The sequence below is a fragment of the Kogia breviceps genome, chromosome 5 (genome assembly GCF_026419965.1).
Source record: "Kogia breviceps isolate mKogBre1 chromosome 5, mKogBre1 haplotype 1, whole genome shotgun sequence".
NCBI lineage: Eukaryota > Metazoa > Chordata > Mammalia > Artiodactyla > Physeteridae > Kogia > Kogia breviceps.
Genome location: NC_081314.1, coordinates 4,670,076 through 4,741,441, shown reverse-complemented (window position 1 = coordinate 4,741,441; position 71,366 = coordinate 4,670,076). Strand labels below are relative to the sequence as shown.

Sequence of the window (71,366 nt, the reverse complement as noted above, 5' to 3'; positions counted from 1 at the left end):
GTGAGTCCCACTCAGTTTTGGAATGTGGTCCTTTAGGTGTCAGAAGCTTTTCCTCTGTGGTGGAGGGCTCCGTCTCTTTCCAGTTGAAGTCTTATTGGGAAGGAGTTTGGGAGGGGACAAGCCTTTGTGTATGAGTTCTCATTACAGAGTCAGATGATTAACATTCCTTTGCTGTTTAGGGGTTTTCCCCTCATTATTCCCTAATCACACCCCTTTGTAACATCATAGGTGTTACACGTACACATACCTGCTAGGAGGCAGTGTGGAGTTAATCCCAGTTCTGTGACTAACAACAGAAAACAGAAAAGAATATTCCTGTTTACCTCACGGGACTGCTGCTAAAAGATCCAGAGAAATATTTTTGAATTTCTCTTAATAACATTAAGAGAAATACCCTGATCAGAAAATATGTGTGAAAACTTTCTAAACTGATAGAGGTTACACAAATGATCCTTTTACTTCTATTATGGAAATCTCCTAAAAAATTACAGTCTTTTATAAAGTAAGTGAAAGCATTGGGACAACTTCTGCCTAAGGGGCCTTTGAAATGAGTCTAACAAATTCCAAAGGCTCCATTCCTAAATCTGAAAATAAACGAAGCCAAAGTCAAGGAGATGGTAATGTTGGTGAAACTGACATCACACCACATTAGATGGGGGGGAGTGGGCATCGAGACACTTGACAGGGCTTCCCTGGTGGCTCAGTAGTTAAGAATCGGAATCCGCCTGCCAATGCAGGGGACACGGGTTGGAGCCCTGGTCCAGAAAGATCCCCCATGCTGGGGAGCAACTAAGCCCGTGCACCACAACTACTGAGCCCGCACACCACAACTACTGAGGCCTGCCCATCTATATAGCCTGTGCTCTACAACAAGAGAAGCCACTGCTATGAGAAGCCCGTGCACTGCAACAAAGAGTAGCCCCCTCTCGCCACAGCTAGAGAAAGCCCGAGTGCAGCAACGAAGACCCAACGCAGCCAAAGATAAAATAAATTTATTTATTTATTTCAAAAAAGACATTTGATAACGAAGTATCTGGAAAACACATTTTACTGCCAATTACCAAAGTGTTGTCTGAGAGCCAGCAGCAGCCTCTCTTGGGAATTTGTTAGAAATGCAAATTCTCAGGCCCCAACCCAGACCTGCTGGAATCAGATCAGAAGCAATGGGATGGGGCCCAGGAAGCCATGTTCAGGGGGGTTTGGATGATTCTGAGGTGCGCTTGGGTTTGAGAGCTGCCGCTGTGCCCAAGTACTTTTTGTAGGCAAGGGCTTTACAGATGATTAACATTTCAAACATCTGGCTTTAGCTCCCAAACACTGGATGTAGACTCCGATTTTAACTCACATTTCTCTTCTTTGCCGGGGTTATTTGCTTAGCAGTATGAATCTCAGGGCACAGACTGGAGCTTATTTTATTTTCTATTACCTTAATTTGAACAGCCCGTCCTAGAGTGGAGGGAGACCCATTTCGGTCTTGACGCGTTCTTTTCCACTCCCAAGCTATGCAGCTCCAGGGAGGCATGCATGGAACAGGAAAACGGGTCTCGCTTCCAGTCCATCAGACCCCGCTGACTCCCTCGGGGTCCTCGCTTGCCGGGAGCCCTCAGCCTCCACACCCTGCAAGGGGTCAGGCAATCTCCTCCACAGGTCCCTTCCAGCACCTACCCAAGTCACTTCCAGCCCCAGGGGACCCGCTGTGCCTCTCTGATCTCTCACACTCCACGACACCGGCTATATCTCTTCTCTGCCTTTTAAGGCCGGCTGGGAGAACATTTGACTTCTGTTTGCTTCTGCGTTTAATCCTGCAAGAATCCCTGAAGCCTCAAAGCCCTAAGGACCTAAAATGCAGGGAGAGCAAACACAAATTTTAAATTCCATAAGTTATCTAGCCATAGGTATTTCCCAATATCCCTTAAGTAATCTGATATGTATTATTTGTTCCACTTCAAGGATATACATAAGGGTAAAATGTGAACGTTTGCTATTGAGTCGTAATAACAATAAGCAATTGCGTTATTTTTTCCTCTTGCTTTCCTTTTCCTTCTTTTTTACCGTGCCCCTGGGCTTGCAGCATCTTAGTTCCCTGACCAGTGACCAAACCCTTGCCTCCTGCAGTGGAAGCAGAGTCCTAATCACTGGACTGCCAGGGAGTTCCCATACTTTTGCTTTTTAAAATTATCCAAGTATTTTGGACACAATGATAAAAATATAAACAATTTAAAAAACACACACATGACCCTACAATGGTTTAAAAAAAAACCCACCAAATTAATATTGCCCATATTCCTTTCCCATTTTTGCCTGCATATATCAGTACACCTATTATTTTATATCCTGCCCTTCTGACTTATTATTAAAGATTCCATGTTACTAGATAAACTTTATTAAATGAATATACAGGAGCTATGTAAAACTGATTAAAATATGCCTAAATCCTTCAACCTAGTAATTTCACTCCTCCGAATCCTACTTAACACAAGTGTTCAGAGCAAACATCAATCTTTTCTTCCTTGTAAATTTCTCATTCCTCCCCACATGGGACAAAATAGAAAGCTTCCACATTTTACTCCATCCCCTTAATCTCTTCTACATGAAACAGCAACTGCCTCAGTCAAGTGCCTCTGTGTAGGACACTGTTGTTGCCTCACAGAGAAAAACATAAAATGAGTGACAAGCAGGGCCAACTGCTTACCCATGGCTGGAGGAAGAGGTCATTTTTCCTACCTTTTATCCCACCCGAGAAAGACTTTTTGTCTGACTCCCTTAGAGTTCCCCGGGCTAGGCATGCAGAGCTATCCCCAAAGTGCTTTCAGACCTATGATAATATATGAACAAAATCTGCTCAGTCTTCCTTCCTAGAAACAAAAGTGATAAGGTGCAACCCTGAAATCTAAAGGAAAATCCTGAATGCAACTTCACCTTTCAAACTCCTGCATTGGTTTTCAAAATATGCTTCACAGGTAATGGTTTGGAGTACTAGGAGGAAGGAGAACGGATTTTCTACCCCTGGAATCTAAAGCATCTATACCCTGTGCATATTCCACAAATCAGCAATGGCCCCTTTCCTCCCATCACCTACTCCTCCACCAGTAAAGAATCTGATTAGACTAAGGTCCCAAGGGGGACTAGGATCAAATGTTCATTTATGGCGCCTTATAGTTTCTCAAAATTTAAGGAGGAAATGGGGGAGACGATACTAAAGTAATTCCTTTTCTTTCTTTATCCCCTACTCACACCCCCAAATTAGGCACTATTTATTTATTTATTTAGGCTGCATTGGGTCCTCATTGCTGCGCGTGGGGCAGGGGCTACTCTTCATTGTGGTTGCAGGCCTCTCACTGCGGTGTCTTCTCTTGTTGCAGAGCCCGGGCTCTAGGCGTGTGGGCCTCAGTAGTTGTGGCATGTGGGCTCAGTAGTTGTGGCTTGCGGGCTCTAGAACGCAGGCTCAGTAGTTGTGGTGCACAGACTTAGTTGCTCTACGGCATGTGGGATCTTCCCAGACCAGGACTCGAACCCGTGTCCCCTGCATTGGCAACTGGACTCCCAACCACTGTGCCACCAGGGAAGCCCAAAACTGGCACTATTTAGAGCCCATCTTTTCAGGTTACCTGACTCTAGCCTTTCATTGCTTTTTAGGTATTTTACAACTCTGTAAATTATGGATAAATGATAGCAATGCAAGGAAAGTCTTGTCTATAAACATGCAAATATACTGTCTGATGGATATTTAATTGACTTTTCTCCTCCCCATGGAAAAGCCAGTTTCCCTATTCATTTGTAAATTCATTTCAACATTCCTTTATTTCATATAAGTTTGTGTTTCTTGACTTCCTGTTTGAACTGGTTAACATCTTACAGGTTCCTTCATTAATAATGAACTAAATAAATATTTAATACATGTTCATATATCTAATTGAGAATTATGATTTTAGCCTTTTTTGAAAATCATCCTTTAACAAGATCAAACCTCCCAATTCCAATAAGAGTACTAGAAAAATCTAGCCTTCCATTCAAAGAATTGCTAAATAAAGTATAACAATTATCTCCTTAAGTGAGTGGCTAAACTCACAGATTATAAAGGAGAATCCCCAAGTGCCAGAGTAAAGAAGGAATGGAAAACCAAGGTGGTAAGTACAAGAGATAATCCTGTGGCTGTCCTAGAAGTGACAAAGGGACTAGAGACAAACCTTGGTTCCACAAGAGTTAGGGGAGGTGGAAGTGAAAAAATTGAGCCCTTTGAAGGTCTGTGACCTCAGTGACAGGGTATATCAGAATGAAATGTGTCCACCAAGTCAGGGAGATGTCAAGGAAGCTTGTCCTATCTCTGTTCTAGACTCTGGTTAAAAACAGGTTTTGTTTTTTGTTTTTGTTTTTGTTTGTTTAGAAGGTTTAAACCCTGGGCCTAATACCTCACTCAGTTTTGGTATAAGAATTTCATGATTCAGGAACTCCATCCCCACCCCCCCCAGCTGATAAATTAATATAAAATACTGTGAGAGTAGTGATATCTTCCAGCTCTGTGAAAAGTCCAGTGCTCTTCTGTGGAAGAATGTTTCCACAACTCAGGCCACTAACGATTTTCACAGAAAACACAACCCCCACTAAAGTGAGTTAACTCTAAAAAATTGTTAAAGCATGAGGAAATATTCCACCATAAGTGATTCAGTGAACACAAGTACCAGAACTTGAGGTAATTAAAAAGATAAACTGGGACTTCCCTGGCAGTCCAGTGGTTAGTACTCCACACTTCCACCACAGAGGGTGTGGGTTCAATCCCTGGTCAGGGAACTAAAGATCCCACATGCTTCATGGCGCAGCTAAAAAAAAAAAAAAAAAAAAAAAGTGGTAAACTGAAGAAATAAAATAATTATTTAAATTATTTAAAATATTTTTTAAATAATCAAAACCAACCAAAGAAAACCACAAGACCCTTTTTTTTTTTTTTTTTTTTGTGGTACACGGGCCTCTCACTGTTGTGGCCTCTCCCATTGCGGAGCACAGACTCCAGAGGCACAGGCTCAGCGGCCATGGCTCATGGGCCTAGCTGCTCCACGGCATGTGGGATCTTCCCAGACTGGGGCACGAACCCGTGTCCCCTGCATTGGCAGGCGGACTCTCAACCACTGCGCCACCAGGGAAGCCCAAGACCCTATTTTTAAAGGCAAATTTGAGGAGAAAATTTGAAAAAGAATTAAATAGAAACTTTAGAAGTAAAAAGGAGTTATTTGAAATTAAAACAAGCACACACACACACAATGGATGAGTCAAAACCCATTAAACAAAACTAAAGATAATTATAAGGCTAGTAGATATGAGAAAATGATCCAAAATACTAAAGAGAGATAAAGAGAAAGGGTTATGGCCAAGAGATTAGGAGACATAGAAGGCAGTATGAGAAGGTTAGCCATACTTAGAATAGGAATTCTGGGAGGAAAGAGTGAAGAGAGAGAAATTTGAAGAGATAACTGGCATAAAAATTTTCAGTCTTGGTGAAAGACATAAATCCCCAGATTCAAGGATCACTATGATCTGGAAATCAGGAAAAGTAAAGATAGACTCACTGTCCTAAACACCTTAGTGAAACCAAGAAACAAAGAGAAAATCTTCTAAGACTTAAGAACCCTGAGAGAAAATACATATAATGCACAAAGGACAGTAAATTGATAGCTGACTTTATAACAGCAATAATAGAGAAACCAGGAGGTAATAGAATAACATCTGATCACTGATGGGAAATAACTGTCAATCTGTAAATCAATATGCAAGCCATTCAAGACAGAAGACAGAATAAAAACCTTTTCATACAAACAAACAAAAAGACTTGAGAGCAATGATCACTCACTGTTAGTTGCTGAAAGAAGTGCTAAGGGATGTACTTCTGGAAGAAGGAAATGGAACCCAGAAGGAATGAGATGCAAGAAGAAATGGTGAGCAAATAAATTGGTAAACATGGAGCAATGTAAAAACAACACAGGCTCATAAAAGACAACCATAATAGCTAATTTAGGCAAAGAAAAGTACTAGATAACAACAATGGAAGAAGAGATGATTGAAATCAAAGCATGTTAAAGTCTTTGTTCAAGAAGGTAGAAATAAACGTTAATTTTAGACTTCATCAAACATACCTAGTTAAGTTTTAAAAGTGTTCATTAAGAGAATAGGTATAGAATGTATAACTATGAAAAAAAGATGGTAGGCGGGGGGTGATAAAGAAGCCTCAATTGGATGCTCTCCCACACATGGCACCCAGTCTCCCAGGACTGCTGTGTCCCAGGCACCAGGGAAGGAGACACAAACCCAGATCCCATGGCAGCCATGCCCAAGAATAAAGGTAAAAATAGGTACAGAGGTAAGAATGAGAATGAATCTGAAACAAAGAACTAGTGTTCAAGAATGGGCCTGTAGCCCAGATAAGTAAATGTTGGGAAATGGACAATTAGAAGTAATGTGAAGAAACTGAGGAAAAAAGTTTCAATAAGAGCTTAAGACACTATATTGTTGGGCTTGCAAGACTACTGGACAGCAAAGCTACATCATTTTTCATTACATTTCATACATAAAGGCATCTGCAGGCATATGTTGAGCTTCCAAGACAAGCTACAGTCAAAGGCAGCTTACATTTGTTCCCAGAGATGATGCCAAAATCCAGTTAAATGTTGGAGATGATGATGAAGACACTGAGGATATCTAAACTGAACTCAGCGTTTAACATCCTGATTTTTCTGAGGATTCTTGCACAATTTGGATCTTAGCCGCAACCCGTGAAGAAGACTAAAACATCATTAGCATGAGTGAAGTGTGTTAAAGCAAATAGATTTTTGTTTTAAAGTATTATATTTCTCTTTTAAAATAATATTTATTTATTTGGCTACACTGGATCTTAGCTGCTGCACGCAGGATCTTCGTTGTGGCATGTGGGTTCTTTAGTTGCGGCTTGCAAGATCTAGTTCCCTGACCAAGACTGAACCCTGGGCCTCCTGCATTGAGAGCATGGAGTCTTAACCACTGGACCACCAGGGAAGTCCCTAAGGTATTATATTTCTTTAAAAATATATGATATTAAGGGACTTCCCTGGTGGCGCAGTGGTTAAGAATCTGCCTGCCGTTGTAGGGGACACGGGTTCGAGCCCTGGTCTGGGAAGATCCCACATGCCACAGAGCAACCAAGCCCATGAGCCACAACTACTGAGCCTGCGTGCCACAACTACAGAAGCCCGTGTGCCTAGAGCCTGGTCTCCGCAACAACAGAAGCCACTGCAATGAGAAGCCCACGCACTGCAACGAAGAGTAGCCCTCGCTCGCTGCAACTAGAGAAAGCCCGTGCGCAGCAACAAAGACCCAATGCAGCCAAAAATAAATAAACTTATAAAATAAATTTTTTTTTTAAAATGTATGATACTGAATTAAGTCAAATGTTAAATCCACTTTGTTCTTTTGTTATAATGGAATTTGCTTTAAAAAAAAAAACTACATCTGTTGTTTAGAGAAAAAGAAAAAAAAGCTACTAGTTTTCTGCTGTGACCAATTCACTCCAGTATATGGATGTTCTGAATAATAAATTTTATGCCCTGTCATTATTATGGATTATGTGTAAATCCCTAGTTTTGACTAGTCTGTGAACTGATCAGAGGCTTCTTGTATGCTCCAGCTACTTTGATGTCCTCTCACAGTTTTGATAAAATTCACAGGAGGCAGGGACTTCCCTGGTGGTCCAGTGTCTAAGATGCCAAGCTCCCGATGCAGGGGGCCCGGGTTCAATCCCTGGTCTGGGAACTAGATCCCACATAACTAAGACCCGGTGCAGCTAATTAAATAAATATATATATTTTTAAAAGTTCAAGGGAGGCAGAAATCTGCATTTGATATCACAATGCATGGCTCTTTTTTTCATATTTAATAGATTTTTTTTTTTACTAATTTTGATCACATACATTATTTTTATAGTCTTATGTTGCCAGCATAAAGAAATCAACAAAAAGTCATTTCCAAATACAGTTGGGTTTAAATTTGTAAGATTAGCAGTTGCAGAAATTGAACACTGGGTGGCACCGAATCATCATCAAAAATATTAATGTATTCACTTTTTTTACTTAATATGAATGGAAATTTTCACACAAAAAAACTTTCTTTTAAATATTTTGCTAAATATAGAGTTTTTAAATTTTTCTTTAGAGTTCTCCAAATGTAGTTTTAAATACGTATTCTTTAAAATAATTTCAAAGTTATGAAATATTGCAAATATAAAAATAGTACCAAAACGGTCATATACCCTTTACCCTGATTTACCAAATATGAACATTTTATATCATTCACTTTTATCATTCTCTCTCTAATAACTCTTCCTATTATAATTATTTTCCTGAACCATTTGCAGAAAAGTTACATACATAAGGAGTCTTCACCCCTAAGTATTTTAGTGTATGTTTCCTGATAATAGGGATATTCAGAAGAGTCTCTCTTTTGATGGTATTTAGAAAATATTTTTACAGTACAAAAGATTAAGATAAAATTTTTTCCAAAAGCTTCATACATTGTAAGCTACAGTTTTGTGTGCTTTACATGTACTTAAATTATGATTTAGAAATAAAAATAGTTTTATACTAACTTCTACAAAATAAGCTCCTCTCAGGTTATCCCTAACCTGGGAGGAAAGGAGAAAACTAAATGAAAGATGGTCTCCAATTTCTGAAGAAAAAAAAGGTAAAAATTATGCTGAAGAAAATATCATGCTGCTGAGATAGATTTTTTCCATAAAAAAGCTCAGAAATTTCATAACCCAACAGTCCAGTAGAAGGCAGGAATAGGTTAAATATAAGCAAAATAAAATAATAAAAAAATGATAAAAGTTAAAATACATGGTAAACAGAAAATGATAAATATGATAGTAGAAATAAATTCCAAAACATCACTAATAATAATACATATAAATGAACTAGACAGTTTTTTAACTACATAAAAACATATTCAAATTTCAAGTATATGGTATTTAAAATAGATACTTGAAACATAATAACATAGAAAGATTGAACATAAAGAGATAGAAAAAGATATCAGGACTTCCCTGGTAGCACAGTGGTTAAGAATCCATCTGCCATTGCAGGGGACACGGGTTCAACCCCTGGTCCAGGAAGATCCCACATGCCTCAGAGCAGCTAAGCCCATGTGCCACAACTACTGAAGCCTGCACGCCTAGAGCCTGTGCTCTGCAACAGGAGAAGCCACCACAATGAGAAGCCAGCATACAGCAATGAAGAGTAGCCCTGCTCACCACAACTAGAGAAAGCCTGTGCACAGCAACAAAGACCCAACGGAGACATAAATAAATAAATAATTTTTTTAAAAAAGACACCACACAAACAGCACCCAAAAGAAAGGTGAATATATATATATATGAATATATATTCCACATGAAATATAATAAAGTCAGAAAGCATTATCAGAGATTAGAATAGATACTACATAGTGGAAAAAAGCTATCAGGATATAATTTGAATATGTATATGTATAACTTATATACTTTGCTGTACAGCAGAAACTAACACAATATTGTAAAGCAACTATACTCCAATAAAAAAAAAAACAGGGCTTCCCTGGTGGCACAGTGGTTGAGAGTCCGCCGGCTGATGCAGGGGACGCGGGTTGGTGCCCCGGTCCGGGAGGATCCCACATGCCGCGGAGTGGCTGGGCCCGTGAGCCATGGCCGCCGAGCCTGCACGTCCAGAGCCTGTGCTCTGCAACGGGAGAGGCCACAACAGTGAGAGGCCCGCGTACCGCCAAAAACAAAACAAAACAAAGTAAAAAATAAATAAAGTTTAAAAAGTAAAAAAAAAAAAAAAAAAAGTATAATTTGAGTACACCTAAACATAGTCTCAAAATATTTAAAGCAGAAACATGGAGAAATATTAGAAGAAACTTACAAATGCATAAACTTCTATCAAGAAGTTTAAAAATTAAAAAGAATCTAGATTTAAACAACATAATTAACAATTTGATCAAGGCAACAAACACAGAACTGGCTCCACAAACTAAAGAATACACATTTTTTTTTAATCATATATAGTACATTATAAAAAGTAACCACATAGGGATACTGGCTAGGAATATAATGTAGAGCAACCTCAGCGGAAAGGAATTTCAGAAGACTGCATTTATCCTTTAACCCCGAAATCTCAGTTCCGGGAATTTATCTCAAAAATACATGTGCAAAAATATGAAACAATAGGGAATTCCCTGGTGGTCCAGTGGTTAGGACTCAGTGCTTTTGCTGCTGGGGCATGGATTTGGTCTCTGGTCAGGGAACTAAGATTCCACAAGCTGCATAGTGTGGCCAAAAAAAAATTTTTTTAAATTAAAGATATATACATAAGGCAGTTTATTCCAGTTCACTTTGAAACATCAAGAGACTGTAAAACAACCCAAACGTCCATGAATAGGTTACTGGTTGAATAATCATGGCACTTCCTGATTATGCAACTGTAAAAAGAAGCAAGGAATATCTGTATACTGAAATGGACTGATGCCTAGCATATGAAATTTTTATTTTGTTTTGCAGGATATATTCTAAGTGAAAAAAGCAAAGAGAAGAAAAAAATATGTGTGCAGTGCTACCATAAGAAAGTGCTTGCCTAAGAAAGTGATGATAACTGTATAATATTTATATCTCTACCTCTATCTGTCTATGGAAAAACAAAACAAAAACTTTTTCAAAAATGTTATCTATAACTGAGCAATTCCACTCCTAGACATATACCCAAAAGAAAACACGTATGTCTGCACAGAAACTTCAACATGAATGTTCTTAGCAGCACTATTCATAATAGCAAAAGATGGAAAAAAACCCATGAACTGATGAATGAGTAAACAAATTGTGTTATATATAAACAATGGAATATTATTTAGTCGTTAAAAAAGAAGACATATTGGGCTTCCCCCGGTGGCGCAGTGGTTGAGAGTCCGCCTGCCGATGCAGGGGACACGGGTTCGTGCCCCAGTCCGGGAGGATCCCACATGCCGCGGAGCGGCTGGGCCCATGAGCCATGGCCACTGAGCCTGCATGTCTGGAGCCTGTGCTCCGCAACGGGGGAGGCCACAGCAGTGAGAGGCCCGGGTACCGCAAAAAAAAAAAAAAAGACATATTGAGTGAACTGATGAGGATGATTATAATTTTTGTGACTTTCTGTTGAATAATAAAGAAAAAGAAGACTTTTTTTTTTCTTTTTTTTTTTGCCGTACGCAAGCCTCTCACTGTTGCGGCCTCTCCCGTCGCGGAGCACAGGCTCCGGACGCGCAGGCTCAGCGGCCACGGCTCACGGGCCCAGCAGCTCCGCGGCACGTGGGATCCTCCCGGACCGGGGCACGAACCCGCGTCCCCTGCGTCGGCAGGCGGACTCTCAACCACTGCGCCACCAGGGAAGCCTCGAGAAGATATATTGATTCATACTACAAAATAAATGAACCTTGAATACATTGTGCAAGTGAAAGTAGTCAGTCACAAAAGGCCATATATTATATTCCATTGACATGAAAAGTCCAGAATAGGCAAATCCAGAGAGAAAGAAAGTAGATTAGTGTTTGCCAGAGTTAGGGGGAAGGGAGAATGGGGAGTGACTGCTAACTGGTGTGGGATTTCTTTTGGGGAAGATAAAATATTCTGAAATTAGATAGTGATGATAGTTGTCAACTTTGTAAATATACTAAACACCGCTGAATTGTACACTTTAAAGGGTGAGGGCTTCCCTGGTGGCACAGTGGTTGAGAGTCCGCCTGCCGATGCAGGAGACACGGGTTCGTGCCCCGGTCCGGGAGGATCCCACGTGCCGCGGAGCGGCTGGGCCCGTGAGCCATGGCCGCTGAGCCTGCGCGTCCGGAGCCTGTGCTCCGCGACGGGAGAGGCCACAATAGTGAGAGGCCCGCATACCGCAAAAAAAATAAATAAATAAAGGGTGAATGTTATCGTGTATTAATTATATCTAATATTTTTAAATGTTTTAACCTTATCAGTAGGAAGAGGCAACAGAGTAGAAAGGATAGGAGTAGACACTGGATTTCTCTGAATATGCATTGTTTAATAGATTTGACTTTAGAATCATGTAAATGTGCCACATACAAACTAAAAAATTAGAAAGCAACCGCCAGGGGTCTATTTCTGGCATGGTAATGTGAGGATCTTCATGGTCCACTCCACAGTAAAACTGGTGAAAATCACTTTAAAATATTCAGTTCTCTAGAGATGGTCTTTAGGCCATGTAGCAAATGCAAAAACATTTATTCAGGAAAACTTACTAAAATTTGGTAAGAGCAATGAGAATCTGTGGCCTCTGAACCCACTCCCTCCCTTGTCCCAACTCAGGGTGATGGGACCTTCACTCCAGATGGATGCTGCCAAGACATAAGGCTCCCATCTTCCACCCACCTCCCACTCATGGGATAGAGGCTCTACCGTGGGTCTGGCACATTGAGAATACTAAGGTCTGATTCTCCTCGCTCCAGCTCATTCATAAAGCAAAGGTTCCATGCTCAGACAAGCAAGCCAAGAATACCAGTGGCTATACAGCAGAAAATAAAGGAGTAGAAAATAGAAAAACAATAGCAAAAATAAATAAACTTGAAAGTTGGGGACTTCCCTGAAGGCGAAGTGTTAAGAATCCGCCTGCCAATACAGGGGACATGGGTTTGATCCCTGGTCCAGGAAGATCCCACATGCCGCAGAGCAAATAAGCCTGTGCACCACAATTACTGAGCCTGCACTCTAGAGTCTGCAAGCCACAACTACTGAGTCTGCGTGCCACAACTACTGAAGCCCACGCACCTAGAGCCCATGCTCCGCAGCAAGAGAAGCAATGAAGACCCAACACAGCCAAAAATAAACAAATAAATAAATTTATTTTTTTTAAAAAGTTGCTTCTTTGAAAAGAACAATAAAGTTGATCAACCTTTAGCTAGATTGATCAAGAAAAAGAGAGAAGGCTCAAATGTAAGAGGGACATTACTACGCATCTTACAGAAATAAAAAGGGTTGCAAAAGAATATTATGAACAATTGTATGCCAATAACTTAGGTAACTTAGATAAAATGGACAAATTTCTTTCTTTTTTAAAAAAATTAATTTATTTATTTATTGGCTGTGTTGGGTCTTCGTTGCTGCGCGCAGGCTTTCTCTAGTTGCGGCGAGTGGGGGTTACTCTTTGTTGTGGTGTGCGGTCTTCTCATTGTGGTGGCTTCTCTTGTTGCGGAGCACAGGCTCTAGGTGCATGGGCTTCAGTAGTTGGGGCTCTCAGGGTCTAGAGCGAAGGCTCAGTAGTTGTGACGCATGAGCTTAGTTGCTCCACAGCATGTGGGATCTTCCTGGACCAGGGCTCGAACCCATGTCCTGTGCATTGGCAGGTGGATTCTTAAACACTGGGCCACCAGGGAAGTCCCTGGACAAATTTCTTAAAAGACCTAAACTGAGTCAAGAAGACAGAAAAAGTAACAAGTAAATAAATAGAATTTGCAATTTAAAAAAACTATCAATAAAGAAAAATCCAGACCCAGGTGGCCTCACTGGTGAATTCTTTTTTCCCTGCAGCTTTTTAAAAAAATTTATTTATTTATTTATTTATTTATGGCTGTGTTGGGTCCTTGCGCATGGGCTTTCTGTCACTGCGGCGAGCAGGGGCTACTCTTTGTTGTGGTGCACAGGCTTCTTATAGCGGTGGCTTCTCTTGTCGTGGAGCACAGGCTCTAGGCACTCGGGCTTCAGTAGTTGTGGCATGCTGGCTCAGTAGTTGTGGCGCACAGGCTTAGTTGCTCCATGGCATGTCGGATCTTCCCAGACCAGGGCTCGAACCCATGTCCCCTGCATTGGCAGGCGGATTCTTAACCACTGCACCACCAGGGATGTCCCTTCCCTTTAGCTTTATTGAGATGTAATTGACATATAACATTGTGTAAGTTTAAGGTGTACAGTGTAATGATTTCATATATGTATAAATTGCAAAAGGATTACCATTCACTGGTGAATTCTACCAAACATTTAAAGAATTAACACCAGTTCTTCATAAACTCTTCTAGGAAATAGAAGAGGAAGGAACTCTTCCCATTTCATTCTATGAAGCTAGTATTATCCTATCCTGGTTATACCAAAACCAAACAAATACATCTCAAGAAATGAAAACTCCACCCAGATCTCTTATGAATTTAGATGCAGAAATCCTCAACAAATGCATTACAAAAACCCACAGCTAATATCATACTTAATGGTAGAAGGCTGAATGCCTTTCTCCTAAGATCAGGAACAAGATAATGATGTTCACTGTTGCCACTTCTAGTCAATACTGTACTGGAGGTTCTAACCAGAGTAATTAGACAAGAAAAAGAAAAGATATTCAGATTGGAAAGGAAAGAACTAAGATTATTTTTATTTGCAGGAAACAATCTTGTACGTGAAGAATCCTAAGGAACCCCCCCCCCAAAAAAAAACTGTTAGAACTAATAAATGAGCTTAGTAAGTTTGCAGGACACAAGGCAATATACAGAAACAAATCATTTTTCTATATAGTAGCACTGAGCAAACAAAAAATGAAATTAAGAAAACAATTTCGGGAATTCCCTGGCAGTCCAGTGATTAGGACTCTGCACTTTCACTGCCAAGGGTGCAGGTTCAATCCCTGGTCAGGGAACTAAGATCCCACAAGCCCTGGGGTGCAGCCAAAAAAAAAAAAAAAAAAGACAAAAGAAAACAATTTCATTTATAATGTTATAGTGGAATGAAAAAGAATAAAGTGCTTAGGAATAAATTTAACGTAAGTGCGAAACATATACTTTGAAAACTACAAAACATTGAAAGAAATGAAAGAAAACCTAATAAATGAAAAGATTTCTCATGTTCATGGAATGGAAGACTTAATATTGTTAAAATGGCAATGCTTCTGAAGCTATAGATTATCCCTACTAGAATGCCAGCTGACTTCTTTGTAGAAATTAACAACCAGATTCTAAAATTCATATAAAAACTCAAGGAACACAGAATAGCCAAAATAATCTTGAAAAAGAACAAGGTTAAATGACTCACACCTCCTGATTTCAAAACTTACTACATAAAAAGAGTAATCAAGACATTCTGGGACTGGTGTAAAGCTAGTCGTATAGATCAATGAAATAGAACTGAAAGTTCAGAAATAAACATATATATATGAACCACCTGAGGGACTTCCCTGGCAGTCCAGTGGTTAACCCTAATCCTAACCCAATGCAGGGGACACGGGTTCGATCCCTGGTCGGGAACCAAGATCCCTCATGCCCACTGTGTGGCCAAAAAAATAATCAATCAATCAATCAATCAGTTAATCACCTGAAATTCCTCTCTGTGATTATGCCACTAATTTGTTACACAGTTAGGTTCATTTGTTCCATTTGATTTTGATTTTCAGGCCTTTCTTTCTTTTTTTTTTCTAACAGCTTTATTGAGATATAATTCACATACCATACAATTCACCCATTTTATTAAAGTGAAAAATTAAGCAGTTTTAGGATATTCAGAGCTGTACAACCATCACCACAATCACAACATTTTTATCACCTCAAAAAGAAATCTAGTATCCTTTGGCAGTTACCATTCAATTATCCCCCCTCACTTTATAGCCTAAAGCAATCACTAATATACTCTGTTTCTATATATTTGCCTATTGTGGACATTGCATATAAATGGAATCATTTGATATGTGATATTTTGTGACTGGTTTCATCCATGTTGTGGCATTTATAAACACTTCATTCCTTCTTACAGTTGAACAATGTTCCATTATATGGATATACCATATTTTGTGAATCCACTCATGAACTGCTGGAGATTTGGGTTGTTTCTACCTTTGACTATTGTGGATAATGCTGCTATAAACATTTGTGTACAAGTTTTTGAGTGGACATACGTTTCCATTTCTCTTGGATATATACATACGAGAAGAATTGCTTGGTCAAATTGTTAAGTCTTTGTTTAACTTTTCTGAGGACTGCCAGATTGTTTTCCAAAGCAGTTTTACATCCCCACCAGTATATGAGGGTTCCAATTTCTCTAAATCCTTGTCAACATTTGTTATTATTGTCTTTTTGATTCCAGCCATCCTAGTGGGTGTGAAGCGGTATCTCACTGTGGTTTAAGTTTGAATTTCCCTGATAGTGAATGATTTTCATGTGCTTATTGGCTGAGTGTGTATCTGCTTTGGTGAAATATCTATGCAGATCCTGTGCTTATTTTTATTTTATTTTATTTTAGTAAGAACATTTTAAAAATTGAGGTATAATTGACATACAATGTTATATTAGTTCAGGTGAGCAACATAATTATTCAATATTTGTATATATGCTGCAAAATGATCACCACAATAATTCTAGTTAACATCCAACCCCATACATAGTTACAGATTTTTTTTTCTTTGCAATGGGAACTTTTAAGATTTACTTTCTGAGCAACTTTCAAATATGTAATACAGTATTATTATAGTGGCCATGCTCTGCATTACATCCCCATGACTAATTTATTTTATAACTGGAAATTTGTACCTTTTGACTCTGTTCACCCATTTCACGCACCCCACCCACCACCCCCTGCCTCTGGTAAACATCAGTCAAAGAACATTTTTTTTAAAATTTATTTTATTTATTTATTTTTGGCTGCGTTGGGTCTTTATTGCTGAGAGCAGGTTTTTCTCTAGTTGTGGCGAGCGGGGGCTACTCTTCGTCACGCACGGGCTTCTCATTGCGGTGGCTTCTCTTGTTGCGGAGCACGGGCTATAGGCGCGCAGGCTTCAGTAGTTGTGGCTCGCGGGCTCTAGAGTGCAGGCTCAGTAGTTGTGGCGCATGGGCTTAGTTGCTCCACGGCATGTGGGATCTTCCCAGACCAGGGCTTGAACCCGTGTTCCCTGCATTGGCAGGTGGATTCTCAACCACTGCGCCACCAGGGAAGTCCCAAAGAACATTTAATATGAGATCTCTTTTTGCCCATTTAAAAACAATATTTATTTCTTATTATTGATTTGTAGGAGATCTTGATATAATTCTAGATACAAGTCCTTTATCAGATATATGATTTGCAAATATTTTCTCCCAGTCTATGAATTGTGTTTTTAACTTTCTTGATAGTGCCTTTTGAAGCACAAAAGTTTTAAATTTAGATGAAGTACAATTAATCTACTTCTTTTGTTGCTTGTGCTTTTGGTGTCAGATCTAAGAATTCATTGCCAAATCTAAGGTCATGAAGATTTATGCCCATGTTTTCTTCTAAGGCTTTTATAGTTTTGGCTCTTGCATTTAGGTCTGTATCAATTTTGAGTTTATTTTTATATATGATATAAGGCAAGGGTCCAATTTTATCCCTTTGTTTGTGGCTATTGTTGTCCCAGCACCATTTGTTGAAAAGACTACTGTTTTCCTATTGAATTGCCTTGGTGTCCTTGTTGGAAACCCAGTTGACTCTATCTCCCTCATGAAATATTGTCGAAGGACAAAAAGAACTGCAAAGAAATTTTTTATTCTTTTTGTTTGTTTGTTTTGTTTTTTCTTTTTAAAATTTTTTTTGCAAAGAAAAATTTTAAAACACTGTTTTCAGTAATCATAGGGTTAATAAAATTATTACTGTATTTTGAAGTTAGTGTAGAGTTAGTAGGATAAAGTAACTAAATAATTACATTAATATTCTCAGGAGCCAAGTTTTTCAACTTAAGAAAAAAAAGCATACAAATATAAAATTTAAGAAATATGTGAAAGCCTGTAATCTTAAATTTTAGTTGGAATTATCTGTATAAATTCATGTTGTATTCTCTCTTTTGTTTTCTATCTTTTGTTATCTTTGTTTTATCATATATCCTATTTTTTTCCACTAAAAGTCTTAGAAGCAATGAAAACACAGGGGCAGTGAGCATCCATAGCCTTTAGGTTGTGATCTCTAAATACCGTATCCTGGTACAAAGAACTCTTTGAGAAAATGGCCAGTTCCATATCTAGGGCAGGAAATACCTCAGGTGAATCTTGGGCATCTTGTTATGCCAGTCTCTTTTCTATGTGCTTTACATGTGTTGGGCTGTACCCCTCAGGCCTAGAGACTGGAGTCAGCAACAGAGACGTCAGTGGTTTAATGGATAAGGGGAGCTTACACATCTGAAGCAAGGTCCCGGAGCGACATCCCACCATGTGTGGCAGACGGAGAGCAGGAGATGGTGGCAGTCTTCGCTGGGTTGGGGGTGGGGGCAAAATTACCAGTTGTGGGGGAATCGACGTCAGATAGGCTCATTAGTTACCAGGGCAATGAGCAGAGGAGCACGCCCTGCATCACACCTTTGATCAGCTATCACTGGGAATTCCCTGGAGGTCCAGTGGTTAGGACTCTGATAAGCTATATCACTAGCTGGGGCCAGGGGCAAGTACTGGGAAGGTCAGTCATATTGGTAGGGCAGAGGTGAAGCAGGCCCTGGTTGGGCAGTGTATGTACAGAGAGCAAGAGAACAGCCGTCTTGAGTGGCCTGATCATGCAACATGCCTTAGCTCATTTAATTTCATTTTACAGTTGCGAAACTGAGACTTCAAAATAGACTGCCCAAGGTTACACAGGTACAAAGTGATAAGACATAGATACAAACCCAGGCTTCAGAGCCAGCATTTGAAAAGTTGCTCAACCTTGCTAGGAATCAGAGAAATGCATATTACAACAGCGCTGAGACTATTTTCTCATTAGAAGGGCAAAAGTTAATGTCAGAGAAAATGACATTTTAGGGAGCACTTGAGGATATAGGAACTCTTACACATTGCTGGTGTAAATTTAATTTTTTTTTTTTTTTTTTTTTTTCGGTATGCGGGCCTCTCACTGTTGTGGCCTCTCCCGTTGCGGAGCACAGGCTCCGGACGCGCAGGCCTAGCGGCCATGGCTCACGGGCTTAGTTGCTCCGCGGCACGTGGGATCTTCCCGGAACAGGGCACGAACCCGTGTCTCCTGCATCGGCAGGCGGATTCTCAACCACTGCGCCACCAGGGAAGCCCTAAATTTAATTTTTTAGAACCCGTTTTGGATAATGATTTCACCACACTTAATACATTTGAAGATGTACATACCTCATACCCGGAAGTTCCACTGCCAGACTAGAGCAATTCTATATATACATCTGTACAAGGAAACAATGTATAAACATCCACATTCTTTACAGCCCTACAAATTTTGAGAAAAAGAAAGCTGGTGACTTCCTGCCACGTTAAATATGGAGGCTGCCTTCTTTTTGTTTTCCATGAGGAAGTCCCCTTACCCTATCAGAGATCTCTTTGTTTTTGCGGTTCACAAAGTAGGGGAATGTTATTTGCATGGAGTATTTTTAACTTTTCAAAGTGCTTTTACCATCATTAGGTTTCATAACAGTTGTGTGTGACAAGAGGGTATTTCCTTTTCCTGAGGCCACGAAACTTAGGGGATTTAAGGCCATAGACCTCTTGAAAACGTCTCAAAGTTTAATTTTCATACAAATCAGCTGGTGGTCCTGTGAAAATGCACATTATCTTTCAGTGGGCCTTGGGTGAGGCCCAAGAGTCTGCATTCCTTACAGGTAGGTCTCCAGGTTACTGTGGGTCCCCTGGCCACACTCTTGAGGAGTGGGAGATCAGACCATTGACACAGGCTGGATATTAAACTCCACCGGTCCACTTCCCCTGCCTGTCCTTCGCAGTGCAGATGGACTCAAACGTAATGTTTAGCAAAAGAAAGGGATCTCACCTTGAAAAAATCCTGATGCTGTTCTCAAGCAAGCAGAAATGACTTTAAGATTTCATGTTTTCATTCTCTCTGGCACCTTCCTTCTTTGTGTAATCCATTTGTAATTAACAGGTGGGCCACGCACGGGTAACCAAGACCGGAGCTAGGCAGAAACATGCTTGGGTACTTCCAGCGTTTATTTATCTTTATGATTCAGGCTTTGTCAGAAACTATAGTGTGTCTCAGTCCTGGATGCCTTTCCACCGTAGAATCTACAATTGTTTATTAACTGATGCTCAGTGTGTCAAACAGAAAACAAACTTGCAGCACCTTCGTGGTTCACCCTGGTTCCCCAGCACTCCTGGGTGACAGGAACTAAGTGCTCTTCAGGAGCCTTGAGTGCAAGCACGACTGGCATTCACCCAGAGGGGCCCTGTGAGTCTCCTCTGCCCAGAGCACAGGATCCGATGTGGTAACCACACCACACCCTAAATGCTTAACAATGTGGTACGGCCTTGCTGTAGGGAATTCCTCTGTGAAGAGAAGCAGCTGTTCTCCCAGGGACTGGATCTGGTTTGCGGGATACAGAGCCATTCTGGGTTCCCAGTCTGGTGTGGAGAAGGGCATCCCAGTGTGGCATCCTTGCCCCTTCCTGTGCCCTAGAGTGGGGCTGGGGAGAGAGGGCAGCTGACAGCCCATAGGCACCTGTCCTAAACAGCAAGTGTGGTGGTTTGACTCTTTCCTTATAACTGGACAGACTGGTATAGTGAGGTATCAGCTTTCTTTGTGAAGCATTTTTTGGTTTTCTCAATTGCAGTTATTATGAACGGTTCTCAAATGTGACTAAAGGACAAATACGGCTATTGATATATTTCCAAATATCAAGCTTCTCTTGGGAGAGTTTGTTTCTAAGGTAGTCTGAATTCCAATGCTGAGCCCAGCCATTAAGCAGAGGTTGCCAGGATTGGAAGTATCTGGGATGCATGTTATTCTGGGGTTAGATGATCTTACTACAAGACACGTTCTTACTTTAAAGATGATTCTGATATAATAGCGTTCTCATTATCACTCAACTAAAATGTTGGGCTCAGGACTTCCCTGGTGGTCCAGAGGTTAAGGATCCACCTTCCAATGCAGGGGAAGCGGGTTCGATCCCTGGTCTGGGAACTAAGATCCCACATGCTGCCGGGCAACTAAGCCCGAGTGACACAACTACTGAGCCCGCCTGCTCTGAAGCTCATGTGCCACAGCTGGAGAGAAACTCCTGCGCCGCATCAAAAATCCCTCGTGCCGCAACTAAGAATCAACGCAGCCAAAGATAAATAAATATTTAAAAATACATAAATAAATAAAATGTTGAGCTCCCCCTACGTATGTAAAGTTTCACACTAGCCTTTGTGGTGCTGAGAGTAAGTGAAAAAGAATGAAAAAGAAAGATATGGCATTTGTTTTTTTTTAAAATACATTTTAAAATTTATTTTTGGCTGCATTGGGTCTTCGTTGCCGTGCACGGGCTCACGGGCTCTAGAGCACAGGCTCAGTAGTTGTGGAGCATGGGCTTGGTTGCTCCACAGCATGTGAGATCTTCCCAGGCCAGGGCTCGAATCCGTGTCCCCTGCATTGGCAGGCGGATTCTTAACCACTGCGCCACCAGGGAAGCCCCTGGCATTTGTTCTTAAGGACTGCATACACTAGCTGAGAAACTAAGAAACAAAACTAAGAATTTATTTATTTATTTTTGGCTGCGTTGGGTCTTCGTTGCTGCTCGTGGGCTTTCTCTAGTTGAAGCGAGTGGGGGCTACTCTTCGTTGCGGTGCACGGGCTTCTCATTGTGGTGGCTTCTCTTGTTGCGGAGCACAGGCTCTAGGCATGTGGGCTTCAGTAGTGGAACACGGGCTCAGTAGTTGTGGCTCGCGGGCTCTAGAGCACAGGCTCAGTAGCTGTGGTGCGCCGGCTCAGTAGTTGTGGCTTGTGGGCTCTAGAGTACAGGTTCAGTAGTTGTGGCGCACGGGCTTAGTTGCTCCGCGGCATGTGGGATCTTCCCAGACCAGGGCTCAAACTCGTGTCCCCTGCATTGGCGGGCAGATTCGTAACCACTGCACCACTAGGGAAGTCCGCTTTTTTTTTTTTTTTAGACAGATTGAGTTTTTGTGGCAACCCTGCATTGTTAGATGATTGTTATCATTTTTAAAAATATTTATTTATTTTGCTGCACCAGGTGTTAGTTGCGGTACATGGGATCTTTAGTTGTGGCACGCGAACTCTTAGTTGAGGCATATGGGATCTAGTTCCCTGACCAGGGATTGAACCCAGGCCACCTGCATTGGGAGCTCAGAGTCTTAGCCATTGGACCACCAGGGAAGTCCCAATAAAGTATTTTTTAATTAAGGTATATTCATTTTTTAAAGACCTAATGCCATTGCACACTTAATAGACTACAGTGTAGTGTAAACATAACTTTTTTTTTTTTTTTTTTGTTGGTACGCGCGCCTCTCACTGCTGTGGTCTCTCCCGTTGTGGAGCACAGGCTCTGGACGCGCAGGCGCAGCGGCCACGGCTCACGGGCCCAGCCGCTCCGCGGCACGTGGGATCTTCCCGGACCCGGGCACGAACCCGCGTCCCCTGCATCGGCAGGCGGACTCTCAACCACTGCGCCACCAGGGAAGCCCCCTAAACATAACTTTTATATGCACTGGGAAATCGGACAATTCCTGTGACTCGCTTTATTGTGATATTCACTTTATTGTGGTGGTTTGGAACTGAATCTGCATTATCTCTGAGGTTTGCCTTATATGGGGATCAGTTTTCTCTTGAAGTTCATTCTTCTAGAGGAAAAAAAAATGATTTTAATGCTAACCAATTCCACTAGTCAAAATAAAAGTAATGCAATAGAGCTCATGTACATTGAACCTGGATAATATGAGCCTTTCATGTATTTGTGATTTTAACAGAACCCCAGGGAGAAGACAATACTCAAAATGGTAAAATTTTGAGCCAAAAACCAAGAGTTAAAGAATACTTTTTAGTTGTTTTCGCTTTTATAACCTCCCTCGTCAGAATGTGTAGGCAAATCGCCATTTTATATCTCTGTTTAAGGTCAATTCTGTGTTTGTTCTTTTTCCACATAAATGAAAAGAATTAGTTACCATGTCTGGAATGCTGAATCTGAAAAAATTGAGGTACAAGAATCTTATTGTGAATTATACAAATAAAGGAAGTAAGCATTAAAAAAAAAAAGCACAAGGCATCTGAAAAATGAAAGTAGGGTCTTTGGGCTAGAGCGAGTTTATGACAGGAAGATGTTGGACAAGGCTAGGCCATGTTGTGAAGTGTCCTAAAAATCAAAGCTAAAGAGTTAATGCATCCCAATGGCAGTAGGAAGCCATTGAAGTTTAGTTCATCCTCAGATTTTACCTTTATCAAACACTCTAGGGGGTTCATGAGATTAATATATAATCTTCTAAGGTAAGAGGAAACATTCCTAAAGAATTATAATTCCTTGGCACTCAACATACTAAAGAGCCAATTTGGTCATCCCAAATCCAGTTTTCTAATTAATCTTTGCTCTGCTACTGGCTCACTGATGATGGGAAAGATAACTTCTCTACACCATAATTTCCTCAAGTGAAAATCAAGATCATTTGAAAAGTTCCTTTTAGCTCCAAACTCAATTATTCTCATTCTCCTGTTTGACTTTCTCCTTAAGAGTGAGAAAAGGAGAAAAACCTGTTACTAACCCATTTAATGATACTGAAATCATGGTTTTAATTTTGTACACTGGAAAAGAAGTCACACATGCATTATTCACTGAAACTTGTATCTGTGGAGAGCACACATGTGTATTTTTTTGACTACTGGGCTATCAAAAATTATTTTTTCAATATCACAGATAAAAAAGAAATTAAACAAAAAAAACTTTAGCAAAACTACTTTTAAAAATGTACTCTGGAATATGTGAAAGTGAATAACATTACTGACTTGATCTTTGTTAATTTTCTGCTGTACAGGAAACACCAATAGTAAATTTGTCACAAATTCATTTTCAAAAAAAAGTTGCATCCATAAAAGGACAAACTTTTTTTTTCTTTCTTCTTTAAATTGGCAACATGAAAAAAAATTTTAGCTTTCTAAAAGCAGAAGCAAAGAGCTCATGAAAACAGAAGTGTCCTCTGTGGGTATTTTGCAGTCACTCTTATGGTTTCTAGATGGTTGAGTGAGTCAAGAAATCTTGACTCTAGTTTCTACTTTACCTCAACTAGTTCTGTGAGGGCAAATCCACCATCTTATCAGGTTTTACTTTTCCTTTGAAAGACTTATCACAATTATGGTCGCTTTCATTGTATTGTCTTTTTCCTCACTCCTGGACTGAAAGATAGGTACCTGAGTGCTGAGATTCTGTATTCACATATCTATTTCCAGATCTGGCATATAAGTTACTCAATATTCATTGAATAAGTGAATTTTTTACTTATCTGTAAATGGAGGCAGTTGTACTAAATTTCCCATCATTTTTTAAAAAATAAATTTATTTTTGGCTGCTTTTGGTTCTTCATTGCTGTGCGTGGCTTTCTCTAGTTGCAGTGAGTGGGGGCCACTCTTCGGTGCAGTGCGTGGGCTTCTCATTGCAGTGGCTTCTATAGTTGCGGAGCACGGGCTCTAGGCATGTGGGCTTCAGTAGTTGTGGCTCACAGGCTCAGTAGTTGTGGCACATGGGCTTAGCTGCTCCATGGCATGTGGGATCTTCCCCAGCCAGGGCTCAAACCCGTGTCCCTTGCATTAGCAGGCGTATTCTTAACCACTGCGCCACCAGGGAAGCCCTCTATGTCATTTCTATCTTTGATTCTTTGATATGAATTTACTTTGAATTATTTAAGTCCAGACAGTTGAATTTTTCCCTTCAGCTTGATTTCTAGCATTTTATTGCTCATTAGCGCTCTTTCCAGATTTGGACATTTTTGTTCTAACTTGAAGATAAAGTGGCACAAGCAGCTAGAGTGGGACTGTGTTTAGACAGGAAAGGATTCTCTGAGGGAGTGTCATAGAATGTGCTATTGAACCCAACTCCTACCTCTTAAAAGTTGTGGTTTGCATCTAAAATGACAAGTTAAAGAAACTAATACGTAGGTGAATGTAAATCAAACTTCAGAACAATTTCTAAGTGGAAAATCTGATAATGTGCGAAATTTTACAGATGCTAAAAGCATAATAAAATTTTGTTGCTGAACCTCGCAAGAATATAATCCAGCACTACATGGTAGTCCTTTGTGCCAACAAAACTCCAGGAACCTCAGTGACAATAGCCATGGCCTTGCAGTTGAGTATATACATTTCTTTAATGTAAATCAAAGCCTATTACAATGAATTCTGTTACAATGAAAATCTTCACTTATTTTGGAAGCCCACTCAATCATTTTGAGCAGCATTATATACAACAGATACAATGAAATCATTGACAACTCCTTGAAATGTTATAGCTAAATTATGAAGAGTAATTGGATAATGTAGACAAGCCCGATAAAGTATTTATTCTCACATTGTGCTCAACATTAGATAACATAGAAAATTCAACTAGGAAAGGGAAATCAAAAAAAGAAAAAAATTGTGCTTTTTCCTTGAACCAGACTCAAATAATGAGATGAGGGTAAACCCCAGTTGGGAAAGTATTTAATTCATTGTGCTTTTATATATTTTTCTTGCTACCTATTCCCAGTTAAAACCTTAAATTTGTGCCTCTGGGTACTATTTCTTTTAACTCAAGTACAACATACCAGGCGTTCCTTAAAATCATTTTCTATTAAGTATAAAAAGTATACTCAGATAAGAACTCTATAAAATCATTTCCTTTTAGAAGTCATCAAATATTCAGGGATCTTTATTTTTAAAGGGTAAATGAAATGACATAGCTTTCATTGACCCAAACATGCATAATCCATCCTTAAAAAATGCACCCAATTGGTAATGACACGATATACAAAGGGAATGCAACTTTACATATGTAAAATGATTGCTCACTATGGCAATTTAACAGTCAAATTAACAGACATTGTACATTAAAAAAAACCAAAAAACCCTCAATGTCTTAAAAGCGAGTTATCTATAGGAAACCAAGGGAAATTCTGATATGGAATAGTTTGACTCAAAGCAAAGAATAAGGCACCTGCTATGAATTTAGAACAATAACTTTCATTTTTTAAGTTACAACAAAATAGAATTAGTAAACTAAGACACTTGTTTCCAAGAGGGAAACAAGTACAGGGGTTGATTTCCTGGGTGAGAAAGGCAGGTAACAATGCAGGTAAAAACCTGCTGGCCCAAGGTCAGCGGATTCCTCTCCTATTCTAGTCAAGTTCCTAAACGTCCTTAACCACTCCTCTCCTTCATTCTCCTCAAACTTAGGGGTATCAGAAGCTCTGAGGTTCACACTGTATATAGACTAGGTAGATATCCCTTCTGTTCCTCTTAAAACAGCTTATTTTCAAGAGGTATCCTGAGGCAATTAACACAGCAAACATGCAGCTTTCCAATTCATTAACACATAGACACCTCTCAGGCATTTTTCATCATTTTGGCTAAGAATTTAAAAAGCCAATACTTGAAATCTTTTCAACAGTACCAGAAAACTCAAAACCTGCCTTATCACTCACCCTTACCATTAGTAAAAAGAAAGTTTGATCAATCATAACCTATAAAATCATACAACAAAGGGAAGACTAAAGACTGATCCTTATCAGTAAATCCATTTAATTTCACATGACACTTTAGTTTGATGTATCTAGTACCCTAACAGAATTTTAATCATAAATCAAGAAAAAGCATTTCCAAATTAATTTGCAGTTGATGTGCCTTTTTGGTATTAAAAGTGCTATTAACATGCTGTCTTACGGCACACTGGACTCAACAGTATGTCCTGATGAGGCATCCATTTTTAGTACTATTTTTCCCTACAATGTTGTGAGCATAATAGACCCCTTTTGATATATTAAAGTAATTCTGGTGAAATCAATGGTGATATAAGAAACCGTCCCTGACTTTACTCCACCATGGCTGCTTTTAGTGAAACTGAAGTGACTCAGTTATAAAATGCTCAACCGCATTGTTTTCTTATGGCCTCTTACGTGAGTGTATTCACTCATGCAAAATCCAAGGTAGTGTAATAGAAATAATATTGTTAAAATAGAGGTTGTGGCTATAAGCATCTCCCTTTATATTAGGCATTTAGAAGCTTTTTAAAATTTTTAGGTGCTAAAGATTTCGGGAAAACTAGGCTGTGTAATTGTCCCATTTATAAGCACCTTATTACAGGACGGTTACATGACCCTCTATGGGAGTGTGCTTTCAATTCAAGAAATAGTAATAAAGTGCCTAGCTATATAAAAACCGTAGGATTCCAAATTTTAAATTAAGCTAATTGCATTTACACATTAGGGCTAACAAAATCTAGACCCTGTCTACACAGATTCAATCTAATTACCTATATTGTATACTGTTCTAATAGCCACATTAAAAAAAAAACAAAACCTTACTCTTTACTGACTAAATAAGTAGGGTCCACTACTGTAACTTAACAAATTTTATTGCTTTATTCATGTGGTGCTTTTGCAAGGCACTGTGGTATGGACTAGAAAACTTGGAATGACTTGTGAAGAAACCTTGGAATGACACATGAAGGATGATATGAAAAGTCATTCTGAGGCAGGATGCTTTACTGAATTGTTTTTAACCAGGGTATCAAACATCAGGAAGGAGTTCAAGTTAAAATTCACAGGAGAATGGAAACATCTTAAGGTCAGTCACTTCACATGCCCATCCTGATACTTTGAATAATCTGGAAAATTGCTGTAAAGAGAAAGAGCAAGTATTAAAACATGCTTGGAATAAAACAGGCCTGGCAACTGACAGACATTAAGGTACTTCAAGAATTCCCTTACAATTACTTGCAAATACTATGTAACTTCATAGTAATATGAACACATACCTACCTTAATAATACAATTTTTTTTATGCCTCAGCTTCCTTGAATTTTACGCCAAAATGTCTAGAGAGTTACCAAATAAGCAGTGATTTTTAGAAAGAAATTAAAGCACCAAAGCAAAAAGGTTTTTCTAGCATACAATTATTTTGGTTTAACCCTAAACATTAGGTGTACTTGGCCTGTAACATATGCACATTTCCTCATTCTCACAAGGCTGAAATTCAATAATCTTTAGGTTACATAAATTGCTTGGCTCTTGCCCATTTATCAGGAAAGCTTCCAATTGGTATGTTTAGGAGACAAGCAAAGTGAAATGTTTAAGAGAAACCTCAGTAACTTTAAAATATAAGAACGTGTAAAACAAAAACAAGTATTTCCATATTAACAGCCTGCATATTAAGATGAAGAGAAAAAAGACATTCTGTAATCCATCTCCATGGGCAAGAGTCTACTACTCTAACAGTGGTCTGCCCTGATAACTATTTTTTCCTACCATATGTCAAACATTTCTTCTATTAAACTAAAAACATTTGTCTAGCACGTTAAATTGCCAATCAGGTACAAGTTCCTCTGCAATGAGTCAGTTCTTTGCACTAGCTTTACTTTATAAAATATATCCAATTTTGACATAAAGACATTAGATTTTGGAACATGTTAAATTAAGTTCGAACATCCGCATGTACATGATGTTCATAAGCTTCTCTTTAGCAAAGGTTGCAAAATATTCTAAATTCTCATTCTGGGAGATGTTTTTGTTTTTTGTTTTGGTCTAATATTTGTCAACTCGATCATTACTAAGGATCCGACCTCCTTTTCTGCTCTCCTGTGAGCTCAAATCAAGCGGGGAGAAGTTTCTAGAGCACCACCCTCTGTGCATATGTGGGACAAGTAATTGGGTTCAGATAAAACAGAATTATGCGGAGCTCCCGGCAGGTGGATTGAGAACTATGCGGGCAGGATTCACCACTGACGGATCACCACGTCACCCCCAACCCGTCATCCAACACCCTACCCGATGTTCGCCCCCCAAACACTTACCAGAACCACAAACAACAAAAATGAAGAGAGCCAATAACCAGGGTCCTACAGACGCCTTCTCTTCGGGAGCATTTCTCTGCAAAAAGGAAAATCCACGGTCTCCAATGCAAAAAAACCACTCTGACCCCGAGCTCTCACCCTGCACCCCGGGCCAGGTCGCCGGGTCCCTGCACCTCACTGGTCTCCCCTGCGTTCCCGAGCCGCCCGGCTCCGGCACCCACCTCCCTGAGCTCCCAACTTAGCGTCCGGCCCGCGCGGCCTCGGGCCCTTGAGTCGCCCGGGTCTGGGGAAGAGAGCTCGGCGCAGCCCCGGGGCTCGGGCCTCATACCCGGCTGCGGAACCGAGAGTGGCGGCCGCGCTTCCCTTACCGAGGTCTTGGCGACGTTGCCGCGCTGGGTGATGTTCTTGCTGTGCTTCTCGTTGGCCATACGGATCCGCTGCTTGGCGACCATCTTCGCGGCGCAACCACCTGCCCCGGCCACCCCTGGGCCTCGCTCGCTCGCTTCTCCTCGGGCCGCTGCAACCGACGCTCCGCTCCCGGTGCCCGCGCCGCTGGAGCGAGGAGGCTTTCAGGTGGGGCGCTAGCTCCGGCCACTGGGCCTGGGCGCGGCGGGCGCGGGGGCTGAGCCCTTAGCTGGGCGCGGGCCGCCGGCTGACTGACGACGCCGGACCGTCCGGCCGAGAGAGACGGGCGCGCGGGAGAAGGAGAGCAGGCCGCCGGGATATTCTCGCGTCGCCGCTGTGGCCTCCGCCGGGAGCGTGCAGTGAGAGAGAAAGGGAACGCAACCCTACACGACGCAACAACGGGACGATGCAACCCGTCGCCTCGAACTACTTCGGGTACGGCTGCCAACGTCAGCATTGGGCCGGCTCCGCCCCGCGGAAGTGCACGCTCCGCCTGCTGAGGAAGAGGGGGAGGGAGGGCGAAGGCCGGCACTCCAGCCTTAGCCCCGCCCCTCCACGCTCCGTAAAGTGTTGCCCCAGAGCTGCGCGTGCGCGTTCGGGCTCCTTTTTCACGTCTCTCTCCGACCGGAAGTGAACTGGCCCCGAGGCTGGCGGCCCCGGAAACACCAGTTTGCCGTCTCACGCCGGAGGAGACGTGTTGGGGCCGGGTTCGGCTCTCGTGAACTCTGACCCAAGCATATGAGTTTCTTTTTCCGGGACAAGATGGCGCCGTCCACGCCGCTCCTTACAGGTGAGCTCTGAACGAGCAAGGGATTATTTCTTTAGAGCAATAATTTCTGTGTCTCTAATCTTGGGTACCACCCGAGAAGCCTTGGAGTCTGATCCGCCTTTTCTTGTGGATTGCAGGAGAGCCGGAGGGCCTTTTGGATTTCTTGGTGTAGCGTGGCAGTCGGAAGTTAGGCTCTAGCCTCGGGGCTCCAGCATTCCCCCTCCCTTTTGCTCGTCCATCATTCTTTCCTGACACTTCAAGTTCTGTAGGAATAGAGGAAGGGGCATAAAAACGAAGAGCGCTAGGGGGATTTGTTACTCTGGGTCTGCAATACTGGTGTTACACTAACGCTTACTTGGTGACAGGCCCTGTTGACAGGGTGAAGTCATTTAGCTCTGTAATAAGAAAAAAACGTAAACGTATGACTCGGTCTACTAGAATAACCACGCACATTAAATACACCTGGATTTAAGTGATACCAAATTCCTGCACTCCTTGCTTTAATGAAATTTGTAGGACTGAGTAGGGCGAGTGGAGCTGCGGTAGTGTAGGTTTTAAGGGGATGAGAGTGTGGTCTGGGGTGGTAGCATATAATGAACATTATAAAGATAAAGTAGCAACGTTAGAACATTACAGGATTCCGGAGGTTTCGAAGCTGAGGCAGAGTTTATAATGTTGGAGAAGATAATAAACTTAGTCTTAGACAATGTCGGCGATGACTCTGGATTAGAGTAATGGCTGGAGTCTCATATATGAGCATCAAGCAAGGAGAGGGGAGTTGGGAGGGAAGAGAAGGCCGTAAGTTACCAATAACTTAATAACATATTAAGGAAAAAGTAGCCATTGAGAGAAAGGTTGTCTACTTTTGAGGAAAGGGCTTATTTCCCCCTGAGACTTGGAAGGAACCTTAAAAAGGTTTTGCACTTTTCACCATTCTACATTTTGAGATCTTTGTTATTAAGCACCCTGCCCATTCATATTCAATCTGGCTCCCACAGTTCATTCACCACATATTTATCAAAAACTGACTAATTTGTTAGATAACATGCCTGGCAGATACTGCTTAAAAAGTAACTAAATGAATGTATTTCTGTAGCTTCATAAAGGTAGCTTGTATGTTACTTATAATTTTGGAATACTAAATGCTTTTTTTGAACTTTAATTTAAAAACTGACATTTTAAAATCTGATCATTTTTTTTTCCCTTTTAAAATCCTTACAGTGACTGCTTACAGGGTAAATTCCATCCTGTTTAGCATAGCATATGGACCCCTTTATAATCCTTGAATAGCTCTTGTCATGCATTTTACTCCTTGCCATGCTATCCTATTCTGTTCTCCATCAATACTGAACTGCTCATAAAACCCTTGAACAACCTATTTCCTCAGTCTCACACTACCCTCTTCCTCTTGATTTGGCTGATGTCTTTTTATCTTTTAAATTTCATTTTTAGACATCATTACTTTGTGAAGTCTTTCCTTACTCTTCCCAGATAGTCTTTCCCCAGCCTATTTTGGTACCTCATATATACTTGAGGTTTTTATTTTTATTTTTCCCACTTATCACATAGGATAATTATCTAGTTGTTTAGATGCTTTTCTCCACTGCTAGACTGTGAATTCCTTAATGGCAGGGGCAGAGCCTTACTCATCCCTGTCTTCTCAGTACCAAGTACAATGCCTGGTAAACGATAGACACTAAGTGTTTAATGGAAGAATAAATTCATCAACAGTAACCACTTTATTTGCAGTCAGATTAACCAAGAGTGACAGTTTTCTTACAGTGCTTAAGATCAAGGACTTCGTAAGAGTTATCTAGTCCATGTACTCCAAATATTCTCTTATTTATAGCAGCTCAGAGAAATTCACGTTGCAAATTGGCAGAGTCAGGATTATATTCAATCATTCAACTCGGCCCATTTTTCTTTCAGTAGAACACACTGATTAATCTTTTAAACATTCTTAGTATAAGGTATTTCAGTCAATAATAGATGCTTTTACTTCCAAAACCTTTTTTAAAATATAGACTTATGGGACTTTGGAGTTGTGAATAATTTGAAGATTATCCAGTAAATTTTATTAGTTATGACTTTTAATTGGAAATGACAAAAAGCTAAAGCGGGTAAAATGGGGATTTTTTAAAAAATTAGCTTATTTATTTTGGGCTGCGTTGGGTCTTTGTTGCTGCGCGTGGGCTTTCTCTAGTTGTGTGAGCGGGGCTTACTTCGTTGCGGTGCGCGGACTTCTCATTGCAGTGGCTTCTGTTGTTGCGGATCCCGGTCTCTAGGCGCGTGGGCTTCAGTAGTTGTTGCGTGCAGGCTCAGTAGTTGTGGTTTGTAGGCTCTAGAGTGCAGGCTCAGAAGTTGTGGCTCACGGGCTTAGTTGCTCCGTGGCATGTGGGATCTTCCCGGACCAGGGCTTTGAATCCGTGTCCCCTGCATTGGCAAGTGGATTCTTAACCACCGCACCACCAGAGAAGCCCCCCAAAGGGGATTTTTTTTTTAAAAAAAGGCTCATGTAACCTTAAACCTTCTACTGTTACATCCAGGTATTCACATGACTCCAAAAATCTGTTTTTCTTCCTCCGTCAGCTCTTGCTTTCTTTCCGATTAAACTTATTGTCAGGCTGATGTTCCAATCGGGAGCTCCAGGTTTACAGTCAACCAGCTCAACAGCCCCAGAGGCAAGTGCACATCTGTGCCAGTCTCAAGGCTGGCTGTCTTTGGCTGGGCTCCTGCTCATCTTTGAATCAGTCAGCTTTTAATCACATCACCAGGACCAAATTATATTCTCACCCCTGGATATTTCCCAAAGGAAAATTAAAGTCTCCTAAAAGGGGGACCTGGAGGCTAGGCATATAAAACAACAGTAGCCCTTACATGAAGCCCATATTGTCCAGTCAGCTTGCCTAGTTGAAGCCATTGAGATAATCAAGACTGAGTCATTTTTCTTAAATTGATATATACTTCAGTGGATGTAAGCATTGGAAAAAGTATCATGCTATAATGATCACCATATCCCTGGCATAGGACCCTTGTTTGTTGAAGTCCAGTAGTTTTCTCATGTTAACTCAGGCCTAGAGCAATAAAGGGTATGTGAGTGCCTAGAAAGGCTAGTAAGTTTTAAAAAGATACTATGTAAGTACAGTATTTAATGTAATTGTTGTTTTTAAACAGTTATTCTGTGTGAAACTCTGGCATTTATTTGTTGCTTTAATGAAAAGAACTGTTAGCATTCCAGATTTTTCTTTCCAATAGAACATATTGCTGATCCTTTTTGATTAAAGGGGAAAATCACTAAAAATAAGGAATCATATCGTGTCAGTACACTATGTTAAGCTATCCCCACATTTTACTCACCGTTTTACATTTAGTTGCTTCTAATTAAAATGATTTCCTCATTAGAAATTCATATGTAGAAAAAAATTGTTTCCGTTATTGAAAAGAGTTTGAGTCCATATTTATTTTTGCTTTTATTAACTTATAATGCAGTTTATGTTCTGTTATGAACCTGATTTTGTGTTTCTTCTTTTTTTTTTTTTTTTTTTTTTTGCGGTACGCGGGCCTCTCACCGCTGCGGCCCCTCCCGCTGCGGAGCACAGGCCCCGGACGCACAGGCCCAGCGGCCATGGCCCACGGGCCCAGCCGCTCCGCGGCATGTGGGATCCCCCCGGACCAGGGCACGAACCCGTGCCCCCCGCATCGGCAGGCGGACTCTCAACCACTGCGCCACCAGGGAAGCCCTGTGTTTCTTCTTTTAAACTTTGTATATCCATGTATTCAAGTTTGTATAAGAAGTTGCTCAAACTAATAAATCCAGTATAGTATCTTAGTGGTTCCAAAATGTCTTTCTCATAGTTATGCTTCTATGTAGGGAAGTGTGAAAGAAAATATTTGTTTTAAATAGTGGTTTACATGTATGAACAAAACTATAATGACTCACTATGACTTTTATGATGAATTTAATTGATAATTAGTTCACATATAACAGACATATCTATTGTAAAGCATCATGTACAAAGGTTGTCTAATTTAATGGGAACCAACAGTATCATCAGTGTATGAAGTAGCTTTGATATTTACTTTTGACTTGCAGAATATGTTTTTATCTTAGTACAAAAATCTTGGTCTATTCGATTTTTAATTTTAATTTAACACCTCTGTCCTGTATTCCCAGGCAAATCAGTTCTTGAGAAATGTTGACAGACTTTTGATTGGTTTTATTTCTTGCCGTATTGTGAACAGAGTATTACCAGAAAGGGATGGGCTTTTAAAAAGCCTTTTTATTTTGATATAAATTAAGACTTGAAAGAAGTTGCAGAGAGAGTAAAGAAAGTTCCTGCATATCCTTCACCTAGCTTTCCCCAATGATAATATAGAATATTAGTCAAACCAGGAAATTGACACTGGTACAGTCGTATTTACTAAACTGCTCTCCTTATTTGGATTTTACTAGTTTGTGCATATCTATATTTTATCACGGGTAGATTCACGTAGCCACCACTATCAGAATATAGAACCGCTCTATCACCACAAAGATGTTACCCGTTTATCATTGGACCTTCCTTCCAGCTCTAACTGTTGGCAACCATTGATTTGTTCTGTATCATGATAATTTTGTCATTTCATGAGTGTTATATATCCTGGTGAAAAGCCAACCATTTTTTTTTAGTAAGTTTTTATAGCATGGCCGAACATAATCATTTGTGATAAATATTGAATAGCCACCTTAATACAATACAAAATTATTGAGACCACCTAGTGAAATTCTCTTGATTATTATTGAAGGAACAATTGAAATGTACTTCTAAATTTCAAACAACAACAGTTTGCCTTTTTTTCTCCATCTCTATGCAAAATACAAATGTATTTTCCTTAAAAAACAAGAGTGTTATATAAATGGACTCATAGACTATGTATGGGACCTTTTAATTTTTGTTTTCCAGGTGTTCTTTATTTAGAATATGAACATATGCATGTTGAAAAGCAGTTGATTAATTTGACTGAAGGTTTTGCTTCTCCAGAAACATACTAAAACCAGTAATTGAAACCACATGAGACTGAATGCTACTTGAGCAAGAAAGACATGGCACTTTTCACACTGACTTTTCTGTCGGTGTTGCCTTCTGAGATTTTGGGTTAATAATCTGCGTTATTAAGTTAAGTGGGAGTTTTGCTGCCCCACTCCTGTCTTAGTCCATTCTGGCTCCTGTAACAAAAATATCATAGACTGGGTGGTAAATAACAGAAATTTATTTCTTACAGTTCCGGAGGCTGGCAAATGCAAGATCAGGGCACTGGCAGGTTCAGTGTCTGGTGATCACCTGCTTCCTGGCTCCTAGACAGCCATTCTGCACTGTGTCCCCACATGGTGGAAGAGACAAGGGACCTCTTTGGGGCCTCTTTCATGAGGGCACTAATCCCATTCATAAGGGTTCTTCCTTCATGATCTAATTACCTCCCCAAAGCCATTCCAAATACCATTAGGGATTAAGTTTCAACCTATGAATTTGGGGTAGGGGTACGTAAACATTCAGTCTTAGCAACTCTTTTGGGATCTTCTACATGTCTTAGTTTGGGATGTAAGTATGAAATAGAAATTTTGGAAAAGGAAAACCTTGTACCCGTACTGGTTGCCCTGAATATCCTGAAAGCTCCCACTGCTGTGGCCAGGCTACCTTCATAGGTTCTGAGGTACAGCTGCCACTTTAATATAACGTACAAAAACTTTGAATTTCCACCAAGTAAACATTGTGGTCGGTAATAACAGCAAAGTCAACAAATACAGAGGACCAAGGTCACTAGGTACAAGTGTCATGAGAACACAAGCTGAGATGAGCTAGGGAAAGCTTTTCTTCTTTTTTGCCAGTCACTTCAGGCATGTGTTAAGGCAATAGAGCATGGTTTGATTACATATGGCACATTTTAAAAGTATTGCGGCTTCATTGGGTATACACTGATAATGTAGCGTTTTGTTTTCCTAGGTAAGTATGAGAATTTTGAAAGAGGGATTAATGAGTTAAATTGTCACCGCAGCTTGTGGGAGGGACCTCGTTAGGCTGACAGAATTTTATGCAACCTAGCGATAACGTGTAATCTGACAACTACAAACCCCCTAGTTTGGGAAATTCATTTTTTTATTAATCCCTCAAATAAATGTTTATTAAAACCTTAACTGTCATATTAAGAAAAGAATGGCTTATTGTTTTCTAAATCATAATGTATCATACATTATATTGCAGCAGACGATTGATTTGGTGACAAGAAACAGCACAGCTTTGCCTGCGTAGTAAGAGAATTTTGATGCAATACTTGATTTTAGCCAGAGCGCCAAGAAGCAGTTGAGAATTTCTGATGCTAAAGAATTAAACTTCATAGTTTTCAAGTCTTCTAGGAAAACATTTCCTGGCACAAAATGTTTACTAAATGTATTAGAGATTTTTAAAATAGATATCATCAGTGTTTCATTCAAGGTGTAGCAGTAGACTGAGCTCCTTTTGAAATCATCATTTTGCGTGTAGTGATGGACTCATTTTTTAAGATCCCTAATGCCTAGCACATGGAGCTGTGCAGGGGCCAGGCATAGAGCCTTGTAGGCAGTAGTGAGAGGAGTTTAGATTTTGATGTATGTAGAGCACTTTGCTAGACTCCATTCTGTTCAAGGGCAAACTACCCACAGCAGTTTGGTGACTCAGTTTAGTATATGAGGAAACATGGTATCCAGTTGTATACTTGTGGATATATCTGACCAGAAACTCATTATTCAATTACGTGTTTGCTCCCTTATTTTTCATCATTTCCGCTAGAATGGAAGCTCCATGAGTACATAGATTTTTATCTTGTTTGTCAGTGGTTTTTTTTTTTTTTTTGTGGTACACGGGCCTCTCACTGTTGTGGCCTCTCCCGTTGCGGAGCACAGGCTCCGGACGCGCAGGCCCAGCGGCCATGGCTCACGGGCCCAGCCGCTCCGCGGCACGTGGGATCTTCCCGGACCAGGGCACGAACCCGTGTCCTCTGCATGGCAGGCTGACTCTCAAACACTGTGCCACCAGGGAAGCCCTGTCAGTGGTTCTTTTACTTTCATTCTAACTTAAAAACAAAAAAAAATATTTATTTATTTATTCATTCATTCATTTTGGCTGCGCCAGGTCTTAGTTGCGTCACGCGGGATCTTTGTTGTGGCCTGCGAACTCAGATGCGGCACGCATGCAGGATCTAGTTCCCTGACCAGGGATTGAACCCGGGCCCCTTGCATTGGGAGTGTGGAGTCTTACCCACTGGACCACCAGGGAATTCCCTCAGTCTAACTTTAAATTATTTACTTTGGGAAGGTAGATTATATTACTTTCAATATCTGAAGGTTGAGCTAGTTAATTTACAGGTAGAAAATTGATGTTATGAGAACTGTCCCTTGAGAAGGGAAAGGAAATAGGGATCAGAGTTGGAGCCAAGAGTGGCTCCTAGCTACAAACTTTGCTGCTGAAGAGTGGGAGATTCGTGAATAGCTGACAGAAAAAGAGGCAAGTGAAATTGTAGCCATGGACTTCAGTAAAACGTTTTCCTTTCTTCAGTTCTCATACTGTTGCTGCTAGCAGGAGTTCTAGCTGATAAAATAGTTACTCATCACCAAGTCCTGTCAGTTTTCTCTCCTGAATACTGAACACTTATTCTCCACTTTCCATTTCCACTGCCCTACCCTAGTCCAAGTTTTGTATTGTTTTGGTTTTTTTGTGGCTGTGCTGCTCGGCTTGCAGGATCTTAGTTCCCTCCACCAGGGATGGATCCCGGGCCCCTGGCAGTGGAAGCTTGGAGTCCTAACCACTGGACCACCAGGGAATTCCCAAAGTTTCTATTATCTCTCCTGTGGGACTACTGCAGACCATCTTGAGTAGTTTCTTCACATCTTACTGCCTTCTGGTTCACTGTCTACACTTACCAAGTTGAGCTTCTCAAATTGCAAGTCTGGTTTTAAAAATCTGCCTAAAACTTTTTTGAAGTTTCCCAACATTCTTAGGCTGCAGTCCAACGTTGCCTAACTTAAGCCACAGGATCCTGCTTGGTCTGAGCCCTGTTTTCTTCTCCAGATCCACCTCCTTCCAGCCACGCAGGCTTCCTTTCCATTCCTGTGACACTGTCATCTCTCTTGTCACGGAGTTTCTGCAACTGTTACTGTTCTCCTTGCTTGTTAACTGCTATTCATCTTTCAGATCTGAGCACACAAATCACTTACTCAAGGATGCTTTCCCTAACCTTCCATTTTCAGATTAGAACTCCATATTATTCACTCTAGTAGCCTCTTGTATCTTTCCTTTGTAGCACTCAATGCAGTTACAGATTTCCGTATATTTGACTCATTATCTGATTAGTGAGGTCAGGGACAAGGCTGATTGCCCTCCCTGTTGTATCTGCGGTACTCAACATAAGGCTTTGGCGGTAGTTTCTTTTTTCTCCAGTAAGCATTTGCTGAATGAATGAATCATTTTATTTGGTTCAGCTTTAGAAACTTCTAATTCAGCCATTTTTAAAAAGTATAATTTAGTTCTGTAGATGTTTCTGCTTATTTAATCTTGAACTTTGTTCCCACTTAATTTTTTTAGACTATTACTATCGTTGGGAGCTTAGTAAATGAATGTATCTCATCCTGCTTGTTCTCTTAGCTTGAGAATTTGTTAATATATTAATAATGTCATATTTTTTAAGAACTTTGGATGAATTTATACTATACTTTTATGTTATTATCTTACATAAAGCCCACAGTATTTTAAAGTTTATATTTTGCTGATTGGGGCACAGATTCAGAGGTGGGGATGTATCTAAGGTTCCACAGTCAGATAGGAACTGAGGCCTACCTTTGAGTTCATGTCCTTTCTACTATAGTACAACTGCCTTTCACTGGTGACAGTTACAATTTTGAGTTTTTAATTATTAAAGTTACTTGAGAGAGTAAGCTGATACAAAGAAGATTTAACTTAGACTCAGCTTCTAATTCTGTTTCCAACATCCATACATTTTGAACATGAGATTAGAAAATAATGTGAAAACATAATGCTAAGATCACTTTTTTCCATTTGAATGAAGGAATATAAGTATGAATGCTGTATCTCAATGCAAATGCATAGATTTCTTGTAAGATAGATAAAAGTGGATTTATTGAAATAGTCTCCTTAGAGACTAAATGAATATGCTCTATAGGAAAAGAAGTAAGAGGGATATTACCTGTCTTAGTCAGTTCGGGCTGCTATAACAAAGTACCACATACTGGGTAGCTTATAAACAACAGAAATTTATTTCTTACAGTTCTAGAGGCTGGAAGTCTGAGACCAGGGTGCCAGCATGGTCAGGGTCTGGTGAGGACCCTCTTGTTCATTGACTGCCAACTTATTGTATCCTCTGTGTTTTTCTTGTAAAGGTACTAATCCCATTCATGAGGACCCCACCTTTGTGATCTAATAACCCCCCAAAAGGTTCCACCTTCCAATCCCATCACATTGGAATTAGGGTTTCAACGTGAGGATTTTTGTGGAGACACATTCAGTCCATTGCATTACCTGTTTATTTCTCAGAGGTTATATGATTTTATGCAAAAGAGGAAGAAAATGTGCCCTTTTAATGCTGATGTTTGATAGTTCTATGAAATGTTTAATGATTTCATGAGTATTTTGACTGAAAGCTTTTTTTAAAAAACATTTGTGATAATTGAGTATTTATTAGCAAAGTAATGGTGGTTCTTTCCCTGTTTATTCCTCAGTCCGAGGCTCAGAAGGACTATACATGGTGAACGGGCCGCCGCATTTTACAGACAGCACCGTGCTTCCAAGGTATGGTTCATTCTGTAGAGTAATGGTATAGAGAACTATACAACGCATTCTAAAGTATTTTTGTTGTTATATTCTGAACAGAAAAGAAAAAGAACAGATAAGCTAGTTTCTTGGGACATATTATATAATATTAACAAAAGATGGAAAGAATGAAAGAATGCATATTCTCTATCAAGAAAAATGATCTTTAGATTTGAAAATAATAGCTTAAGCATGTTTAAAAGAAAAGGTGTAGACAATAGTGTAATTCAGTTCATGCCTGTAGCTTAGAAGAATGTGATAGCCAAATGTGATAGCCAAACCACTGCCTATAATCTTCGATAAATTATAGAATGAGAAAGGTATAAGAAATGAAAAAATATACAAAAAATATATACATATAAACATATAGCTAGATAAATAGAGAGATATTTTTCCCAAAAAGAAATAATGGAAAGGTAAACCAAAAACTAACAAAAGTGATTATCTATAGGAGGAGAGAGAATTGCAAGATCCAGGGGACATGTCTGTAAATGAACTTTGGTATATATAGTTTTGACTTTGGACCAAGTAATTGTTTTAAATTTTTAAAAAAATTGAAATGGAAAACGGAAACAAGTGAACCTAGCTTTGTATTAAGTTGATGACATAAACCATATAGTGATGTGCAATATTCTTAAATGCATTCAATAGTTTTGTTATTCATAGAAAATTGATGTTGTCCTTTTAAATCTATTGTAGGGTAAGACAAATAAATAATTATGTTAATGTCATTAGGAACCAGAGTTTCAGCATAGGAGTGAAGTGGGGAGATAGACTTGCATGTATCAATATGAATCCATGATTTCTTTTCATAAAAACATTTGTATTTCCCAGTTCTGTCCACTCTAAAGGTCTAGAGCCAGTGATAACCTGGTAGCAGTAAGTACCTCACAGATTATGATCTCTAAATGCCATTCTTCACTAAAAGGAACCAGTTCCTTGGAGGAGTGGTCAACTTCAGGTATAGGACAAAAAGTGGTATGAGTCGAGCCATACATATCCTGGGCTGGAAAGCGAGGAAGTTTAAAAGGCTAATGGGGTTTTGCTAAACTGTCACAGGAGTCAACCTGAAGGGGTTTATACCAACCTCAGATGGGACAATTTGAGCATTAAGAAGAATAATGACTCTAAGAATTAAGACATGTTAAGTATATAAGTAGTCTCTAAAAAATTCCTCCTCCCTCCAGATCTTACTGGTCAGCATTAGAAATTGATGGGATCCTTGTTCATTACTTTGAAAATTGATAAAGAAAAAATTAAGCATTTATGTTGCCTTTCCTGTACAAACTATTTTTCAGTAACCAAATTGTTGATGAGGAAGACTTCTTTAAAGAACAGTAATAAATCTAAAAAGAATGATGGGATTAGATAATCACATTTCGTTATCCTAAAGAAGTCATGCATCAGTGGTCCTCAAACTTTTGCATGCATCACAATCATCTGAAGAGCTTGTTAAAACGCAGGATACTGTTCCCTCTTCAGATTTTCTTATTCATTAGGTCTGGGGCAGGGGCCCAAGAATTAGAATTTTTAACAAGTTCCTAGGTAATGCTGACACTGCAAGTCTAGGGACCACACTTCGAGAACGAGTGATCTAAGCAAATGATCATTAAAAGATGCTGTTAGGTGAACTGTTGATAGGGAACTTTATAATCAGGCTGGCATCATCTGACTCTATTGACCATTTTTTTAATTAGACTCACTTCTCTAGAACCATGTTACAGGAAATATGGGCCCAAGGTCAGCCACACTGGCATCACCTTGAGCCAGTGCAAAAATCAAACATCTGAACATCTCAGGCCCTACTCAGCTTACTGAGTCAAAATCTGTATTTTAACCAGCTCCTCAGTGATTTGTATGCACATTAATATTTGAAAAGCACCACTTTAGAAAATAAGAGTCTGTGTTAAAGCTTTTGTTCTGCACTTCATTGGGGTGTACCATTCCAAGGCAGCAGGATTGAGGGGGAAAGGGAAATGAGACAAGGAAGAAGTGAAAGCAAATATAGAGTGAGGTGCACTGAGCTGACCACAGATTCACAAAATCCATCCAAGTTGCTTGGTCATGCAGAATTTCTCCAGAGAGGTTGCATAGAACCACTGTGCCTTAGAACAATCTATTTTAAAGAGGATGCCTGCAGAATTGGTCTGCGGCCAGAATCTTCTTTTGGTCTGTTCGGGTTGAATCTGAGTGCCAGTGCTTCTCTTCCTGCTACTGCAGGAGGCATAATGGAGGCCGTGCTGAAATGTGGCCTTCATTCTTGGGGAGTCTGAGACAACCAGTGGTGTTAGGAGATGAGGTGGCCAGGGCTCTTCGTTGAATAGCTGGTGCCTGGGAGCAGGAAGGATTAGGTGAGTCTGAGGAGGCGCATAATGAGTCCAGTACAATCTCAGCATCACCGAGAGCAGAACAAGGAGACATTATGTGGCTCCTGGTAAGTTGCAGTAGGAACTATGCGGTACTTACCTTCTATGAAGATTTTTAAAAACCTGCTTCTAATCAAGCTTTTAGATGAATGGTCCTTAAATTTGGCTGCACATTAGAATGACTTGGGGAGCTTTTAAAAAACCGGATGTCCAAATACTGGGTATTAAATGAGAGTAAGGAATTATTGTTAAATTCATGAGTTGAAGTGGCATGGTGGTGGTTCTCTTTTTTGTGTGTGTGTGTGCTAGGCGGGCCTCTGACTGCTGTGGCCTCTCCTGTTGCGGAGCACAGGCTCCGGACGCGCAGGCGCAGCGGCCACGGCTCACGGGCCCAGCCGCTCCGCGGCATGTGGGATCCTCCCGGACCGGGGCACGAACCCGTATCCCCTGCGTCGGCAGGCGGACTCTCAACCACTGCGCCACCAGGGAAGCCCATGTGGTTCTGTTTTTTAAAAATGCCCTCATCAGTTAGAGATGCATACTGAAGTATAGAGTAAAACGATATGACATCTGGTTTTGCTTTAAAATATTCTGGCATTAAATATGAAAGTAGGGAGTAGATTAAAGAAAATTGACCATGAGTTAATAATTATTTAAGCTTGGTGATAAGTGTGTAGGGGGGTTATCATACTTTTTCTCTATTTTTGTGTATATTTGAAATTTTTCATTTAAAAGATTGTTCCAGAAGGAAATAGACAACATTTTCCAATTGCCAAAATTAAGAAAAGAATTGAAGTCTGGGGGCTTCCCTGGTGGCGTAGTGGTTGAGAGTCCGCCTGCCGATGCAGGGGACACGGGTTCGTGGCCCGGTCCGGGAGGATCCCACGTGCCGCGGAGCGGCTGGGCCTGCGCATACGGAGCCTGTGCTCCGCAGTGGGAGAAGGAAAAAAAAAGAAAAGAGCTTGCTAAGAATAAATTGTTTCAAGTTTATCTCATTTCCTTTCTGAGTAGAATTTCCAGACACATCAGAATAGAAATGTAAACATGATTTTAGCAAAGTATCTGAGAAATGAGAAAGTCTTTTGGTTGAATGATGTTAGTGACAGAGTTGTCATTGGTTAAGAGCTGTGAAGTCAGCTGACTGACTAATGAGTTGATTTAGTTTGAGGGAAGGACTACTTGTGAGCCACAGGAGCTTGTTCAAAGGTCATCCAGTATTCTCATAATTAATTTAGATGATAGCTTAGAATGATGTTTTATAATTTATATTTTACTTAAATCTGTGAGGAATGACTAATGCTTTTAAAAGGGAAAATGAAGATATAAGTAGATATCAGTAGACTGGAATAATAGACCAAAAGTTGGATAGGATTTAAAAAGAATAATTGTAAAGTTCTGCCTTAAGGTTCAGAAATGAGTTGCACAATATAGAATGGAGGACATCTTGGTCATAGCTATTTATGTAAGGGAGTGAGAAAAAAAATGTTTTAGTAACTACACACTGAGGATAAGCTACCATTATTGTATGATTGCAGAAACACAAATGTCATCTTCAGATGAATTAATGCAACGATAGTGTCCAGGGCTTCCCTGGTGGCGCAGTGGTTAAGAATCCACCTGCCAGTGCAGGGGACACGGGTTCGAGCCCTGGTCCAGGAAGATCCCACGTGCCGTGGAGCAACTAAGCCCGTGCACCACAACTACTGAGGCTGCGCTCTAGAGCCCACGAGCCGCAACTACTGAAACCTGTGTGCCTAGAGCCCGTGCTCCGCAGTAAGAGAAGCCACCGCCATGAGAAGCCCGCGCACCACAACCGAGAATAGCCCCTACTCGCGGCAACTAGAGAAAGCCTGCACACATCAACGAAGACCCAACACAGCCAAAATTAAAAAATAAATAAAATAAGTAAATTTATTTAAAACAACAACAGAAACAAAGACATTGTCCAGTTTAGAAGGGGTGTACTGGTCAGTTCTCTGTGTGTCATTACTTGACAATTCAAATATTTGTTAGCCACAAAGTTCTCATCTAATGTTGTGACTACACATATGGACATCTACTGTACACACACGCACACGTCTCTGTTTGGGTCTTTTTTTTTTTTTTTTTTTGGTGGTATGCGGGCCTCTCACTGCGGTGGCCTCTCCCTTTGCAGAGCACAGGCTCCGGACGCGCAGGCTCAGCGGCCATGGCTCACGGGCCCAGCCGCTCCAACGGCATGTGGGATCCTCCCAGACCCGGGCACGAACCCGTGTCCCCTGCATCCGCAGGCGGACTCCCAACCACTGCGCCACCAGGGAAGCCCTGTTTGGGTCTTCATTATCACTGGGAGGTGTACTCAGAGTAGCCATCTCCAGTTGAGAGATACAGTATTTAAAGTTTCGATCGTTTGATAGAAGGTTGCCAAGAAGTTCAAGTTCCACAGGTTAGTTTTTGTACAGAATCCTGCATCCATATTTTTTTAAGGTGAAGATCCTCTTATCGTTGTTATACTTTCTGTCTCTGCACATGAGAAATTGATGGAAGGTCTTTGTCCTTGAAATCCAGGGTCACTTCTTGTCCACTTGAGGATATTTTATCCACCATTGTTTTGTTATGCAGGTAGTTTGGGAAATTCTTCACAAAACCTCCGTGTAGGGCTTCCCTGGTGGCGCAGTGGTTGAGAATCCGCCTGCCGATGCAGGGGTCACGGGTTCGTGCCCTGGTCCGGGAAGATCCCACATGCCGCGGAGCAACTAAGCCCGTGAGCCATGGCCGCTGGGCCTGCGCGTCCGGAGCCTGTGCTCCGCAACGGGAGAGGCCACAGCAGTGAAAGGCCCGCATACCACAAAAAAAAAAAAAAAAAAAAAAAAAAAAAAAAAAAAAAAAAAAAAAAAAAAAACCTCCGTGTTGAAATCCTTCAGCTCTCTCAAGATAAGGGCTGACAGCTGGTAGCTTCCACATACACCTACATTTTTGGGTTTTCGCACCAACTAGTTATTTACCCAAAAGGGCTCTATTTCTTGCTTAACATTGGTTTGTTGGTATAAAATCAATTTCCAGCTTTACATTGGTAGTTGGCACTGCATTTTAAGCGAGAAAGTATTTTTGGTAGACTGAAGCATTTTGGAATTATTTTCTAAAATTTATGTAAGTTCTTAGTCATTAAATTTGTGGTAAGATTGTGGATTTTTAATCAGATTTTTTAAAAAGTATTAATGCTTATTAATTTAAGCTTTTTTTCTTGTTATTTTCAGAGAATCTGGGAAAAATTGCAAAACCTGTACCTTTAGTAAGGATGGGACCTTGTTTGCCTGGGGCAACGGAGAAAAGTTAGTGTTCGTTTATATAACATTTTATGTGTGTGTTGTGAATATAAAATATAATTGTTTTATGTGAATAACATGTATTTGGATGTCATTTATAAAGTCCATCTTTTAATCTGTTGGTGCTGTTAGGTATTATCTCCAATATAACATCCATAGAATATCTCCAAAGTTGTTAGTTTCTATTTATGTGTGAGGACTTCTTTGAGTTCTCTAGTTACTTAAAATTAAAAAGTAACATATGAAAAAGGGCAATTAATTTAATGCAGAAGAAGCTGAGAGGTTGTTTTAAATAGTGCTCTAAGTGATTGGTTAGGGTTTCTTAAGTTCTGCACTAACATTTAGAGAATAACTCTCTTTGCTTGTTTATGGTAGATACCTTATATCTTTGCTGTTAACTTATTAACAACTGTCTATTACTGTTAGTTTTATTGTGTATAACAGCATGTCATCTAAGTATAAGTTATTCAAAAGTATGTTTGGTATAGTCTGTATTACATAAAATAATCAGATTACAAAATTGGTCTGGCAAAAAAAAAAGTATTTTGGTTCAGTGTTCGTAATTTCACTTAGAAAACCAATTCTTTTCAATTTTTCATAGTCACTGTATTTCAGTTCACAGCAGGAAAATGCCTGAATATTTGTTGCTTGGTTTAAAGTTATTTTTGTTGTTTTCAGCCAGATATAATATCTTAGGGTTTTTTTTAAGGGGGAAAAACGATTACATCCTTTTGAAAAGTATATTTTAAATGTTTCTTACACAGTGGAACTATATTCTGAGGTCTTTCAGCTATCACGTCAGATTGGATTAACACATGATTTTTTAAAATGCTAAAATGATTGCGTTGAGTTAGTTGATTCACTTCTATGACTATAAGTAGCTGGCAGAATTAGCTTTTATAATTAAAAATGTTCATCAATTTTTTTTAAGTTATTGAATCCAACCAACAAACTACTACTCTCAGATTAAGAATATAATTACATTGGGTCTTATTCACAATGTTAACAGAGTCTTACTCTCAAAGACAGGACGTACTCTCAGCTTTTCTTATTTCTTTAGGTGTAACCTATTGTGGGTATTTGGGGTTGTTTTTTTCAATCCATATTTTATTATTTTTCTAATATTTATCTATCTATCTATTTATTTATTTTTATTTGGTTGCGCCGAGTCTTAGTTGCAGCATGCGTGTGGGATCTAGTTCCCCGACCAGGGATCGAACACCGGCCCCCTGCATTGGGAGTGCAGTCTTAACCACTGCGCCAGGGAAGTCCCTAAATCCATATTTTAGTTTACACTATTTGAGTAATGAGTTGATAGAAATTTACTATCTGATGAGACATACCATACATCTTTTCATTGCCTATTATCTTTTTGAGGTATCCCTTATTCTACTAGCGTACAGTTTATTGAGTAAGTCTATTTTCACTTTGGCAATTATTATTAATTATTTTACATGTCGTATCTCCACTTTGTTTTCTGTTGGATTCAACTCAATCCTCTTAATATGTCCCCACATGTTCTGTCCATCTTTTTAACAGATTTTTTTATACCTGGTTCTAGCATTTATTTCCTTAAGTTGCTGCAGCCACAACAATACATATTGTTCCTGGGGCAAGAGAAACAGATACAGTGTATTGATTGTGGTCTTTGCTGGGTTCACAGTTAGCTAAGTCAGAAGCTATAACTGATTTTTCCTTAAATGTGTGCTTATTTAAATTAAACACCCTTCATTAAGCTAAGAATAACTTTAAAGTTTATTAACAACAACAAGAAAGAAAGCTTCATGTAATTCTAAAATATGTAATTTACAGTAAGTTGTAACGGATCTACAGTCGTAAGTGTGTGTGTTTGTGTGTATGTTTCTGTGTGTTTAAACAATATACGGTAATTCTTTATTCTTACCAGTTGCCGCTTACCCTAACCCAGTGTCCTCAAACTTGAGTTGAACAAAATAACTTTAAGGAATTTCTGCAGTGAGATGGAGAATCTTTTTTATTTTCTTTCTTTCTTTCTTTCACCACAAGGACTACGTAAGAGCAAGTCAGACCAAACAGGTTTCAAAGCATTACTCTGGCATTTATTAGTTGTATGCTCTTGGGCAAATCATCAAATCATTTCATTTTTCTAACCTTCAGTTTTACCATTTGTAAAATGGAGATGATAATACCTGTTTTATGAGATTGTTGTGAGGATTAAATGAGAATATGTACATAAAGTGGTTAAACCAGAAGATGGTTTATAGAAAGTGTCCCCAAAAGTGGAAACTGCTTTTTTTTTTTTTTTTTTTTTTTTTTTTACAATTATTGTCATTTTTGTCATTGTACCATGATAATTCTTACAGTAATATCTTTTGGAGACTGCTTCTGAGATTTTTATAGACATCAAAAGTATCCTTGCTGATTTCCCTAGCTGCTTACTCAAATTAAAACAAATTTAATTTGAGTAAATTTCCATTTACTCAAATTAAAAAATATATACTTTTCATTTTCTCTTGGATTTGAAATTCCTCAGCTTGTCTGTAGATTTGCTATGTGTTCACTTAAAGGCCTGTTTTTTCCTTTTTGGTTGAAGGTGGTATCTATTGTATCTTCCTGCAAATTCTGTATTATTTCCCAACACCAGCCTTAAATAGGGACCTTTTGGTAAAATGTACACTTTTTTACATTAAAGTGTTTATTGGATATTTTCTAGAACTGACTGAAAATTGATTTTTATGAGGAGTGAACATTTTACAGTGATCTGTATTTAAAAAGAAGTATGAATGTTTTGGATAGTGCTGGCTATTGTGAAACAGTATTTCATTGCTGAAGTAACTTCTTTTGAAACCAGAATAAATGTTATCAATGTCACTAACAAGGGACGACTGCACTCCTTCGACCTTCCAAAGGCAGTTTGCCTTGAGTTCTCGCCAAAAAACACTGTCCTGGCAACATGGCAGCCTTACACTAGTAAGTATTTTCCAATTGTAAAGATATTCTGACAGGACCAACTCAACTCAGTGGGGAAAAAAAGGAGGTTTATAACCTTATAGGAAAGTAATTAATATTTATGATAGTAAATAGTGTTTGAGAATATTCTTAATTGACAATGAATCTTGTATTCCCCAAATAGAATGTACTTTAAGTAATTTCAAGGTATAGTAAGTTAGTGAGACGATCCGTCATGAGATAGAGGAAAAGAAAATAGCTCAAGGGAAAATTTATAAAGTAAATAACCAATGGATAGAGAAGATCGCAAAAATTAAGAAGAATAATGACCTTTAAAATAAAAAACGTTTTATATAATTATAAATGAAAGAGGAAGTACAGTAGACACAACATCTAAGAAATGTGTATGGTATGACAAAGAGTAGGAAATAGTGTATCATTTTCTAATGCATTTAAAGATCTAATATACGTTATATGAACATTTTATTGGCTTGGCCAACAAGTTAGTTTGGGTTTTTCCATAATATCTTACAGAAAAATCCAAACGAACTTTTTAGCCAACCCAATATATAGCTGTGCTTCATAGATCAGTGATAAAATATTGGGTCCCGATATAGGGCTTATTTTAAGAAGCATTTTGTAATAATGTGGATATTGTTGAATAAATATATGATAGTAGTTCATTGTTGGGTTATAAACTTCCTGAGTTCGTTCTTTCAAGAGGCATGGACTCTAATGAATATCATTTTTCCAAGTAAGTAAAAGGGAAATTGAGAATCAGGTGAAGACTGTGAGTGGTTTTACATAACTTTTTTTCATGTGTGTGACTTATAGACACAGCTTTCATGATAAGACAGTTTAATCTGTTTAACAGCAAACTATGTCACACTTAATAAACAAGAAATCTCTTAAATATTCTTAAAAACTGTAGTAATTAACTCATTTCAGAAATACAAAATTCTGCTCAAACAGCCGTCATATTGTCATGGCTTTAGGAATGAATGATTAAATCTATAATTAAAGCTAGAGGGAAAATTGATTTAAAGCAACCCTTACCCAATCTTTATAATCTTGTTCAAATTTTTTCTAAGAATGAAGTCTTTTTACTAGTGTTAGGAGACAATTACTGCAAAAAATTTTGTTCTTATGGCAGCTTCTAAAGATGATACAGCTGGGATACCTAACCTACAACTTTATGATGTGAAAACTGGGACGTGTTTGAAGTCTTTCATCCAGAAAAAAATGCAAAATTGGTAAATAAATGCTTTAAAATACTAATTATTTTTAAATATTTTAAATATCTTTGTTGTATATTATTTGTTTCTCTGGTATTGATTTAGAAAATAACTTGTCAGATCAAAATCTAGATCTTTAAGGATTTTGTATGTGAGAATGTAATAGAGTAAAAACTTGATCTTTTATTAAGCATTTGAATCAAAAGGAATAATATGTTTCTATTATGTACGCTGACTAAAACTATTAATAACTGACTTGACATCATACTTATAAGTATTTTTCCTTAAATAGTAAACAATATCGTAAACTTTAACATGTTAACATATGATGTTACATTCTATTTAAATTTTTTTAATATTCTTTCTTTTCAATGTAGGTGTCCATCCTGGTCAGAAGATGAAACTCTTTGTGCCCGAAATGTTAACAATGAAGTTCACTTCTTTGAAAACAACGATTTTAGTATGGAAAGATTTATGAAATAATTTTATTATTTGCTGTAAATATGTACAGTTTTTATTGCCTTATATGGTATCATAGGGTTCTCCTAAATACTGTTAATATATTAACAATTGCTGTTATAGTAATTCATTTGAGTAACTCCAAGTATAATTGCTAGTAAGATTTTATAACACAAACATATTCTTTTATAATAAACTTTTACTATCTAATAATTACTATTAAGACATTTGAGTACCTCTTTCTGAGTTTAGTTGCTATTGAAATTCTGTGATACAAATTTTTAAAATATTTTGTTGTGTAGAATTTCAGATACAAAAGTAGACACTTAGTCCCATAGCCATCAGCCCATTGCCAAACCTTCTTCATCCATGCATCTGTCCACCTACCATCTCTTCTACTCTGCTAAAGCAAATTGTAGACACCATTTGCTTATAATTTTACCTATAACTATTTCAATATGTATCTCTGAAGATTAGTGCTCTTAATTTTTTTGTGTGTGTGTGGTACGAGGGCCTCTCACTGTTGTGGCCTCTCCCGTTGTGGAGCACAGGCAGACGTGCAGGCTCAGCGGCCACGGCTCACGGGCCCAGCCGCTCCGCGGCACATGGGATCCTCCCGGACGGGGGCACGAACCCGCGTCCCCTGCATCGGCAGGCGGACTCAACCACTGCCACCAGGGAAGCCCTTACTATTTTTTTAAAACTTAGTCATAATACCATTATCACAGATTATAGAATATCTGGTCAGTGTTCAAATTTCTAATCATTGAAAATGTGATAATTTTTTAAAAACTCAGGATCCAAATAAGGTCCTTCACATTGCAATTGATTTATATATCTTTTAAGTTTCTTTAAGCTATAAGTTCCCTCTCCATTCTTTTTTCCCCCTTGCAATTTATTATTTAAGAAACAAAGTTACTTGTCTTATATAGACTCCCATATTTGAGTTTTGCTCTTGTATCCCATTCTGTAATTTAACATGTTCATCTGTCTCCTGTAAATAACTATTTGGATCTAGAATTGGTCAGCTTCAAGTTCTTTTTTGGGGAGCTGAGGGCGAGACTACATCATAAGGCAGTGTTCAGTTCTTTTATCAAGAAGCACATAATGTCTCTTTGTCTTTAATTTTGTGTGGTTAATTGCCTCAATCCATTATTTCATGCATGGTTAAAAATTGGTGATACTATAGTTTCCCTCTTTCCCCTATCATTTATTAGCTGTACTGCCTCTATAAGGAGAAATTCCCCTTTCTACGATTTGGTTTTCTAGTGGACCATTTATATGGGAAAGGCAAAATAAATATTCTTCTCCTTTATCACTTTTAATAAAATGAGTTATTTCTTTAGCAATCTCCATTGCAACCAGGTAGTCCCCACCCCCAACCTAATGAACTGTGGGTTTAAACATGATGTGTTTCAATCCATTTTAATTACTATTCTTATTGATTCTCAGATTGTCCCATCATTGGTCAATTAGTCTTTAATGACTTTTTTGCTATATGGTAGGACAAATCACTCTAGGATTATCTTGTATATTTCTTGCAGTAAACCTACAATCAGCCAATTCTCCAATATACTCTGCTCCCTTTTAGTGGAAGATGGTATTTAGAGACCACAGTCTGGGTGTAGAGGATTCTCATTGCTACTGTGTTGATTGATCATTGTTTCTAGGCCTTTTTCTTTTTTTTCTTTTTTATCTTATATCTGTATTGCCTTTTGCCAACACGAAGAATGTGGTTCTCTGGAATAACAAGGGTGATAGTTTGAGAATATCACATCCACATAATTATTCATTTGCTTTATTCTTCATTGACCACCTAGCATTCTTAGAATAGCAATACCAACAGTAACACCTCTGACATGATTACTGAAAAATAATTTAAAGAAGAAAGTTTTGCAGTTCCTTTTGTCCTTAGAATATTCCATTGGCGACTGAACACTTTTTAGTACAGTCACTGACTTACAATAGTTTGAGTTAAGATTTTTCAACTTCATGATGGTGTGAAAGTGGTATGTATTCAGTAGAAATTGTACTTTGAATTTCAGTCTCTTCCTGGGCTAGCGCCGTGTGGAATGGTACCCTCTCGTGATGCTGGGCAGCAGCAGTGAGCCACAGCTCCCAGTCAGCCACAAGGTCACAAGGGTCAACAACTGATACACTTATAACTCTTTTGGACCTGTACAACCATTATGTTTTTCACTTTCAGTTGAGTATTCAATAGATGACATGAGATACTCAACACTTTATTATAAAATAGGCTTTGTGTTTCATGATTTTGCTCAACTGTAGACTAATATTAAGTGTTCTGAGCACTTAATATTTAAGGTAGTCTAAGTTAAGCTGTGATGTTCAGTACATAAGGTTATTAAATGCATTTTCAACTTATATTTTCAACTTACCATGGGTTTATCAGGACATGACCCCATCATAAGTCAGAGAAAGTAGAATGGGAATTGGTAAGTGTAATCCCATTACTCGCCCGAGGTCACACAGTGGTGACTGAGTAGGAATTCAAGCACAGGTCTGTCTCACTCACCCATGCTTTTTCCACTATGTTACTCTGCCTCACCGACATGAGACTACAGTGAGCCGTTACGTGTATAGTTACGTTAACCTTTTATAATGCATTCAGAATTTGAGATATTTCTGTTAGCTTCTCTCACTAATCTAATACCATTTACTTTTTTTTTAGATACATTTGCAAATAAATTGCATTTGAAAAAAATTAATGATTTTGTGTTATCACCTGGACCCCAGCCGTACAAGGTAACTGCTGATGTTTTTGTTTGTTCATGTGGAATATTATGAGATTAAACCATTTCCTGGTTTTTAGTGACTTTAAAAACATGTCCATCTTAGTTTATATGCTTCAAAAAATTTAAGTCATTATTTATGTCTGTGTGTCTTAGGTGGCTGTCTATGTTCCAGGAAGTAAGGGTGCACCTTCATTTGTTAGATTATATCAGTACCCCAACTTTGATGGACCTCATGCAGCTTTAGCCAATAAAAGTTTCTTTAAGGCTGATAAGGTTACAATGCTATGGAATAAAAAAGGTATGATAAATATATTTCATCTCCCATTTTGTTTATCAAGCATTAATTTAGACTTATATTCCTATGTATATAGAAAAAGAAAAGAGTATCAGTGCTTATTCAGTGAAAATTTACATGTGCTTTGTTACACTTTTTAATATTTTTCTAATCACCATTAGTTTAATTTGTGTTTTAAATCTAATTAAAGTTTTTGCCCTTACAGCTACTGCTGTGTTGGTAATAGCTAGTACTGATGTTGACAAGACAGGAGCTTCCTACTATGGGGAACAGACGCTGCATTACATTGCCACAAATGGAGAAAGTGCTGTGGTGCAATTACGTGAGTGTTCCAGCAGTCTTCCTTTAGTAGAATCAATGATAGTAAAAAAAATACAGTGCCATAAAGATGATATCATCTAAGTTTTTGATCAAGTGATAGAACTCACATATTTTATTTTATTTTATTTATTTTTTATTTTTTTAATTTTTTTAATTTTTATTTTTTTTGCGGTACGCGGGCCTCTCACTGCTGTGGCCTCTCCCGCTGCGGAACACAGGCTCCGGACGCGCAGGCTCAGCGGCCTTGGCTCACGGGACCAGCCGCTCCGCGGCACGTGGGATCCTCCCGGACCGGGGCACGAACCCGTGTCTCCTGCATTGGCAGGCGGACTCTCAACCACTGCGCCACCAGGGAAGCCCCGAACTCACATATTTTAATAACCTTTAAGATAAAATTCCTCTTATCATCGCCAAACATACCTTATTTTGACAGAATCCAACTAGTTAATTTTGTTATGCCAGCAGTTTAGTAGGGGACTTGCTGAGTGAGATAATTCCATTGTAATAGCTCTTTGGGGACTTGTTTAATTAATTATGACAGCACGTTGGTGTAGTGTGTTTAGCACCACCTTCAGAACTGAAGAGTTTTAACCACTTCATATTTTGTTTTGATGCGTTAACTGTGAAAAAATAGTTTTAAAATTCTGACAGCTCCCTCATCTTTTTTACTTTGAATTGAACATGTAAGGGTGAGGTAACCTTTCTTTTAAAGACTGTGTATTCCCATTCAAATCGGGCAAAACAAGGGTGACCCGCCCCCCTTCCATTTATTATTTAACATATTCTGAAAGACCTAGTCAGTGTACCTGATCGAAAGAACAAGTATACGGTTTTGGAAGGTGAAAATCACATCATCTCTGCTCATCAGAGGAAGTCACAGCATAAACAACAGCCTCTTAAAAAGCATAATGGAAAGAAAGATTCCATATGCAGCAACAAAAAATATATATAGGGCTGATGGGAAGAAAACTTTAAAACTTCTGAGGGGCAAACTATAACCTTTAATAACTTTACAAAGATGTCATTTCTCTCCAAATTGATCTAAAAATTAAACTAAAAAGCCAGTAGATTTTCTTTTTTACAACTAGATAAGCTGGTTCTAAAGTTGATATTGAAAAATAAACATGCAAGAATGTTTTGAAAACTTAGCAAAAAAAAAGAGTAGTGAAGGAGGGATTCTGATACTATTAGATATTAAAATGTAAAGCAATTGTAATTAAGACAATTTGGTTCTGGCTTATGGATAAGCAGATAAATCAGTGGAACACAATAGGATCCACAAATAGATCCATACTTCCAAATCCATTGACATATAATAAAGTCAGCATTTGAATCAATGCAGGAAAATATTGATCATTTAATATATGGTTTGGGGACAGTTGGCTAGCTATTTGGAGCAAAAAGCTACTATTGCTAATTCTTTGCTAAAATTAGTTCCAATTGGGCCAAAAAATTGTATCTGAAACTACAGAACTAGAAGAAAATGTGGGAGAATATTTTTCTAATTTTTTAAAAAATTTTTATTGGAGTATAGTTGCTTTGCAATGTTGTTAGTTTCTGCTGTACATCTACAGCAAAGTGAATCAGCTATACATATATTCTTCTAATCTCAAAGTAGAAAAAGACTTTATTTTTTTTTTTTTTGTGGTACGCGGGCCTCTCACTGCTGTGGCCTCTCCCATTGCGGAGCGCAGGCTCCGGACGCGCAGGCTCAGCGGCCATGGCTCACGGGCCCAGCCGCTCCGCGGCATGTGGGATCCTCCCGGACCGGGGCACGAACCCGCGTCCCCTGCATCGGCAGGCGGACTCTCAACCACTGCGCCACCAGGGAAGCCCAGAAAAAGACTTTAAACAAGGTAGAAGTCATATGGGGAAAGTGATAAATTTGAGAATATGAAATTACAGATTTCTACACTGGGGGAAGAAAAGAGTCCATAAATTATGTAAAACAAACAAAAAATTAGGGAAAATAATTTTAAGACAAGGGATAAATATGAGAAAAGCTGAATTTTGTTAATATCTCAAGTGTAACAATAAAAGACCAATAGCAGGAGAGAAGAATAGGTATAGGACAGTAAAAAATAGTCCACAAAAAAAAATAAAATAATGTATAAGTATACTAAAAGGTGCTTCATTTATAATAAAGGAAAACAAGATACAATTTTTCACTTAGTAGGTTGGCAAAGATAAAAATATGAAACAGTATGAGTGAGAGTGAGGGGAAAATCTTTGCTATCAAAAACTACTGGTAGGGCTTCCCTGGTGGCGCAGTGGTTGGGAATCCGCCTGTCAATGCAGGGGACACAGGTTCGAGCCCTGGTCCGGGAAGATCCCACATGCCGCAGAGCAGCTAAGCCCGTGCGTCACAACTACTGAGCCTGTGCTCTACAGCCCATGCTCCGCAACAAGAAAAGCCATCGCAACGAAGAGCGGCCCCCGCTCGCCGCAACTAGAGAAAGCCCGTGCACAGCAACAAAGATCCAACGCAGCCAAAAATAAATAAATTTAATGAATTTTTTTAAAAACCCAAAAAACTACTGGTAGTATAAATCGGTACGTTCTTTGAAGGGCATTTCGGTGGTACATTATGAAGTAAATGTATGTGCCCTTTGACCAGGCAGTTTCTCTCCTACAGATGTATTTGTGTACATTGATAGTGGAGTATAAACAGCAAGATTTGTAGTGGAAAACAGTGCAACTGAAAGAGGCAGAGCTCAGTGTGCTTACATGGAAAAATTTCCAAGAGTATTAAATGAAACAACAAAGGTTTAGAACTTTGTGTGTTTGTGTAAGTGCTTAAGAGAGAGATGCTTAATTTCAACAAAACTATTCTGAAAGGATATGCAAGAAGTATAACAGAGGGCTGCCTTTGCGTAAAGGGACTTATTTTTGTGGCATGTCTTTTTATATAGTTTGTATCTTTATTACAGTATGTATATATTACCTCTTCCAAGAAAAACTAGTTTATTAATAGTAATAATAACCTATGCTTCTGTGAGCCCACATTGCCAGAATGTTTACAAGAAATTAAGGGACTTCCCTGGTGGTCCAGTGGTTAAGACTCTGTGCTTCCACTGCAGGGGAGCATGGGTTTGATCCCTGGTCAGGGAACTAAGATCCCATATGCTACGCGGCATGGCCAAAAAAAAAAAAAAAATTTAAGTAAAAGTACTAAAGACAAATAGTAATTTACAAAATTGCAAAACAATTATAAATAAAAGAAATTAAGATTCATTAGGGGTTCTTAAATAAATTGATAATCATACATTAATCCCCATAGTATGTCATGTAAAAATATTTTAACTTTAACAAACCATGAAATTTTTAGATTTTTTTTTTTTAGTGTTTGATGTGTTTATGAGTGTTATATGATTATAATTTGTGCTATTAAATATTATAATCCTATACGTATTTCTTTATCACTAACTTGGATTTTATATTCTTTTTCTAGCAAAAAATGGCCCCATTTATGATGTAGTTTGGAATTCTAGTTCTACTGAGTTTTGTGCTGTTTATGGTTTCATGCCTGCCAAAGCAACAATTTTCAACTTGAAGTGTGATCCTGTGTTTGACTTTGGAACTGGCCCTCGTAATGCAGCCTACTACAGCCCTCATGGACATATATTAGTACTAGCTGGATTTGGAAATCTGAGGGGGCAAATGGAAGTGTGGGATGTTAAAAACTACAAACTTATTTCTAAACCGGTGGCCTCTGATTCTACATATTTTGCTTGGTGTCCAGATGGTGAGCATATTTTAACAGCCACGTGTGCTCCCAGGTTACGTGTTAATAATGGGTACAAGATTTGGCATTATACCGGCTCTGTCTTACACAAGTATGATGTACCATCAAATGCAGAATTATGGCAGGTTTCTTGGCAGCCATTCTTAGATGGCATATTTCCAGAAAAAGTGATAACCTACCAAGCAGTTCCAAGTGATGTACCTAGTGAAGAACCTAAAGGTGCAACAGCTTATAGACCCCCAGCTTTAAGAAATAAACCAGTCACCAATTCCAAACTGGTAAGTAAAGTTTTACTACTTTGTTAGGAAAAGGTTTTTCAGTGTGTAGAGTTCCCTACATCCTTTTCTTATGCATGTTCTTGTGTTACTTAGCATCTGATTAGAAGATATAAACTCTAGGGTAGAAATTGTGGAGGACCTGCTGCTGAAGATGGTGAATGGTTGTTTTGGGTTTTTTTTTGTGTGTTCTTTTGTTTGTTTGTTTGTTTGGCTGTGCCATGCGGCTTACGGGATTAGTTCCCTGACCAGGGATTGAACCTGGGCCCCCTGTAGTGGAAGCGAGGAGTCCTAACCACTGGACTGACACGGAAGTCCCAGTGAATTTATTGTCAAGTTGACAAAGTAATTAATGTACAATCTCTGGGAAAGATAACTGGGTGTGACTTATTGGGTGTAGATTGTGGGCTCAAATTCAAATGCCTGTCAGGCTAGGCTGGTAGTGTAAGGCAATGGTGAGTGGGAGAGAATGGTGAAAGGGAGAGAGCATGCCCTCTTTCAAGGCCATAGCAACTACACAGCAGTAGCCCATGGTTTCCACAGGAGATTTTAGGCCCAGTTTGCCAAAAGTTTGATTTTTCAAGACAAGTCTGGATGCTTGTATGAAATTTCTCAATTTTTAAAACACTGCTGTTCAGACAAAACACACTTGTTGTCCTTAGGCCATCAGTTCCTGACCTCTGTTGTAAAGTTATGACTGGAGTATTGGTCAGATTCTGATTTGCTTTAAAATGTTAGCATTTCAGAGCTCAGGGGAAAGCATTTATTATTATCCTGAGTTTCTGTGATGACGTTAAGGAATAAATTTGCTCTATAAGAATGAACAATATTATTCATATTAATAGAATCATGACCATACAATAGGTGTAAACTGGGACTGTTCCAAGTAAATGGGAATATATAGTCACTTAATTATTAAGGCACTCAGGGAAGTAGATACTTTTTCAAAGGATAAATATTTCTGTGCCTCCATTGTGCTCCTAACCCTCTGAAAAGCAAAAACAAAAGAACAAGCCTTCTTCCTCCACAAAATGTAGCATTTTGAGTTCAATGAAATGTTGTTGAAACATTTTTGTTGCATTAAATTATTTAGTAAAAATATATAAAAACATATAACAAATTAAGCCCTGTTTATTATTTTTGTATTTAGTTTTTTTAAAAAAGGATGTAATAGTCTTAGGATTTGTTCTGTCTCTTTATTGAAATTTTTCTTACCTGAGATTAAAAAAAGAAATGACCTTAACGCATCCTGCTTTCTAAATCTGTGTAAGAGATAGCACAAGAGGAAGAAATTCTGAATTAGTGTATATTTTTATTCTCTGACTCATAAAACTAATTTGTTTTGGTTGGTGGAGGGAGAAAAATTTAATATATGGAAAGAATATATTTTGAAAATTGTGAAATAAAACTAGGTAAGAACTTCTTAAAACCAAACCTTTTTTTTTACTCTTTTTTTTTGTCTCTGCCGGGTCTTAGTAGCGGCACGCAGGATCTTTGTTGCAGCATGTGGGTTCTTTCATTGTGGCATGCAGGCTTCTCTCTAGTTGTGGCGCTCGGGCTCAGTAGTTGCGGCATGCAGGCTTAGTTGTCCCGCGGCATATGTGATCTTTGTTCCCCGACCAGGGATCGAACGTGTGTCCCCAGCATTGGAAGGCAGATTCTTAACCACTGGACCACCAGGGAAGTCCCCAAACCAAACTTTTTTGACATTTAAGATTTCTACTAAATTCTTGCTTTTGTATATAACCTGGTGATTATGTGATCCTATCACATCATTTTATTTGAAGGAACTATATGCCTATGAATGAGAAATTATTGTATCTAATTCCAGGAAAAAGCTAAATGGCAAAGAAAGCATTGTCAAGAAATTACAAGAAACAAAGATAGTCTGGTCAATAACTTCACAAAGGAAGAAGGTTACATAGCAGAGGGGAAAAAAGGTGTTTGGATTCTTCCCCCTGAAGGAAAAAATTACTTTTTTTAATAAGTAAAAATTCATATATAAATTATACTTAAAGAAGTATTTCTTGGCTTTCAAAAAAACCCTTCACTTTTATAATGTGTTCATCAAAACAATCTTATAATTGATGTAATTGAAGAAACAAACTTTATTAATGAGGATGAAATTGTGTACAGTAGACACATAGTGCTAAAGCCAGAAAAGCTCATGATCCATAGTAGCTGTGTGGATTTTTTTCATCTAAAATGAAAGTCTGTCAGGGGACTTCCCTGGTGGTGCAGTAGTTAAGAACCCGCCTGCCGGTGCAGGAGGGTTCTTAACAACTTAACAACATGGTTTCAATCCCTGGTCTGGGAAGATCCCACATGTCACGGAGCAGCTAAGCCCACACACCGCAACTACTGAAGCCCGTGCACCTAGAGCCCGTGCTCCGCAACAAGAGAAGCCACCGCAGTGAGAAGCCCACGTGCAGCAACAAAGACCCAACACAGCTAAAAATAAATAAAATAAATTAAAATAAAATGAAAGTCTTTTCAGTGGCTACGTGCTCATAGTGTGGAAGAGACTTGTAACTCATCTTTTCTTCTTGCATCATTCTTAATTGCTTTCTCTTTTTTTTAAAAGTTCTCATGAGTAGAAACTTTTACAGCCAAAGCAAGATACTATAGAAGAACTCACTATTGAAAGAATATAAAACAGATGTTCAAGGATTAGTATATCTTAACTAACGTGCAGTGGGGATCAAAAAGGTGCAAGAGGCTTGCCATGCAAATTTGTCTGTTCTACAAATGTGGGTTCTCATATATTCAGTTGCTTCAGGTAGGGTGTGTTCACGCAGAACTTCGATGCCTGCAGTAGTTAATGCAGCTGCTAAGATAAAAATCTCTATGGTTTTTTACTTATTCCTCTATATCTTAAATGTTTGAGCCCTGCCCATTTGATTATAGCACTTATAAGTACAATACAGCTCTGAGATCTAGTACTCAAGAAACTTCAAAAGTGTACATCACGGTGATTCAATACACATTGTGAAAGGTTTCCTCTCATCTGGTTAATTAACATATCCGTCACCTCACATATTTATCTTCTTTTGGTGAGAACATTTGAATTCTACCCTCAGGAAATTTCGGTTATACAATTATACAATACAGTGCTATCAAGTATAGTCACTGTGTTTTACATTAGACCCTTTTGGATCCTGTATGTGATTCTGTTGTTGTTGAATGTGGTTGATAGTTATACAAATATATCTGATGGTGAAAACGATTGCCTGTTTTCAAGGAACAGTCTGGCAAGTCATTTAGTGTTTTAAAACCTCTTCATTATGTTAATTCTGGATTTATAACTGTGTAGTTACCCCCTTCTTACTTGATTTATTTTTTTATTGTCTGTTTTATTTTTTCCATTTGCTTTTATTTTTAATCTTCTAATCTCTGATTTTGCAAGATCTAGCAAGTGACTCTTTGTGCAAAGAAAACAAATGAGGCAGCTGTTTCTGTTGGCAGTAGTCAAAACCAAAAGGACCCCAGAAGAAGCTATTGTTGGTATCTAAAAATTTCATAAAAATCATGTGGCTGTGGTAGTACTAAGAAAAATTCCATTGTTTCAACAAAAATAAAGTGAATTTTGCTGGCTCTTATATAACTGAAAGGTATCATATGTCAACTAGTAGGAAGAGCCTCATTAAATCCATCTTGACCGTTGAAGTGTGCCTACAACAAGAGTTTTGAAATATTCTTTGCCAGTGAACTTATGATAAATTGGTAAAGTAGGTTTGTCCTGTACTAGTCAAATTGTATAATTTGTTGTATATGTTTGTAAATACATGGACTCCATTTCAAAGTCATTTATTTTACATCTTCTATAGCATGAGGAGGAACCACCTCAGAATATGAAACCACAACCAGGAAATGAGAAGCCGTTATCAAAAACAGCTCTTAAAAATCAAAGGAAGCATGAGGCTAAGAAAGCTGCAAAGCAGGTACTTGGGGCACTTATCTTTTCAAACAAAACAAACAAAACCAGTTAAATTAGCTGTATGCCTTAAAGTTTGAATAATTGTAGTCCTAAAAACTTGACAGATTATAAAGTGTAGTTGGAGTTAGACTTAAGTAGCCAGAATGTCTCTTTTGTGTCTGCCTATGAATTTCTCAGTAGTCCTTTATATATAATGTGGGACCTAGGAAACTGGAACTGACCTTAAAAACTGAAACCCTTATGGGATTATGTAGTGTGTTACTTGCAACAGACTCTTTTGGAGGAGGCTGTGTGAAGTGGTGTAGTTTGCTTTCTTGAAAGCATATGTTTAAGAGAGACCAGAAGTTACATGACTATAAGGCCATTTTGTCACTCAGTGCATTACTATAGGAAATTGTTCAGCTGGGAGTCTAAACACTTGAGTACCCAAACAATGGAATTGTTCTAAAATAATTTTTTATATGATTTGGTAGTTGATAAAGCACACCAGCATAATAATTGACAAGTAAATTGTGATGGTGTGTGGCTTACGGTGATAGTGAGATCTGCTGGGCTGGAAATTTGTGGTTAGTAAAGTCGTGGTAACCACATTTTTGAGATGGAGACAATTCCATCTTGCCTGTTGATGCTTGAATTTTGACAGTTCTAGGTTACTTGAGTGTTTTGGTAGGCAGTTACTATGTTAAGGTATAGAATTTCATTATGCAGCCGTATTGTGCTAAAATCTGGGCCTAAAAAAATCGATGTGCTCTTTTGTAGTTAATATATTTCATCTCCAGAAATGTCTTTAAATAACTCAGGCTTAGGTCATTCCAAGTAAAATGATCTAGTCCATGTATTAGACTTGTATAAAAAGGAGGACTTGGCCTTTCATCAGAGTGGGTAGAGACCTCTGCTGGCCCCGAATATTACACACTGGTAGCTAAGATTCCTTTTTTGTTGTTGTTGGTTTTCCAGCTAATAATTACAGGTATAATTGGCAAATAAAAATTTTAAAGTGTTCAACGTGATGATATGATATAGGTATACATTGTGAAAGGATTCCTACAATCAAGTTAATTAACACATTCATCACCTTACATATTTATTTGTGGGGGATGGAGCACTTAAATTCTACTTCCTTAGCAAATTTCAATTACTGTATTCAGTACAATATAGTATTATTAACTACAGTCACCATGTTATACATGAGATCCTGAGACCTTATTCATCTTATAACTGACGGTTTGTACCCTTTTACCAACCTCTCGCCATTTCTCCCACCCCCCAGCTCCTGGCAACCACCATGCTACTCTCTGTTTCTATGAGTTTGACTCTGCTTTTTTTTTTTAGATTCCACATGTAAGTGGTACCATGCAGTATTTCTCTTTCTCTTTCTGGCTTATTTCACTTAGCATAATGCCCTCCTGGTTCACGCGTGTTGTTGCAGATGGTAGGATTTCCTTTTTTTATGACTGGATACTGTTCTACTCTGTGTAAATATGTATGTATGTTTATATATCACATTTTCTATATCCATTCTTTCGTTAAAGGACACATAGGTTGTTTCCATACCTTGGCTATTATAAATAATGTTGCAATGAACATGGGAGTACAGCTATCTCTTTGGGATAATGATTTTTGTTTCCTTTGGATGTACACCCAGAAGTGAGATTGCCGGATCACGTATTTTTAATTTCTTGAGGAACCGCCGTACTGTTTTTATAATGACTGTATAAGATTCCTTCTGAGATTTAAGGGCCTTAAGAAACCCCTTCAACATAGAATCCTACTTTTATAAGTGATGTTTCTTTCTCTTTATCAGAAGATATTTTTAATATGACCATTGCTGGTACTGAGCTAAGGTCTCTTTGTAATAAAATATTAGTTGTTTATTTCAAAAAAAATATTTATTTACTATTTATTTTGGTTGCGCTGGGTCTTAGTTGTGGCACGCTGACTTCTTAGTTGTGCCATGCATATGAGATCTAGTTCCTGACCAGGGATCAAACCCAGGCCCCATGAATTGGGAGCATGGAGTCTTACCCACTGGACCACCAGGGAAGTCCCATTAGTTGTTTATTTTTGTGTGTTTTTCTGGCATTTGAGCACATAAAATTTGGGGAGGAGGGTCATAGAATCAGTATGTCTTATTTAGAAAAATTAATATTAAAATAGTCTGACTTCTTTTTCTTTTTGCCTACGCCGCACAGCATGTGGGATCTTAGTTCCCCAACCAGGGAACCCACACGTTCTGCCGTGGAAGCGCGGAGTCCTAACCACTGGATCACCAGAGAAGTCCCAATGTGACTTTCTTAAAGATAACTCTGTGGTTCTTTGGAAAAAACAATCAGTGTTATTAATGTAAAACATAATAATTACAAAAACAACCCCCCCCACCCCACCTCATACAACCATATAATCACCCACACGTGTTAATTACTAAAGACGATACTACTCATCCGTCATTTCGGAGTTACTCTGCGTGTCTTCTCAGTGATGACAAAGAGTTTTCTACTTGCAGGATGATCCTTTCAGTATGTATTTTTGAGACAACTGGCTGGAGTTAGTAAAAGTTATGACTGTGTGATAGAACAAAGGTAAATGATCTATGACAGGATCTCATCCCTGACTGAATTAAGGAACCAAAGATAAAGGAGTCAGACGTACATAATCTAACCAAGTACTTTTATAGACTGGTGGCGACTTTGGAAGCTTATCACCTTTACCAAAAACAACTGAAACAAAGAGTTTAATCTTACCATGTACATAACCTTTTTTAGAGAATGACCAGAATTCCAGTATATTAACACAAACATTTTAACTTATTCTTGGTTCTTTAAAATATGGAGGAAAATCGTCATTTCACTATACTAATTTATTTATTTTAAATTTATTTTTATTTTTATTTTTTGGCTGCATTGGGTCTTTGTTGCTGTGCACGGGCTTTCTCTAGTTGTGGCAAACAGGGGCTACTCTTCGTTGCGGTGCACAGGCTTCTCATTGCTGTGGCTTCTCTTGTCACAGCACGGGCTCTAGGCACGCGGGCTTCAGTAGTTGTGGCGCACAGGCTTGTTCCACGGCACGTGGGATCTTCCCAGACCAGGAATCGAACCCGTGTCCCCTGCATTGGCAGGCAGATTCTTAACCACTGCGCCACCAGGGAAGTCCCTCACTTAACTTTAATAGTTTTTCATATTTATGACATTTATCTTCATAGGAAATTAATATTCTCAGCTGATTACACACAACTAAATTAAAAAATTTTTTATCTGATGTCAGAAGTGAATTTTGATAGGCAAAGTGTGTCTCTTCTCCTTTTATCCACTCTTCTCCTTTAATTTTATATTATGAAAAATACCAAACTGTATATTATCAGAACTTACAGGGTCCTTCAGAGTGGAAACTAAATAATTTCTTTCTGAATACTCTGTTAAAGTGCTCAGAAACGTTGTTCTCACACAGGAGGTTGGGAATTAATGTTTGTTGGTTGTAATGTACAAAATACAACCAACATGACTCTAAAGAGAAAAGAATACTCCAATTCTGCACTCTCTGAAAAGTCTCAGGCAGACATCTTCAGATTTGGGGATCTAGGAGTGATAGCCTGTCCCGTGGTCCCCTGGGATGCTTTGGTAGTTCAGAGTATTCCATCCAGAACTCTTAAGAGGTTTTAGAGTCTTGCAGGGTCTGTGTATTCCCCTGGGAACTCTCTACGGAAGAAGTAGAAACCCTACCTTTGGTCCAATAAAGAAAGACTTTCATAACTTTTCCCTCCTCTTGTCAAAACGTATGTCTTGTCATAATTACAAAGGAGAGTCGGTCTTTTGCTCTTTCATTTACTTGGCATGTACAGTCAAGCTCACATTATGCTGAGGGCACAAGTGAACAAAGAAGCCTGAGGTACAGTCACATGGGGGATAGCGCAGTGCAGTTACAGTGTTACAGTAAGGAAACGTACCATGTGCTGTGCAACTCATCTGGTCTCTTGGGGGGGGGGGTGGGGGAACTTTCCAGAGGCCTAAAGGATAAGTAGGGTTAGCCAGGTGACCTGAAGGTGTTCTAGGCACAAGGAACAGTACACCTGAAGGCCAGGAAATAAGAATGTATGGCACCTTAGGGGAAATAAAAATGGTTCAGAATCAGTGGTTACTCGGTGAGAAGGGATGAAGCTAGAAAGGTCATCAGAGATCTGATCACATTGGGAGCAATATACCGTCCCTTTCAGGGAACGAAGTTTTCCATGGCACTTTCTTGCGGAGCTGAATTGATCTGATTATAAATAAATCTCTATGGAACTTATCCTGTAGCATCATCTATTACATGTACTTGTTATACGTGTAATAGTGTCTGAGGATATCCCAAGAGTGAAACTTCAAACACCTTAATTAGAAGAGCCCTCGCACATTTCCAACTGTCCACATAGTGGCACTTCCCAAAATATCCAGAAATTTGGAATGCTTATTTGCTGATACAGAAACCTCCTAGTTTACTCTGCTAAGGTCATTTCATTTATTTCCATTTGTTATTATATTACTAACAATATTTTATCATTTACTAATACAATAGTATATTACTAATATACTATGATTTTTTGTTTTGTTATTATGTTACCTTAATTTTGGGGGGTGGGTGGGCGGTCCACACATTACAGCATGTGGGATCTTAGTTCCCTGACCAGCGATCAAAGCCGTACCGCCTGCGTTGGAAGCGCAGAGTCTTAACCATGGGACTGCCAGGGAAGTCCCTAACTTTAAATCCTAGATCTAGCAAAGTGTTCCCTATGACAATTAAATAGTGAAAACCTTTTGGGTAGTTCATTATAATGTAACTTTTTTTAACGCTTCATTGTAATTATCTGTTATGGGACAATATAGCATACTTTATGAGACCAGCAGTTCACATCCTTTCTTTATATAAAATATGCAATAGATAAAATCATATATTGGTTTCTGAATTTTTTGTACCAAGGCTATGTTTGTTGCAATACTTTAATGATTTCATTTTAGAAAATTGAATTTCTGAAAATATTTCCTGTAGGAAGCAAGAAGTGATAAGAGTCCAGATATGGCACCTACCCCTGCCCCACAGAGCACACCACGAAATACTATCTCTCAGTCAACTTCTGGAGACCCTGAGATAGACAAAAAAATCAAGAACCTAAAGAAGGTGGGAGGCTTAAGTGAAAAGCACGTGTGTTTATTGAAAGAATACATGAGAATTATACAAAGAAAGTAATGCTTAGATGCCTAAAGACAGGCATCCGAGAGGTTTGTAGCAGTCCTCATTGTTGCTTTTTCACCACGAAATACTGTAACTTAGCAATGGCACCTAGTTTAGTTCTGTTCACAGTTGTCTAAAGGATATTAGTCTTTAATATTGATTTTTGGAGTAATAAGAAGTAATGTACATTTGAACACTTTTATACTCACTTTTTCATTAGACACTTGTGAGACAGGTAAGAGCAGATATTTATCCCATGTTTAAAGATGGAGAAAGAGAAACGAAAGGAAGTTTATTAACTTGTCAAATTGCAACCAGTTTGTGATGGTGGCCCTGGAGGTGAAGTCCAGGTTTCTAGAGCCCTTCCCGGGCTACATTATGGAGTTTCTCTTAAAGCCAAAGACATCGTCCGGGTACAATGAGGTTCTGAAATAAATGGTGAAAATGGTGATATATTTAAATACATATACATGTACATGTATACACATAGATGTACATATATGATGATATTAATTAAAGTCTTGAAAATACTTTGCTAAATTCCATGTTCTTAACATACCCAATTTTACATTTAATTTTAAAAAGTAGTTTACCTTAGCATTTTAGCAGTCTGCTCCTGATACAGATGTAAGATAATTGATTTTCCTTATTCACGTTTCACATTTATACGATTGAATTGTTAATGAGAAAATTTGCATTCTAAAATTACTTATTCTTCCTTTTGACTCATAATATATTGATGTTTGCAGAAACTGAAAGCAATCGAACAACTGAAAGAACAAGCAGCAACTGGAAAACAGCTAGAAAAAAATCAGGTCTTTTCTGCATTTTTCATTTGGGCTCACAGTCACTACCACCCTTCCCCTTCTTATTTTAAGCAATTATTTAATCAGGTAAAAGAGCATATAGATTTTAAAACTTCTTTTGAAAACCATATGCCTTTTTTTTTTTTTTTTTTAACATTTTTAGTCTTCAGTTGGCAAGGATAGGGGAAGACATGATGTGGATCGTGGTGAATGAGGGAGTCCCTATTTCCTCTGAGGCATACTAATGCCATTGCTGCTGAAAATAAAGGCAGTTCATATTATGTTAGACAGTCATAGAAGATTCTCTTCTTTCCTGTGTCTCAGGTTGCACTGTCCCGTTTGCCCCTTTCCCTCCTCCTTTCCTCAACACTTTGAAGCCCAAGTGTAGAATGGAAGATTTATTAGACCTAAAGTTGCATGCAGTAAGACAGCTCTGTTTTTTGCCCCCTTAATTCATACCAAATAACAAATTAGAACTTGTTTCCAATCTGTATTTTTAAATCTATGTTTACCAGTAGATCTGGTAAAGTCTCAGAAATATTCTTTCTCTAAATTTTTTCTCTTTTGCTGTATGGCTATAGATCCAATAATTATTTTATTTCCTATTTAATAACTTTATTGTTTTAAACTTTTCTAGTTGGAGAAAATTCAGAAAGAGAAAGCCCTTCTCCAGGAGCTGGAAGATTTGGAACTGGGTATTTAAAGATTCAAAGAAAGCAAGTTGGTTACCAGAAATCAGTGCAAACGTATTTTCTGTTAAACCCATTGGTGTACATGGAATGAATATTCATGTGCCCACATTTAATGTTCACTTATAATTTTAACCATTTATCCAAGATTCTGCATATGTGTGCAATTATTTAATAATGTCTGATAAATTGATTTTTACCTCTTGCATCCTATATCATGTCAACACATGATATAGAAAAGAGACGTGATTTTTTTTTTTAAGCTAAGCTTGACAGATTGAAAAACCAATGTCATTGTTTTTTAGTAGGGGACAGTATTTACCATATAAATGAATAAAGACGTTTTGAATTTGATCATCGTTGACTTTGTTATAAGTTCCTAAATTAACGGATCCTTTATTAATTTATAAGGCAGGTTTGGGAAATATTTCCTTTGAATATATAATGTGGCTATCTTGATCCTAAACACTATATTATCAAACGTTAAAGAAATGCCTTAAAATCAGGTTGTACTGAATATATTAAATTGTTGGGACTTCCCTGGTGACGCAGTGGTTAAGAATCCGTCTGCCAATGCAGGGGACACGGGTTTGATCCCTGGTCCAGAAGATACCACATGCTGCGGAGCAGCTAAGCCCGTGCACCACAACTACTGAGCCTGCACTCTAGAGCCCAAGTGCCACAACTCCTGAAGCCCATGCGCCTAGAGCCCGTGCTCCTCATCAAGAGAAGCCACCGCAACAAAGAGTAGCCCCTGCTCGATGCAACTAGAGAAAGCCCACGCACAGCAATGAAGACCCAATGCAGCCAAAAATAAATAAAATTTAAAAAAATAATAAGAAATATATTAAATTGTTTATATTATTTGTAGTATTTGAAGTAAAGTTTTTCTGACTAGTTCTAAAAAGTAAATATAGAATAAAAATAGAAAATAGCAAAACATTTTATTTTGATATTTCAAATAATAAACCTGATCATTTAATGATGAGGTAAATATTTTCTAAACATGAACTGTGATCATTTTGCTATAGTCATCTTGATTGTTTTGATTGTTCACTCATATGAAGAATAAAAGATGTCCTGATAATCCAAGACACTCAGCTATCAAAACTAATTTCTAGGGCTTCCCTGGTGGCGCAGTGGTTGAGAATCCGCCTGCCGATGCGGGGGTCACGGGTTCGTGCCCTGGTCCGGGAAGATCCCACATGCCGCGGAGCAACTAAGCCCGTGAGCCATGGCCGCTAGGCCTGCGCGTCCAGAGCCTGTGCTCCGCAACGGGAGAGGCCACAGCAGTGAGAGGCCCGCATACCGCAAACAAACAAACAAACAAACAAAAAACTAATTTCTATTTGGTTTTAGAATCTATTACTGTTAATTTTTTCATCTGATTTACATTTGAAGTTATTTTTATTTCATTTGCATTGATACAGGTTTTCATTATCTAGAGCTATTATTTAAACTAAGAAAAAGAAAAGAATCTAGGAATACTCTGAGAGATATACACAAACAGATAACTGAGTTTACTGATGCCCCAAAGCTGCAAATAAGATTTGGTAAAGACCTAATGCATAAAAATTTGAGTGGTGGGGCTTCCCTGGTGGCGCAGTGGTTGAGAGTCCGCCTGCTGATGCAGGGGACACGGGTTCGTGCCCTGGTCCGGGAAGATCCCACATGCCGCGGAGCAGCTGGGCCCGTGAGCCATGGTCGCTGCGCTTGCGCGTCTGGAGCCTGTGCTCCGCAGCGGGAGAGGCCACGACAGTCAGTGAGAGGCCCGCATGCCGAAAAAAAAAAAAAAAAAAAATTGAGTGGTATTTTAAATGTTTTGTGTGTGAAGTGAGTGTGGACATACACTCATGTACATATAATTGCTTTCAACATTAATTGATTTCTGATAATAGAAACTTAAGCTTTTTTAAGGTAATATATTGCTTTTATAATATATTTTAAAATTGTTTTTCTAATAAAATGTTAAATAATTCATCCTGAGACAGTATAATTTTTTTTGGCTTGGCAGCCTAACAATTTTTTAAATTTTTTAATTTTTAAAATGAATTACCAGTTTACACAGTTTACAGCAAATATATTAATCATTTTTAAAACGTTAACTTAAGGGAATTCCCTGGCAGTCTAATGGTTAGGACTCCACACTTCCACTGCAGGGGCATAGATTGGATCCCTGGTCTGGGAACTAAGATCCCATATGCTGTGTGGCCAAAACAAATTAAGAGAAATAAAATGTGGTTTTTTTTTGTTTTTTTTTTTTTTTTTTGCGGTACGCGGGCCTCTCACTGTTGTGGCCTCTCCCGTTGCGGAGCACAGGCTCCGGACGCACAGGCCCAGCGGCCATGGCTCACGGGCTCAGTCGCTCCGCGGCATGTGGGATCTTCCCGGACCAGGGCACGAACCCGTGTCTCCTGCATCGGCAGGCGGATTCTCAACCACTGCGCCACCAGGGAAGCCCAAATGTTTATTTTTGAGGTAGTATCATTGAACCTTTTGTTTTAGTCAGATGCTTTTTAATTGCTCCAAGGTGACTGTTCTGACCAAAATTAGATTGCTTGGACTTGTTTTTTAGAATTGTCTTTATCTGTGTAATCATTTAATCCATTTAATTTTTTCCAAAGAAATGTTTTATTTCTGAGCACATATCGTTATAAAAATCACTGACGTTTCTTTGACTACATATTTTAAAAAATTTTTTATTTTAAATTCATTGTCCTCAGGGAGTAGGAGTAAGGTGATAGAAGAGTGTAAGGTGATAAACGTGTGCTTGAAAATGGAATTTTAAATACACTGCTGTGTATTCATTATAAAGGAAAATCTGTAAATCCTGGATTCTCATAAAAATCTCCTTTCCTTAATCATCTCCGAAATGTATTTGGCATTTACCATAAGCATCTCTGAATACCATTGTAATCTTGAGGGGAGGTACTGCAGTAGACACAAAGGCTCGTGCATGCATTACACAAGCTTCCCAGTGAGGGAAGAGAAAAAGGGGCAAAACCCAACTTTCGTAGCTGGAAAAAAAGGAATTCTCTTAGAAAAGGAGTAGAGATATAATTTACGTCAAAACGTGTTGCCAAATAATACAGAATATTTTTGAAATAATACTGTGTTTTTTATGGCTACATTTAAGTATGTAAACTTACGGAAAAAACTTTGGACAGGGTATGCACTAAACTGATAACATTGACTACTAGGATGGGGGGTAGTCAAAAGGAACTTTAACCTTATTTGTAATGTTTAACTTTTTTCTATCTATTTATTTATTTATCTATTTATTTTTGGCTGTGTTAGGTCTTCGTCACTGCACATGGGC

At 38.8% G+C, this 71,366-nt stretch overlaps 2 protein-coding genes across 2 annotated transcripts; one reads left to right on the top strand and one right to left on the bottom strand.

Moving 5' to 3' along the window:
• Nucleotides 1-25,871: 25,871 nt before the first annotated feature.
• SERP1 (stress associated endoplasmic reticulum protein 1) lies at nt 25,872-29,630 on the bottom strand. Its single transcript, XM_059064239.2, has 3 exons — nt 29,087-29,630; nt 28,719-28,794; nt 25,872-27,544 (listed from the first exon to the last, which is right to left on the bottom strand). Exons 1-3 carry the CDS (start codon nt 29,168-29,170, stop codon nt 27,504-27,506), a joined length of 201 nt encoding a protein of 66 aa, XP_058920222.1. The 5' UTR covers nt 29,171-29,630; the 3' UTR covers nt 25,872-27,503.
• On the top strand, nt 29,093-68,401 carry EIF2A (eukaryotic translation initiation factor 2A). Its single transcript, XM_059064200.2, has 14 exons — nt 29,093-29,913; nt 39,638-39,707; nt 45,331-45,405; nt 48,230-48,348; nt 49,481-49,580; nt 49,940-50,022; nt 52,714-52,787; nt 52,931-53,075; nt 53,278-53,394; nt 56,845-57,416; nt 61,241-61,354; nt 66,370-66,498; nt 67,302-67,367; nt 67,996-68,401. The coding sequence occupies exons 1-14, from the start codon at nt 29,862-29,864 to the stop codon at nt 68,059-68,061; spliced, it is 1,782 nt and encodes a 593-aa protein (XP_058920183.1). The 5' UTR covers nt 29,093-29,861; the 3' UTR covers nt 68,062-68,401.
• Nucleotides 68,402-71,366: the final 2,965 nt, after the last annotated feature.

Excerpts from the sequence above, each read along its gene's own strand:
- SERP1 (XM_059064239.2), bottom strand. The coding sequence starts at position 29,170 with ATGGTCGCCAAGCAGCGGATCCGTATGGCCAACGAGAAGCACAGCAAG. Across the intron at positions 28,795-29,086 it reads GCAACGTCGCCAAGACCTCG|AGAAATGCTCCCGAAGAGAA; the intron begins GTAAGGGAAGCG and ends TCCTTTTTGCAG. Across the intron at positions 27,545-28,718 it reads TTTTGTTGTTTGTGGTTCTG|CAATTTTCCAGATTATTCAA; the intron begins GTAAGTGTTTGG and ends TTCTCTTTACAG.
- EIF2A (XM_059064200.2), top strand. The coding sequence starts at position 29,862 with ATGAGTTTCTTTTTCCGGGACAAGATGGCGCCGTCCACGCCGCTCCTT. Across the intron at positions 39,708-45,330 it reads GACAGCACCGTGCTTCCAAG|AGAATCTGGGAAAAATTGCA; the intron begins GTATGGTTCATT and ends TGTTATTTTCAG. Across the intron at positions 67,368-67,995 it reads AACAGCTAGAAAAAAATCAG|TTGGAGAAAATTCAGAAAGA; the intron begins GTCTTTTCTGCA and ends AAACTTTTCTAG.